The 60948-nt window shown below is 43.9% G+C and overlaps 1 protein-coding gene across 2 annotated transcripts; it reads right to left on the reverse strand.

The window, feature by feature from the left end:
* Positions 1-16360: 16360 nt before the first annotated feature.
* LOC120388657 (butyrophilin subfamily 3 member A1-like) lies at positions 16361-51800 on the reverse strand. 2 transcript variants are annotated; one of them, XM_039510636.1, is made up of 12 exons: positions 51721-51800; positions 38755-38862; positions 35603-35950; positions 33859-34134; positions 32331-32432; positions 29546-29602; positions 27947-27973; positions 26516-26542; positions 24601-24621; positions 19706-19732; positions 18206-19092; positions 16361-18097 (listed from the first exon to the last, which is right to left on the reverse strand). In XM_039510636.1, exons 2-11 carry the CDS (start codon positions 38822-38824, stop codon positions 18206-18208), a joined length of 1842 nt encoding a protein of 613 aa, XP_039366570.1. In that variant the 5' UTR covers positions 38825-38862; positions 51721-51800; the 3' UTR covers positions 16361-18097. The 2 variants fall into 2 exon arrangements, with proteins under 2 accessions (XP_039366570.1, XP_039366571.1); XM_039510637.1 differs by lacking the exon at positions 51721-51800 and adding an exon at positions 42485-42574 and having other exon boundaries at positions 16361-19092.
* Positions 51801-60948: the final 9148 nt, after the last annotated feature.

Here is a 60948-nt window from a genome sequence, read left to right on the forward strand (position 1 = left end):
CATGAATATGGGCAAATAACAGGACATATTATCCATCCAATATTTCCCGTAAAATATTTCACAAAAATTGTTTATTAAATAATTGGATAATTATATTTGGTCTGCCCTTTTCACAGCTGGTTCATCTCCCATTGTTGGAGAATCTAAGTAATTTTGCATTTAGCCTGATGACTCATTCGTGGTAGAATATAGGACGCTATTATTACCCCCATTTTTACTGAGGCATCAGATGGATTAAAACATTTGCAATGTGGGAGTTGAACATTTAGGGCTTGAACTACCAACCACTGCTTTAGAACTATATTTCCCCAGGAAATAGCCTAGCTAATATACTTCAAATGCTATGTTAGAAAAATATCACAAAAGTAATTATTCAATCAGTTCTGTAGGTTTCAACCCTTTTCTGAAGCACCCAGCGTTGTCTATTGCTGAAGAGGAGATCCCAGAGAACATGGACATTTCCACCCTAGTCATTCAAAGTAGCTGGGTGGGGACTGAGAAATATTCATTGTCAGAAACTCCCATTCATTTCATGGCAATTAAGGGTTCCTAGTACCACACTGAGTTCCTCTGAGGAGCAGGTACTTGCTATGCTCCAGTTCTGAAACTCTCATGGGCCAGCACTGCAATGTTCAGTGTCCCCATTGAAAGGGCTACTCTCTGGAGCAGGAGTTGCAGGAATGGGCCCTGTGTTACCATAAGAAGCTACTAAATAAAATATTTGCTCATTTCTGATACCAAACAATGGGAGCATTTTTATCCTCCATGCAATGGACGCCTCCTCACCTGTGACATGCAGGTAGCGGACGATGCTGAGGTGAGAACTCCGCACTTGGTTATGAAGCGCCTTGTGTTGATACCCACAGGAAAAGTTGCTTGAACTCTGCTCGGCCACATGATAGGGAAACTCAAAGGAGAATTTTCCTGGCACAGTTGGTTTCCTGGCCATTTCCTTGCCATCCTTGCAAAGGAAAGCGAAGCTCATGTGGGAATTCGTGGGGGTTAGACACAACAAAAGAACAGTGTCGCCCACATAAGCCAATGACTTGTCCAGGAATAAGCTGGGAGCAGGAAGATCCCCTGGAAAAGCAGAGAACATAAAACACCCAACATGATTAGGGCCCATTCCAGTTTCTGTGAAACAGAAAATGCCCAGCCCAACTTGGGGCCTGGATTGGGCCTGTAGGGATGGATTTTAAAAAGCACTGAGCATGCTGGACTTGATATGAAATGTTTGACCTCTGGAGGTGCTCAGTGCTAGAGCTGAGTGAATAATTGATCATCGAGGAGCAAACTGAATAATATGGGAGGAGCGGTTCATTTCAAATTGAAAGAAAAAAAGAGAAAAAGAGAGAAAAAATCATTTGGGATTGATTGAAACATTTTGATCAACCCAAAATATATATATATATATTTTTGTTTCATTTGGGGTCATTTTTTTGGTGTTTCTCACCCTTTTATTTAAAAAACCACCACCGACTAAATTTTGAAACAAAATGCCATTTCAAAATGAGATGAAATGAACTGTTTTGATATTTTTTTCATTCATTTTTTCAGCTGAAACTATTAATTAATTTTGACCTAAATTTTAAGATAGTTTCAGTGCACCAAAAATGTATTTTTAGAAGAATTTACTGTTTGCTGAAAAAAATCCACACAGCTGCATCCAGCACCTTGGCCAACAAGCCTCTGCAGATTCCACGTACTTCATTTAGCATTGTGGACTCTCAGCACATTTGAAGAACAAGGTCTTATTGGTGTGATGATTAGAGAAGGTGCTTAGAAACCACAGTAATGAGTATGGCATAAGAACCTATATAGACTAGAATAGAACATAATAGCTGGCCACAAGGTTGCAAAATTGCCATCTTGAAATTTACACCATTTGAGATTATTTTTTGGTGATTTTCAGGGACATTTGTTGATGTGTCTGGTCCCAGTTACATTATGCAAATCTGCGGTAATGCCACTGAAGTCAGTTCTCCATTGCCTGGTTCCTTATGTAGAAATTCACACCAGTGCCATGTAGCTATGAAGTTCTATCAAAGCAGAAAGGCAGCTTTTTATACTCAGGTTTAGATTGTGACACAAGACGCAAGGTGGTGGAGGAGCAGAGCCAATGGATGTCAGCTGGGCCACTCTTTAATTACACAGGTGTCACTGTGATCAGAAAAGGATGGCACCAATGCAACTAGCAGCATGATTTGGCCCTGGTTTCATAGTGAACTCATGTCAGCTCTCACTCACCTGATGAGGAATTGCAGTTGGAGACCTGCTGCTGCTGGGAGGTAAAACTCAAAGCTTTGGGAGAAAAAAAATAAAAACATTTTAGTGGAAAAATAATAATTTCTTCTTTTTTAACTTGAAAATGATTCATAGCTGCAGAATTTCTAAAGTTGCCAAAGAAGTTAATGTTGTGAAGGAGGCTGAAGAGTCCTTGCTGGGATATTGTGTGTTCAGTCTCTCCGGGGACAGCACTTAGATGCAATGGGGAAGTTAGTGTGTTCCAATGCCTGCATGAGCTTTTACTTCTGGAAAAGCCACCTAAGTTGGACAGGTCAAAGTGTAGGTGTTGCATTGCATGGTACATAAAGAAATTAGATAAAAACATAATGCTCTTGTTGCAAGGTAGCAATGTAACATTATTTATTACTTAGAATCCAGAACCTTAACACACAAGAACCAAACACAGAGAGAGACAAAGCAGGCTGCTCCCTAAGGGAAAGAGGCCTCCCAACTCACTCTACCTTACTCTAGGCAGGATCTCTATAAATTGCTAAAAGACCCAAATCACACGGTTCTCTACAGAGCTGTCTGCCTGGAAGCACGACCAGGAAACCCCTCTGAAATTTGAAGTGGCAACCAATTTTAGAAGAGTTTTCAATTCATGACACTAGGAACCAGATGAAAATCAGCACACTGGTTCTCCAGGATGGTGGTTGAGCAAGAAGCCAACAATCTATCTTCGTAAAAGAGTTAAATTATAGCAACACAAGGGAACCATTCCAGCACACAGCCCGATAGACAAGGAGGGCCCAGCCTTGTTCATGCCCTAATGGCATAGAACAGTTTCTGATGCAAGCTCTCTGTGCTGCAGTAGCATATAACAGCTCTGTCTAGGACAGGAGAATTTTACTTGTACTTTTCTTAAGGGGGAAACAAAGCCCAGTACTTACAGATCAGCCACAGACACAGCACTAGAATCATTGGTGGATTTAGCATTCACTCAATAGCCTGCAAATTCCACAGTGGCTTCTGCTTTCCAAGAGAAGGGATCTGCTCTGAATCCCCTCCAAGTCCTTGGGTCTTGAACAGAAGATGAGCACCAGCTTTTCTCCAGTCTCCACTCTGTCTGGGGCTCCTTGCAGCCTAGAAGCTGCCGTGACTCGGTGCTGTGGGTCATCTTCTCGTCTTGCAGGATTCAGGCCAATGGGAAGCCACAACTGGTTACTGGTGGGTTCTGCTTTGCTCCTTGTGGTTTAGATGCTCTCTTCACTGACCTTTCTCTTCTGCTCCTCAGGTTTAGATAGGGAACCAGCTGCAGTGGCTCTCTGGGCCTGACTCACTGTTCTCCCGCACCTGGTGCTGTACGTGCATTAGGGCAAAGTACTACTAACAGAGGATGGCAGATGTTTCACACTCACTTTGTACTGATGATGGCACAAGGACCAGGGCATTGGAAAATCAGGATCCCTGTTCCCAGCCCATCTCTGCTCATTCTGGTCTCGGTAAAGGAGAGGTTGCAGTCCCCTGCTGCTCTGAAACCCCTTTCTTTTGCTATGGTCAAGCCCCCAAATAAGTGGCGGCTGCTCTCTGCTGAGTGGTAAAATAGACAGAAAGCCACAGCCGCTTTCTGCTCTAGCATCTCCACTTCTCTGCTGTCTGTAAGAGCCAGAGAGGGACGCTGCTGTCTCAAGATGAGAATAGAGACAGCTTTTCACTATCGGAGACTGAGATAGGGGCTCCATGCGCTAGGGGTCAAATTTCCCCCACCCCAGGCCCAAGCACCACTTACATACCATGCACATGGCCTGCCAGTATGGGGCACAGCTGTCGAGGTGGGGGCATCTCATTGTTTCATATCGTGACACTATAATATTCTCACCATTCTCTTCTAGCATGTTATTTGTGACTGCACATTGAACAGGGTCTTCACTGAACTGTGCCCAGTGATGCCCAGGACTCTGGTTACAGCTAATCTAGCTCCCTGGAAGGGTATAAGTGGTTCCAGCTATTCTGTACGCTGCCTTGTATCCCCTCAAGCATTGCCAGGCATGACCTCAATATTGAATTTATTTCCCATCAAGCTGCCCATTCCCTCAGCTCTGACAGGCCTTTCCGAAGTTCTGCACAATCTTCTCTGGACTTGGCTATTCTGCATAGAGTCACAGAGTTTCAGGCCAGAAGGAACCATCAGATTATCCAGTTTGACCTTCTGTATGTCACAGGCCACCAGCAACACCCAGCACCTGCACACCAAACCCAACAAACAAAATCAGACTGAAATATTACAGCCTGCAGGAGACTAGACAATTGTGCGCCACAGGCAAAGAATAGGAAGGTTTGAGGTGCACCAGTTCCCGAGGCCACTGCCATAGCCAGGAAATGGTTAAGTGAGATACACTCAAATAATCTCAGCAAGCAGCCCTCATTCCACACCACAGAAGAAGGGAACCTTCCTCTCCTTTTATCCAAGTTCCCTGGCAATCTGACTTGGGGAAAAATCTTTCCTGACCTCATGCATGGTGATCAGCTGGACCCTGAGCATGCTGTACCATCTGTACATTTTGCTACCTCACTGTTTGCTGCTCCCCTTTCCAAATAATTATTAAACCTAGTATACCACACAGAACCTAGTACAGAGCCTTAGCCTCCCCCATTACCCTTAATTGACTATTCCTTTTCTTCCTCTCTCTTAGCCCATTTCTGTCCCATCACAGAACTATGTCTCTCACCCAATGAATACTTCATTTCTTTACTTGCCATTTGTCAGAGACCTTGTCAAAGGCTATTGAAAGGTCAAATACATTTTATTACGTGGTTCTCCTTTATCCACTTTTTAACTGACTTTTAAAGAATCCTAGTGGAGTCAAAAAGCACATTCCCATTGCAGATCATACCGTCACCGCTTGCTTAAGTGGATTTGTGGTCATTACTTCCTAGAGTTCCATGCGGTCTCACTAACTGGAACATTCTAACTCCTGCCATTGAGCAAGCTCTTCTTAGTTCCCAAAATCTAAAGGTGGACGTTGATCTGTTCCAAGGGTTATGGTCTACTTAACCACACTTACACTAACTGATGCTCCAGTTAATATCTTACAGGATACAGGCCTGTAGGTTTCTTGCGTTACAGCTGAATATGATAAAAGGCAAGCCACTGAATATAATGTGGGAAACTTGCCCTACCGGCTACAAGGTCATTGGTCCAGAGGATGAAAATATCATTGATGCATCTCAGTATATCATTGGTTTCATGGTACATTAGGCCAGAAATTCTTCATCAGCTCTTTCCCAGACCTGAAGAAGAGCTCACTCTGTAGTTCAAAAGCTTGTGTCTTTCCCCAACAGCAGTTGGTGCAATAAAAAATATTACCTCACCCACCTTGTCTCTCGTGGGTAAATTGATCATCCTCTCTGTGCTTTAGGGAACCATCTATAAAATGGGGTGATAATAATCCTTCCCTGGTGTATCTTGTCTATTTAAGATTAAAAACTTATCACAACAGTTACTGTCTCTAATTATGTATCTGTACAGTGCCTAAGGGCTCTGATCACAGCTGCGATCTTAAGGCATCATAATTGTAATAATCATTTATTAGAATATCATAAATAAAACATAATTAAGCAGGAAATCATTGCTGTATAACATGTCAGACTTCCAGGGTCTTGTGCTGCTTTTAAAGCACAGTGTATAATTGCTTATCATGCCATGGGAATATACATCATAACTGTCATCTGTAACAAAGTTCACATTGTTAACACTGTTGCTAGTGAAATCTTGTTCTCAGGAGCTTTGAAAAGTTTATTTGTCCCCTTACAGTATGCTTAAATGATCCCGGGGGTTAGGTTGCCATAAATACGGTGCTTAGCTGAGTTCCATAGCTATGCCATCCTAACTTTTAAATTTAAACTAGATCACAGACAGTGTTTGCAACCCCACCCAGAGTGGGATATTTGGACACATGTGGCCTCTTTCCAGGCAACGTAGACATGCAGGCAGGGCAGGCAGGCATTTGTCAAGAGTTAGCCTAAATCGTTTCTTCAATATGAAATTAGTGATCCATTGCACCTACCTGAGTGCCCATCCTCCAAGGATGAGACAAGTGCTGCTGCTTCATACCTGGTCTGTGTGTCTGTCTGTCTGTCAGACAGCTCCTGGCTTTCAGCTGCCTTGCTGTACTCTGCCTTGTCAGCCCCTTCTTGGATACTGCCAAACAGCTCGTCTTCATCCATTGCTGCAGCTTCATCCTCCTCTCCAGGGCCTGAAGTACCCCATGTGTTATAGGAGAGGGGTATGTGTGTGTGTGTATGGGGGGGGGGAGGTCATAACATGAACACAGCTTCCAGCTCAGTACGCAGGGCATGTAGGTAGCTCCAGACTTCATGATGTTCTGCATAACCTTGTGCTAGCACTGCCTCAGCTCCTTCCACATAGCCTGGCATTGGCCCTTGTCATTGGAGTCAGTACATCTAGCTTTGCTCCTGCAGGGTCATTGTAGCTGGGCTTGCACATGCCCTGCACCCCAGAGCCTCAGGGGACTGAGCACCTCTCTCCTGGGCCACACGGCCGGAGGCCACGTTGCATCTGGTCTGTCAGGGAACAGAACGGACATAGCGCAAAGAACATGCTGGGTATTTAAAATCTCAGCTTTCTATCACTTGTGACCCCTGGGCAGTGAAGTCCCAAGATGTTACCAGACAGGTCACCGCTGACAGGCCATTGCATTGTGGGACTTGCAGCTGGAGGATGTTCAATCGGAGGTGTGGGGTGTGTGACAAATGTGGGAGTTGTCTGTACTGTTTTTATAAGTGATCTGTATCTGTCTCTGTGGGATTGCCACCTAGTGGGTGCACAAGGGTTAACATGCTGCTCCTGGGGCAGATCAGGAGTCATGAGGTGTGTATGTCATTTAGCTGCCTAGGGTGGTATGGATGGGTCATTGAGGACTGGCTGAAACTGACCCGTATCAATGGAGGGTCCAGAAATACAATGGGAATCCCAACACTGAACAATTGACATTCCCGGTGAGCTCAGCAGGGCTCTGCAGAAGGAGGACAATGGACTGGAAGGTGATAGGGTCTGTGTTAAGAACTGGCCTCACTGAGACACATGAGCTCCCCTGGGATGGAAAGACAAAGAGAAAGAGCCAAAAAGGACTCCCTGGGTGGAGCCCTGGCATTGGCCAGTCTGACTCTGTCTTAGACTCTGCTTCTCTGTGCTCACTTGGCCCGTGCATGATCCGGTTGGCTAATAAACCCTGCTCTGATTTGTCAGTGCTGCCTGGTGCCACTGCAAATACTGCCTGGGGTGCACTGATCCCTGAAGAGTGTAAAAGTCTCTAGACGGGGTCTGGATCACTGGGCAGAGCTCACGGTGTGAAGCAGGAGGGCTAGAGGCAGGGGCTCAGTCTCGGAAGCAATGAGGCCACGCAGCCTACCCTGAAGGAAGAATGGGGTCTGCCATATGGAAGGGTTCCTCCAAGAGGCTGTTCAAAAGCCAGGGAATAGCACAGATCCAATGGTTGTGTGTCAGGGGCAAACAATCTATGAACTTTTAAGATGGAGCGTGGTAAGTTTTTGAGTGGGATGGTGTGACAGGGTTACCTGCCTTGGCAGGGGACTGGACTCAGTGATTCTGGAGGTGCCTGCCAATCCTGTGTCCTATGACTTCTTATTCCAGTACATGTGCATCCATCACTGCCACTGCACCAGCAGTTCACCTTTTCCCCTTCTGCATGCTGAGCTAAGGCAGCCAGTTTGATTAGGTTCTGGGACATGTGAATCCAAACATGAGGAGGCATTCAGTCACTGCCATTACCATTCCCCTCAGGGTCCCTGGCCCCTTCCCCCCCACCCCTCCCTGCCATTCCTCCTCCCCCAGTGCCCTCCAGTCTGGCTCAGGTAGAGCAGTGGCTCCTTTTTCCTAGCTGCAGATGATCTATGCAAACATCAAGAGCAGCCGGACCAGGATGCAGCAGAGAATTGAGACTCTGACAGACAGAGTGAGACTGGGCCATGGGAGGGAACAGGGTGAGGAGTTTGCACTGGCTCCATGGGGCTGAGAGTGGTGGGGAATGTACACTACACAGGAGTGAAACCCTGTAACCTGTGGGTGGATGCTGCTCCCCACCTCCCGCCCTGGGGAAAGAAAGGGGGCAGCAGTAGAGTGGGATTGAAATGTAAACTAGAGAACATTCAGTGATTCCTGCAAACTCCTGGCTGAACCAGCAGAGGGCATCTCAGCTGCAGCTGCACCTGGACACAGCTCACCAGTCCTAGCAATCACTGCAACCTTCTCATGCTTCTGGTATCATGTTTTCTTTGTTTCTCATCTTCTTCCTGCTTTGAATCTTTGTATTTTTGTCATCACACACTAAGGCCAAATTCTGCATTTAGACTGCTATGAGTCCAGAGTGACTCCATTAACTTCCATGGAGCTACTCCAGATTGACATCAGCATGACTCAGAGTGCTCTAGGGTGTTCTGTTCACTTTTACAAACACCTGTTTATGTAACTCAAATGTCTGGCAAACACTTTGAAAAAGCAGGTCTCTGTTAAAGATTTCACACTCATATAAAAAGCTCCCAATCCAGCAAATACAGGGAAATCAAGATTTGGCAATTCCTGATCATTCTGGGGTAAAAAACAAGCCAGAAAAAAAACCCTTAATGTAAACGGGGTTCAGAGGGGTAGCCATGTTAGTCTTTATCAGAAAGCTTATAAATGGAGTCTCTAAGGTGCCACAGGACTCCTTGTTTTTTTTCCCCTTAATGTAAACAAACAAACCTTTCATACACTATTATATGTAGTTGGAAATTATGTTTTTCCTGTAGAATTAAAAAGCAATTAAAATGGAAAAAAATGGTTGAAAATTTCTATGGCAAAATAAGAATTATCAGTGAAAATTTGAAACCAAAAGTTTTTGGCTGACATATCCTCCCCTCCAAAAAAAAGGGCGGGGGTGATGCAGTGACTCACAAGAGTTTGTGTCCGCATTCTTCTTTGTGGGCTGGACCACATCTCTTATAATGGATCATGGTCCCTCCTCTTTGAGGATATGCTATGCAACATGGCATCACTGGCCATGGTGCAGATACTTTTTGCATATAACTTCATTTACCTGAACATCTAATCTTCTGTTGAAAAACTGTTTTGACGGATAATTTTCAATTAGTCCTATAGCCCATAATGGAACAAAAAGAGAGCACGAACCCCATTATTTTCACCCTAATCGGCTCACCTTTAATGGTCCTCTGATCCTACAGACATTGAAGTGAATGCGAGTTTTGCTGCTTTACTTTGTTCATTGAATTCAGGCCCAGGCCCAGTGTAAGATTATGTTTTGTCTTCCATATTTACAGCATTAAACTTCTAGATGTGGAGTTAACAGAAATATTCACTAATTTGTGTCATACTGTCCCTCCTCCCTAACCCCTTGAGGCTAAGCAGCCCTGCTTAACTGCCAATTCAGGCTATGTCTACACTACAAACTAGAGGTATGATTCCCAACTCCTGTACACGTGCTCATAGTAGCTCCGTGAGAGCTAGCCTGAGTATTAATAGCAGTATAGTTGTGATAGACTAGGCAGTGGCAGCATGGCTTAGCTGTACCGAATACAATCACTCCTGATATTAGAGGGTACCTTCTTGGCATGGCTAAACTGGTGCTCCTGCAACTGCAGCTATTTTACTATTTATACTCACACTGCCTCTCACAGGGTAGTGCAATTATGTGTATGCGAGTATGTGTAGATATAGCCTCAGATATAGGGGGCACTTGGGAGAGATTTTTTTCTTCCAGTTATTGTGTCCCTACGCTGATACTGTCAGAAAAATGCCAGGGAGCACCACCTCATGCGATTTGGTGTAATGATGAGTAAATTTGTTTTTCTTCTTTGTCTGGACAGAAACCCTCTCCCCATTCTTAGGGAAGATAATGCCTGTCATTGGGGTGTCTGCAGGCACTGCACATGTCCACATGATTGTGTCCACTTTGTGAGCAGACAGCTCAGACAGAGACCTCCGTGGGGTCAGGGAGATCTGTTATTAAATATTTGTTCCCCATGTAGGAACTTATAGATAGTAATCAAGTCATCCCTTAAATTTCTCTTTGTTAATCTAAATAGATTATGCTCCTTCAGTCTATCTCTATAAAGTAGGTTTTCTAATCCAGAACAGGACCCAGGATTCCAGCAGTGGTCACACAGTGCCAAATACTGAGGTAAAATATCCTCTCTGCTCCAACTCGAGGTTTTCCTGTTCATGCATCCCAAGATCGCATTAGCTCTTCTGGCCACAGCATCACACTGCAAGCTCATATTCAGCTGATTATCCACTATGACCCCCAAAACTTTTTCAGAGTCGCTGCTTCCCAAGAGAGAGTTCCATACACTGTATGTATTGGCTGCATTCTTTGTTCCTAGATGGACATATTTGCATTTAGCCATATTAAATGCATGTTTTCTTCTGTCCAGCTTATCAAGAAATCCAGATCACTCTTAATCAGTGACGTGTTCTCTTTATTATTTCCACTCCCCTCTTTTTTGTGTCATCTGCAAACTTTATCTGCAATGTAATGTTATCTGCAATGCCCAGTGCAGCACTAGCAGTCTGTGCTGCACGGACCATGGCAGTGGTTCAGTAGGGGACACATTGCTCTCACAGTCAGGGCTGACCCCAGTGCCCAGAGCGATGCTAAGGGGTCCGTTACAGTCACTGATTAGTGTGTATTATGCAAGATGAAAGTCCTTGCCAGGAGCTGTCTATTGTGGCCAGAGATTGGTGCATAAACAGAGGAAATGGCAAACAATGTCAAGATGGTTAGCAAATGCAATCCCTGCCTAAAAAAGCTCTGTTGCATCTTTGGCAGTGTCCAGCTACCCCATGGCAGTTAATCCAAATAGACTATGCAGATCTGTCTATGGGGTATATTTTTTGTTGTTGTTTGCAGGAGATGTCCATTTTCAATTGCCTGAAGCATTCTGTGTGGATTTGACTCATTCAGTGCAGACAGCGGAGGCGTTAGCGTTCTTGATTTCAAGGGTGGGAGTTCCTGAACACATTGCATGTGACTTTTCATTCACATCCAAATATTTGTAAAAAGAAATAGTATCAAGAATGTCACAACAGCTCCTTCCCACCCTGTCAGAAATTGATCTGGGGAAAGGTTTATCCAGATGATCAAGCAAGTGATTTGTGTCATGGCTCTGGATAAAGGCAGTTTATAGAAAACTGGAAGTCCTCTGTTGGCATATAGGAATGCAATCTACACTACTGTAAATCAGACATCATCCATGTTGTTGATGAGGTGTGAAATAATGTTCACCTAAACTCGTTAATGCTTGCTTTGCTGACTGATGTTTGAAAGCAACAGTGTGCTCACATGGCTACAGACAGTCACACTCAGCCAGGGGCGGCTCTAGGCATTTCGCCGCCCCAAGCACGGCAGCATGCCGTGGGGGGCGCTCTGCCGGTCGCCGGTCCCGTGGCTCTGGTGGACCTCCCGCAGGCGTGTGGCAGGCCTGCGGGAGGTCCACCGGAGTCACGGGACCAGCAGACCCTCCGCAGGCACGCCGTCGAAAGCTGCCTGCCTGCCGCCCTCCCAGCGACCGGAAGAGCGCACCCCCGTGGCATGCTGCCCCAAGCATGCGCTTGGCGTGCTAGGGCCTGGAGCCACCCCTGCACTCAGCTGTATAGTTTTCACATAGGAGAAAATATCTTAGTAAAAAATTATCAAGATAATTCAAGGACCCCTGAGGTGATTATGACACAGACAGGTCCCTCTGCCTTATCAGGCAGATGTAGTGCCAAACACACCATGGAGATTGGAGAAGACACATAGACAAGCTTTTGTGCCCAAGTTCAGCAAGAAGTTTCAGTTTCATAGACTTTAAGGCCAGAAGGACCATTAATCCATCTAAACTGACCTCCTGTACATCACAGGCCTTTAAATTTGACCCAGATACCTTTGCACTGAGCCAAAAGACTTTAGTTAATCCTTTAACCTTTCAGTCCTCATGAGAGTAAACTGTTAAGTTCCACAGGCAGAGAAGAGGAGAAATGCCCAAAGACCTCTGCAATGGCAGGGAATTCATTACGTGAAATATGTACAGATAAACTGGCAAGAGACCCATGCGACATGCAGCAAAGGAAGGTGAAATCCCCCCAGTCTGAACTGGGGGAGGGGGGATTCCTTCTTGACCCCAAATCTGGTGACCCTGAGCATGTGAGAAAGACATACCAACCAAGTATCTAGAAAGAGGACAAGTCCAGTGTCCCATCTGCAGTAGTGGCCAATCTCTGATGCTTGTGAGGAAGAAAAAAAACAAGCAAACAAAAAAAATCCCCAATAAAACAAAAATCCAGAACACTCTGGCCAATTGTGCATGGGCGGGGGGAATCCTTCCTGACCCCTACAGGCAATTGGCTGAAGCCCTGAAGCCTGAAATTAGATAATAGTAATTCTCATAATGAGAGCTGCAGTGTTTTGAGTATGTTGAAGACACTGCAGAGCTTCCTGTTCTCCCCATGACAGAAAGGGATGAATTCCAAGACCAGATGGAACCACTAGTACCATGCAGCCCAGCTTGCTATATACAGAGGCTGCAGAATATTTTCTCCCAGAAGCAAAATTACAGTGTATATTTGAGATATATATTTTAGAAAGACTCCAAGCAAAGGTGAAGCCACCTCCCCGGGAAGCTGTTCCAATGTTTAATCACACCCAGTGCTAGTAAATTGCATCTTATTTGATGGTTGAATTTTTAGCTTCAACTTGTAGCCATGGGATTGTGTTCTGCAGTTGTTGGCAGGGTTGAAAAGCTCCCCACTCTCAGATCTCTTTTCTATGTGTCAGGACCTAGACATAGTGGCCAAGTCATTTCTCAACCTTCTCTTCGATAAGCAGAATAGGCTGAACTCCTTGAGACTCACATCATAAGTCTTGTTTTCCAGGATTTTTATGGCCCCTCCTTTGACCTCTCTCGAGTATTTCCACATCCTTCCTGAAGTGTGGGCACCAGAACTGGACACTGCATTCTAGTAGCAGTATTTTCAAGGCTGTGTACCAAGGCAAAATCCCTACTTCTGTTTGATATTCCCCTTTATATACATCCAAGGGTTCCATTGTCCCTTTCTGTTACAGCATTGCATTGAGAACTCAGGCTGAGGTGGTTACCTATGGCAGCTCTACACCAGTGATTCCAGTTGAAAACAACAAGCCTACAGTACAGTCACAGACAGTGGCTGGTGATAGCAGCTGTGAGCCTCATGGTGGTTTTCCTAGTACAAGTGAACCTCAGGCCACAGAGCAGGGAGTTGTTGCAGACACAGCTACTCTAGAAAGTGCAGACTTGTCCCAGATCCTGCTGCTGTGATGCCCACGAGACGTTATCCGGAGAGAAATCATAAATCACCTCTCAGACTTAATGAGTAACATGTTGTATATTACGGATCATTGTTCTGATAGCAATACATTTCTAATTTTTTTTGTATGGCCTTTCATGCTAAATGAGTATGTAGTCTATAGGAATTGGGAAATATCCATGTCTTCTTTTGCTCTCACCACCACAACCCTGTCAGGACAGCAATGGACATAGGTAGGTAGGTTTGTGGAACCCATCTAAGTCCCTGTGATTTCTGCCTTGTGTAGACAAAAAGACCCAGGACTTACCTATTTTTAAATTCTAGTCTAGACAAGGTTTTGTGCCTTTAAAACATGTTAAACCAGTCAAGATAAAGCCTGGGTTTCCCCCTAGGGTCAACCTCTACCAACTAACATGTTAGAATATAAGTTGCCCTGTCTGCACTGGAGTTTTAACATGTGTTAGCTAACAGGGTTTTAAAAAACCCACATCTTATAGCCCAGTGAAGTCAAAGCCAGAGTGAGGAATTTTTTGATAGTAAGTTTGAATTTATTTTTGGTTGAAACATATATAGATTTTGTACCTCAGTTTTGGTTTAAAAATAGCATGAAACTATAACCTGACCACAAGAATTATATTTTTTTATTAGAACAATGAAAATAAAAAAGGAAACCTTTACAAAACAAAGGCTTATTCTTCATATTTGTTGTAGAAATAAAACCATCACATTAAACTCACCCTTTTGATTACAATAGCACAGTACAATACATGCAGCAGCATCTCCCCCTCACCATTTGCCTTTGTTTTCTCTTTAAATTATTTGTTAATTCTTATTCCATTCATTTCCTTTTCCACCTAGAAGGGTTTTTTTTGTTTTGGAACATAGTTCCTGTAGGAAATATAAGTATTTATGTCCTGGAAAGGTCACTTTCGTAATGAGTATTAGACAAAAAGGACTTGTTCTTGCCACTGTCTTTGATAGCACGTAATGAAAATACAGTCAAATCCTCGTAACATAGCTTTGAATTTGTATCTGAATTCTGTATATATTTCCGTAAGTTGGAATTTTATGTTCTTCCTCCTTTGTTTTTACTTAGGAGACTTTTTCATGGTGTCCTCACTTTCTCTGAGTGCCTCTTTGTGTTTTACATTCCCATCCTCACTCTCAGAGTTTGTGTTCTGTTTCCATATACAAAGTGCAACACATGCACTAGCTCTATCAGTGTAAAATGAGTTTTTATTTGTGATTGAGGAAAACAAAGCAAGAAACAACAAACTTTAGGTCTACATATGACACACAATGTGTGTGTTTTCTCTTATTGAAAACAACAACTCTCTACAAAACAGCTGCTCAACTCTTAAAACATAAAGATGCCAGGTAAACATTTTAAAAGCACCTAAGAGACTTGGAAACTGAAGTCCTTGTTTCACAAGTACCTAAGGGACAGATTTCAAAAGATACCTAGGCACCTGAAGATGCAGATAGGCACAATAACAGGCTGGCTGGCCCTTCAAGGGTAGATGGGCTGAGCCATGCCTGTGATGGAGGTAGTCCAGAAAAAAGGAGGTACTAGAAAAGCAAATGTGTAACTAGACATATGGGGGTAAAGATTTAGCCTGGGAACAGATAAGGGGAAGGAATCCAGGGAATTTGCTCTGAGAGTTAGTGGCTTGAGTGAGTGGAACTGGGATTCCAGAGAGAAAGGCCTGGGAGGCAGCAGTCTGTGAGGAAAAAGAGCACGGAAGGATTCTCTATTGGGTGGCAGATTTGGTATTTATTGCTTTTGATTTGTGGGATATTATTGGGTTTATAATTGGGTTATTCTGAAAGGGTATAAAACTGAGTATGTCTTGGCTGGAGGACTAAATTACACACCAGCCCACCACAGCCAAAGCGAGGGGGCAGGGGCGGAGTTACTGCAATGCTGGATTTTGCTGTGACAAGGAGGCATCTCCATCATAGTGAGTCTGTTACAGGCATCTAGTGAGATTTTCAGAAGTGCTATGGGTGCAGAACTCCCACAGAAATTAATGAGTGTCAGTTACTTCTGAAAATCCCATTTACCTGTGTCTTTAGGTGTCTGAATATCTTTAAAAATCTGTCCTTTTGTGCCTAAGGCACCTTTTGAAAATGGGACATTAGCTCCTAAACTTCACAAAGTTGGATACATAACTGCCACTTTGGTAATCTAAATCCCAGAATCAGGCCCCATTGGGATTTACAAAAGCCCCTGCTCATGTGTCCCCAAACCATGTAGGTGCCTAAACTCACACAGCACCTACATTTTTGAAGTAAATGTTGCCTCAATACCTATGTTTCTGCCTCTGGGCACGTTGATGCTCAAGCCCCAGAGCGATGCACGAATCAGAGGAATATGGGTTTTCCTCCTCCTAGCTTACTTGTAGTCCTGAACCAGTGGGCATGCTCAGAGGCCACCTAACTCTTCACAAAGTGTAAGGGAGAGAAGGCGGATCCCCTATCTTATAATTCGTAGCCCAGTAGTTTAGGTGTTGACTTTGGATGTGGGAGATACCTGGTTTAAGTCTCCCCTCTTCCTGACAAGAAAAAAGGATTTGAACTGGACTGTATCCTGTCTCAGGTGTGTGCCCTAGTCAGTGGACTGTGAGACAGTCTGTTTTCTTTTAATTTCTCCTGTGAGTGCTCTAACCACCAGGTTAGACAGTCATTCTCAGATAGAGTGACCAGACAGCAAATGTGAAAAATAGGGACAGGGGGTGGGGGGTAATAGGCGCCTATATAAGACAAAGCCCCAAATATTGGCACTGTACCTATAAAATCAGGACATCTGATCACCCTGTTCTCAGACTTGAACTCTGGAGGGGTGTAGGACCAAGCAAATGAGAATATCCTGTAGCTCAGTGATAAAGGCATACTTGTTCAAAGCCCTTCTCCTCATGAGACACTGGGGGGGGACTGAACTTGGGTCTCCCACTGCCCTGGTGAGTACCCTAACCACTAGGTTAACCACTGTGAGGGAAGGCCTCCTCCAGCAGAAAGAAGAAATGCCCTAGGTACCTAATTCCAGGAGAAGTTTCTCAACCGAGAATGGTAAGCAGAGCTACAGGCCTCCTTCCAGGCCACATTTAGACACTGAACTGCCTGAAGGTGTGAGGGGGGCACTTAGCATACACCTCTCAGCTGAGCATCTCCAATTTAGGGTTACCAAATTTCAGGTTCCCAAAAAGAGGACACTGAAGGTGGGAAGGGAGCGCTAGAGGGGGGTACAGTTGCAGGAGCTGGAGGTGCCTGCAGTGGGGATACTTCCTGGTGGTGGAAGGTGGGCTGGTGATAGGGTGACTGGTGCAAGACCAGGATGCAGCACCATCACTCAGTCAGCATCTCCCTGTTCAACACCCTCCCCAGGGCTGGTATTGGGGGCCTGGGTGGGTGGGATCTGGAAGCCATGGCTTGCCAAGGAATGGACCAATCAGCTGCAGATGCAGGGGAGGGACCAATTGGCAAGTGGACCAATCATGGCTCTTTCTGAGTTGCAACAACTGCTCTGCAAAAACCCAGGATATTGCCCATTATTTGAAAAATCCACCCAGACAGAGGACAGAGGCTCAAAAAAGAGGCAATATCCAGATGTATGTAATACTCCAACTGCCTAATTTAGGAGGCTTCCTGCCTAGTGTGCTGGCTTTTCTTAATTCCTTTCTTTCCTTTGCTTATCTCTTCCCATGCATTGTACAGGGAGCCTGGGTGTGACATTCAGGTTTTGTGAATCCCAGTGATTTTTTAGGTGCTTAAAAGTTAGGTGTGGTAACACTGAGAGTCCGACTTTAGAGGCACACTTTCCCTCTAAAATATGGATGTCCCTTTGTGCAATAGCATTTGCAGATATAGTTACCACAATTGCAAGTGTAAATTAGCCATTTGCACATACATTTACCTATTTAAGGTGTCCAAGTAACCAAACAAGCATTGGCTCACCTCAACAGCATGTGCAGCAGTGGTCCTTGAACTTTCTCTCCCTCTCTAAAAATATTGGTCCTATTTACTGGGTATGTAACTGGAACAAAAGTCAGGAAGTGCAAAAGGTAAGGTTCTCTGAGTAACACTAAGGCCATGTCTACACTGGCAAATTAAAGCACTATAACTTGCTGGCTATGGGGTGTGAAAACTCAAAATTTGGTCCTATGTATAGAATGCCTCATTCTGTGACTCACTAACACTGGCAGGATCAGAGTGTGTATGTCTGCAATATGTTAATGTTAATGGGAAAAAATTCCCTTCTGCATTTCCCTTCTGTGTATTTAAATTCCCAAAGTTAACAATAGCATTGATGTAGTTCCCTCCAATTAGAACAATCCTGTTTAATTAGTGTGAGTTTTAGAACAGCACTAATTGTTGCAGTTTCCATTTAAGTTCAGGGGGGCGGAAGCTCCTTAAGTGTCTCCATTTCCCCACTTTTTCTTTCAGGCAAAGTTGTTCCCAAGGTGGCAGTGGTTGGATCTGATTCCCCAGTTATATCTCCTGGCCCTGGAATCCCTGAAACAAGAGAGCCAGTGATACAGGTCCCCCCTGGATTCACGTTCTGAGCATTCTTTTCTTTATGACTGTCTTTGCCCCGTTGGAAAAAATTCTGGATTTTTTTACCTATGGCTTCTGGCTTTTCTTTCCCTGCTTCTGCTTTGAGTGTGTTTCCAGCTGTGTATGTTCTTGATCTGTTTTATCCTCTTTCTTCTTTGGGAGCTGGTCGATGGTCTGGTGCTTTGGGGCATCTTCTCTCACAGAGAACTCTGTGCTGATTTCTTTCTCATCCCCATCTCCAGAGGCAGGACAATGTCCAGAGGCTAGGGATGTTTCTCCCAATGCAGATGAACCTGTGTTGTCTCCAGCTCCTTTCCCATCTCTGGAGGCTGGAGACTGTGCAGAGGCTGTGTTATCTCCTGAACTAGTCCCAAATTTCTGGGAGAAATCCCAGTCGCTGGGGAGGCAGATGCTGAGAGGTTCCCCTTCTTCCCTCCCTGCAGCGTGACCAGGGCTGAGGAATGGGAACAATCTCTCAGAACCTTCCACAGAAATCTCCAGGATAATGGCCATTCCACTGACACTATAAAATGAGAGATTCCCCGCTTCTAGATCCAGATACACCCCAACCACTTTCGGCTTCACACCCCAGCTCTGTATCACAATGTTGGCCTCCCTGGGTTGATACCACCCCCCCGATCTCCTCAGAGCCCAGCACTCCCCTTCAGGGGGTCTCTTCAACCTCTCCTGTTTCACGCTGTCCCTCACAGTCTCACTCAGCACCCCCAGCTCCCAGTCCGGGCTGTCTTCAACCTTTACCTCCCAGTACCACCTGCAAACCTCACCCTCCCCAAAATGATTCCTCCTGGTCACAAATCCCTCCCTCCCCACAGCAATCAGGGCCCCGGAGGAGACAGCTGGATCTTGAGAAGTGGGCTTGTGCTGGACTGTTCTGCCATCTGCAGACAGGGTGAGTTCAGGGTGTTTGCAACTCGGATCCAGGGTGAGAGGAACTGTGAAGAGAGACCAAGATAACCCCATTAGCCACAGATCAGTCAGGGACCCCAAGTTTCCACAGCACTGTGAACAGAATAGCCCCATTAACCACAAGTTAACCTCAATATCAAAGGAAGTCCTGAGGAGTAAAAGGAATAGCTTCTAATGTTAAAGGAAATATTTTCAGTAACAATTTATGCTGTTTTACTTGTGATAGGAAACTAGTGTCCAGTCTTTACTTCCTGAATCAAGCTATTGGCACCCCCACATTAGGGATACACTGAAACTTTTTTCTTTATTTTAGTGTATGAAAACCACTGGATCTGTGCTGAAGGTGCTGCACAATTATCAATAGATCCCATTAGTTTGATTAAAAAGAACATAAATATACACTTCATATTTGATTGATGTACAAATACTAGCTTTTTTAATCTATGAGTTAAATATATAAGAAAGAAAGAAAGAAAGACTCCCTCCAAATATTAGTATCTGCTATTAACATAGACCCTGCCTTCATATCCAGATCTTAAGTCCCTCAGTCCTTCATATGTCAATGCCATCTCCTGCTCCCTCAGGGTCTGGAAAATTAACCCTAATAAGGGGGCCATCTAATTATAGAGATAAACTCACCCATGTAGCTCCGAGCCCTCCTGAAATCTGTAAAAGAAGAATCACCAAGTTAATGGAACTCAAGACAGTGAGAATTCAGATTTGGCCAGTTTGTCCAGTCCTTAATTAGGAGAAGTTCCATTCACTCCAGTTAAAATGCTTGCAGTGGGTAAGGGCTTCAGAACTAGCCTATGGCTATACTACTTCTTTAGCTCTCATGTTATGTTTTTTATCTGTAGATATCAAAGTGCTGTATAAAGGAAAGTGAATATTGTTATATGAAAGATACTGACAGTCTGCCATCGAGGTCTTGGAGGCAAGACAACCATGGAGCTTGTTAGAATAAATGGGGAGGCTAAAACCTTTGTGTCCAACAGTAGGAACAATTCTTCAGTAGTGCAAAACAGCTGGACACAAAGGAGAGAACTGACGTCCAAGAAACCCGAGAAGCCATGTGGTCAGGGGATGAGTATAGCTCTAATGAAAACAACAAGGAGTCTGGTGGCACCTTAAAGACTAATAGATTTATTTGGGCATAAGCTTTCATGAGTTAAAAAATCACTTCTTCAGATGCATGGAGTGAAAATTACAGATGCAGGCATGAATATACTGATACATGAAGAAAAGGGAGTTATCTTACAAGTGAAGAACCAGTTCTGACAAGGCCAATTCAGTCACAGTGGATGTGGTCCACTCCCAATACCTTATGAGTAGGGGTTAATACCAAGAGAGGGAAAATTACTTTTGTAGTGAACCAGCCACTCCTACTCTCTATTCCAAATTAATGGTGTTTAGTTTTCAAATGAATTGTAGCTCTGCAGGTTTCAGAGTTGTAGTCATGTTAATCTGTATCAGCAAGAACAAGGAGTCCTTGTAGCACTTTAGAGACTAACAGATTTATTTGGGCATAAGCTTTTTATTTGGGAATAAAACCCACTTCATCAGATGCATGGAGTGGAACTGTAGCTCTGCAGTTTCTCTTTGAAGTCTGTTTTGAAGTTTTTTGTTGAAGGATGGCTACTTTTATATCTGTTATTGTATGTCCAGGGAGATTGACATGTTCTCCAACTGGCTTTTGTATGTTACCATTCCTGACGTCTGATTTGTGTCCATTTATTCTTTTACATACAGACTGTTCAGTTTGGCCAATGTACATGGCAGAGGGGCATTGCTGGCACATGATGGCATATATCACATAAGTAAATGTGCAGGTGAATGATCCCTGATGGTGTGGCTGATGTTGTTGGGGCCTATGATGGTGTCGCTAGAGTAGGCATGGGGACAGAGTAGGCAACAGTGTTTGTTACAAAGATTGGTTCCTGGGTTGGTGTTTCTGTGGCGTGGTGTGCAGTTGCTGGTGAGTATTTGCTTCAGGTTGGGGGGTGTCTGTAAGCGAGGACTGGCCTGTCTCCCAAGGTCTGTGTGTTATATCCTTGGGGCAGCCGGTGTAGGAAGCAATCACTTGAGGCCAGAGAGCAGGCAGCTAACCAAAACCTCCATTTTATTTACAGATATACAGAGAGCTCACTCAGCTGGTTGAAACCGGCTGAGCTAACCCATAATAATCTAACTCAGTTGCCATAGCAACAAAAACCATGACAACCAAATACACAACATATTCCTCCCCCCGTAATAAGAACATCCCCTAAATAAAACACACACTAGACTAGAGAAGGAGGGTAGACTGCCTGTGTAGGGTCCAAAAATTGATGTCAGAGGTTGATGGTCTGTGAGAAGAGTAAATTTTCGCCCAAACAGGTACTGATGAAACTTCCGAATTCCAAAAACAATTCCTAATGCCTCACGTTCGATTTGGGCGTAGTTAGTTTCTGCTTTGCTTAGAGTGCGTGAAGCAAAAGCAATAGGTCTCTCTTCTCCTGAAGGCATAATATGTGACACGACTGCTCCCACTCCATAAGGGGAGGCATCGCAGGCCAATTGCAGTGGTAAGGATGGATCAAAGTGCGTTAGAACTTCAGAATTTAGCAATGCATCCTTAGCTTTGTTAAACGCAACATCACAGGCTTCAGTCCACTTCCAGGCCTTGTTCTGCCCAAGGAGCTCATGAAGTGGTTTTAGCAGTGTGGCTAACTGTGAGATGAACTTTCCATAATAGTTCAGGAGTCCTAGAAACGAGCGCAGCTGGCTTACATTTCGAGGGGGGGAGCCTCCACAATAGCTTTAACTTTTGCAGGGGCCTTATGAAGACCTGCAGAATCAATGATGTGTCCCAAATATTCAACAGAGGGCTTGAAGAATTCACACTTGTCTTTGCGAACTCGTAGGCCATACTCTTCCAGTCTTTGTAGGGTAGCCTCTAAATTCTTTAAGTGATCCTCTTCATTTCTTCCAGTGACCAGGATATCATCCAGATAGCACTGAACTCCTGACAAGCCACACAAGATCTGGTCCATAGCCCTCTGGAACAGGGCGGGAGCAGATGTTATTCCGAAGGGTAGGCGACAGTATCGATAAAGCCCCTTATGAGTCACAATAGTCAACAGCTCTTGGGACTTTTCATCGACGTGCATCTGTAAATATGCTTGACTCAGATCAATCTTACTGAACTTTTGTCCCCCAGCCAGGCCTGCGAAGAGGTCATCGATGCGGGAAGCGGGTATTGCTCTGCACACAACACTGGGTTGACAGTGACTTTAAAATCACCGCAAATCCGGAGAGAGCCATCTTTCTTCACGATTGGAACCATAGGAGTGGCCCATGAGCTATGGGTAACTGGTATTAGGACTCCATTGGTGACCAGGCGCTCCAGGCCTGCTTCAACTTTTGGCCTGATGGCATATGGCACAGTTCGGGCTTTCAGATATTTTGGTGGACTGTCAGGTTTAATGTTCAATGTCACAGTGATTCCCTTCATACTTCCCAAATCATCTCCAAAAACAGCAGCATGTTTCCTTAGAATAGGGGTTAGACTGGTTTCTTCTTTAGTCATCCGGTGCACTTCTGCCCAGTTCAGTTGAATCTTCCCAAGCCAAGACCTACCCATTAAGGCTGGGTAGTCACCTCTCACCACAAACAGTGGCAATTTAGCCGCCTGTCCATTGAGCTCCACCTTAACATCAATAGTGCCCAACATGGGCACAGCTTCACCTGTATACGTCTTCAGAACAGATTTTGTTGCCTTAAGCGGAAGATGCTGTAACCTTTCGTTATACACAGTCTCAGGAACCAGCGAGACAGCTGCACCGGTGTCTAGTTCCATGCGTATAGGTTTGCCCTCCAATAAAGGGGTTACCCAGTATTCATGTGAGCCCGCTGCCAAAGACAAAACATGCAGTGGCACTTCCTCTTATGAGGAGGTGTCACTTTGATCATCCTGGGTCTGCTCTAGGGTATGCAAGGTTCATCTTTTTGTCGGCCAGACCATAGGCCTCTTTTTCTTTTGTTTACAGGCATACTCAATGTGTCCCTTTTTGCCACAGTGTCGACACACCAGGTCTTTACACCAGCATTCTGATGCCTGGTGACCCAGCTTACCACAGCGGTAACATTCTTGACTCTGCACCGTTTTGTGGGTCGGTTCTTGTGACACTTTTTGCACCCTAGGGGATGCACCGATGTATTGTGCCTCCCTTGTAGCCAGTTCCATGGAGACAGCAATATCAACAGCCTTCTGTAATGTAAGCTGAGCCTCTGTCAGTAGGCGCTTCCGTATAGCTTCACTGCAGAGGCCACACACTAACCTGTCACGCAGGGCATCATTTAACATCTCTTTAAATTCACAGTGTTCTGCTAGCTTTTTTAAAATGGCTACAAATTGTACAACTGTTTCATCTTCCTTTTGGTCTCTTTTGTGGAACCTATATCTTTCAGCAATTACCAGTGGTTTTGGGGAGAAGTGAGACCCCAGGATTTCCACAATGTCACTGTAAGATTTAGTCTCAGGCTTAACAGGGTGTAGTAAGCTGCGTAGCAGAGAGTAGGTTTTAGCCCCTACAACAGTTAAGAATATTGGCACCTTCTTCGCTTCTGTAATGTCATTTGCAATACCAAAAAGCTCAAAACGCTCAGTATACACATGCCACTGCTCTGTATTCTCATCAAAAGGCTCCAGGGGCCTGGTCAGAGTAGCCATGATTTTTAGTTTCACTTTCACAGTCAGTGCAAACAAGCAGCTTTTTTTGTTTGTTTGTTCTTTACCTTAACTTCTACTTCCTTCTGTTACTGGAGCAGCACCGAGTCTCACCCTCGTCGCCAGTGTTATATCCTTAGGGCAGCCGGTGTAGGAAGCAATCACTTGAGGCCAGAGAGCAGGCAGCTAACCAAAACCTCCATTTTATTTACAGATATACAGAGAGCTCACTCAGCTGGTTGAAACCGGCTGAGCTAACCCATAATAATCTAACTCAGTTGCCATAGCAACAAAAACCATGACAACCAAATACACAACACTGTGAGAGTGAGGGATCATTTTCCCTATTCTGGAAAATAATCCCTCACTCTCACAGACCTTGGGAGGCAGGCAGCCCCCCAACCTGAATTTCCACCCAGATTGTCAATGTTTCCCAGTGGGGAATCTGAAACCCAGAAACTGGGAGTGGCTTCCCCAAAGTCCCGTAGAAAGCTAGGAACAGACTCCAGAGCCCTGTTCACTGGCCACTCTATTGCTAGCACTGCAGGACTCAGAGAAGATATTGCTTCTGCTCAGAGTAGGATTTGTGTTTATGTAAGCCATGCTCACTCCATGTGGCACTCTGGCTCCCTCTAGAGCTGGCTAAGCACCTAGAACTTGATAACATCTGTAATAGCTTGGTTAAGGCACTAGGTCTTTTAGCTTGGGGCCCCAGGCTCCTGCATGGAACTCCAGGTTCAAACCCTGCTGCTGCTGCTGATACCCTTCCCTCACGGATGTCAAAGTTATATATAAAAAACATGATGCAAAAAATGTCTTGACTTACCCAGTTCTGAGATTGCTCTGTCTGAAATGAAAAGATCTGGTATTATTTACTTTTATTAGTGTGGAGGGCACAGTTTACTGGATGTTTCCAGAAATGCAGGAAAAAATAAGACTAAACTAATTCAGTTTTTATACAGCACAAATACAGGTTTTCAAATTGATGGCTAGATTGTCTCTTTTCACTGAAAATCTCAAGGAGTGAGAAAGAGACAAAGTGCTTGAAACACATTAAAGGGAAAAACAAAAGGGAAGTCTATGCTAGCTTTATTATATACAGGTAAAGCTTCAGTACTTGCTGTAGCTCATCTCCATTGGCTGCTCAGAGGCTTGGAATCATAGATGTAGTCCCAGCAGAGAGGAATTAGTGGTAAGAGCACAGGTGAGGGACCCAGAGCTCCAAAATAAATGCAGCTTATTCACTGGTTCTACAGATTTATCCATTATTACTGTGCTGAGAGCTGAGCTATTCTTCAGATTCTTTTTCTGTTTGGTGCGAGGGACCTTCTTCCAACAGGAGTACTGCAGAGAATCTACCAGATTTAGACAAATCCCCTAGGGTAATAGTGGTAAAAGCAATGCCTTTGGCTCAAAAAATGTAAAATTTATTCAGTAGCTAATTTTACCGTTGACAATATTTACTGCTATTTTCCTCAGAGCCAGGTTCATTTTGAATTGGCTTATCATAAATGGACAGCTAAAAGGACAGACGGTATATTGTATTTGTTTTTAATTTACTTTAGTACATCCTAATGCTATGGTGATGGGTGCCATAATTAAATGCAAGTTATATAAAATATTCTGTACAGATATCAGTATCACTATTGTAATAATGAGATTGAGAAATCAGGCATTAAAAAGTCAGGAAATGTGGAATTACAGCTGGAGGCTAAAACTTTGCTTTTCTTCTGGTGCTTTAAAATACAGGCTTCCCTTTATATGATTATAAATTGTTTATCAATTAATAATGTATATTTTAATACAAATGGGAATTTCCTACATAAAACAAGTGACTGTGTGACAAAATCAGGCTGGATGGCTGTAAACGGTGATGGAAGGCAGATGATTAGCCCTAGAATGATAAATTCCCTTTTAGCTATAAGCTGAAATGAGGTTCAGGTCAACTAGGGACAGCTGAGTCCAAGTAAGGGCTGTCTGAGACCTTTAAATACCCCTCTTCTGGTGAAAGAGGAGGAGAGACAAGCTGCCGCAGCAGGGCTAGAGGTAGCAGGGAGAAAGGCTTCTCCAGGGTAGGAGGCTGTGCTTCTCCCCATATGGGATATTACCTACCTACCTGTAGGATGGGCACCCTGGGGCCAATAACAAGGCCACCTGCCCCCCTCCCTCCAGATAGGGGATATGGAAAGGTTTGCCATTCCCCTTTGGTTTGTGTTGAGTTGTGAATTTCTTTTGTTTGGCAGAGGAGCACTCCTTGGGCCTGCCTGGAAAATAGTGAGAAAGAAACCCCAAAAGACCATGTGTCTGCAGTGCGGCTGATTTATTCCAGCCCTCCCCACTGCCCCCTCTGCCAGTGCAAACAGCACTGAGTCCAGCAACGTGAAGGAGGTGCCTTGCCAGGATACGGAATATAATCTTTAAACGTAGCTTGGCTTGATGTTGAGGAGTTACTAAACCAAATCTGAAGGAACTCAGTTCCGTAGTTTTAATGTTATGATTATTTATAGTAAAAAAGCTGAAACTTTTTTATTAGTTTTTAGATCACACATTGAGAGTAAGGATGGAGGGGGGAGAAGATAGACTGTTAGAAAGCACACTGAATAAACTTCTCTATTACTCACTGTTTCATATAATATCCTTAGAATCCCCTTATATACCTATGTTTCCAAATTACCCATAATTCAATCTACACTGTACAATTATAGCTGCTTATTAATTCTGTACCATAAAATGAGCCCTACCAAGTCGTTCCTGCAGCTCCTGATGCTCTGTAAAAGAAAAAGCTTTGATTACCAGTTTGATATTTTAAAAAAGGAATTTCAGCTCATTGTGAGAAATGCATACACTGATTCTCTGGATAGAAAAAGACAAAACTAATGATCTCTATAAAAGTGGTAAACAATCAATTGTAACATTTAAGGGTGGTCTACTCTAGAGAGTTAGGTTGACCCAGCTGTATTACTCAGGTATGTGAAAAATTCACACCCCTAAGAGACATAGTTAAGCTGAACTAAGCCCCAGTGTAGACAGCACTGGTTTGACAGAAGATTTCTTCCATTGACCTAGCTACTGCCTCTTATAGAGGTAGATTTACTATAATGATTGAAGAACCCCTTCTGCTACCCTAGCATTTCTAGTGTAGACATAGCCTTATGTGGGGCAGATCTAGAGTGATTTGCAGGTACAGCAATATCAATTAGGGGAGTGATATTGTTACAACATTATTATGCCAGCAAAAGTCCTACTTATACTGGCAAAAAAATGTAGCTTACTGTGGTTCAGCACATAAAATAAGCTATACCAGCACAAGCACTTTTTTGCCAATATAACTGCATCTACACTAACAGCAATCTCATAAAATCTCATATCACACCCTCAGCTACTAGACCGCTATACTGGCAAAACTTTGTAGATAAGACTGTGGCCTGTTTACATTTAAAAGTTTGAACACTGCCTACTTTTTAACTTAGGGAATTGTTTGCTTCCTTTCTTCCTCCCCCCAATGAAGTGGAATGTATTTATAGCACTGATTTCCCAGATGAACTAGTCTGGGATAGGAAAGGCTAAATGGATTTAGTTGCAAAGAAAGATTTGCAATTAATTTCTGATAGCGTGGAGGTGCTTTTAAGATACTACAGTTAAAACACAGTAATATTAATAATAATGAACAGTGCTAGATGTTTGGTTTCCTCTGTCAGGTGTTTTTCTTTGCTCTTCCAAACTGCAAGTGGCTTCTAACACTAATAATTATCTAGGGTGAAATCAACCCAATGTAGAGAGCCTACATAATGCTTATATACCACTTAAGTCACTTAAGTTTCACTTAAGTCCTATTTTGAATGGCATGTAGGTCTTGCGGTGTCCCTCTGCATAGGAAAGATTGCATCCATCTGGCTTAAAAACAGATACTCACAACACTCCTTGGAAGCAGCTGAGTAATATTATCCCGATTTAGAGATGGGGAAGGTGAGGCAAGAAGGATCAGTGACTTGTGTATAGTCACACAGGGAGTTAATGGCATCTACTCCTGAGCCCCCTGGCATCTACTCCAGATGCCATGTTGCAACGTCTGTGACAAATGTCACAGTATTTATGTCTCACTGCTCCTAATTAATTATAACGTGAAAACCCATATCTGAAATTTTCAGCCCTGACAGTAATTTTTACTGTACCTTGTTCCAACGCCTTCTTCGCAGTGTCTGCATGGAAGAGAATGGCATGTTACTATACAACCATGTAATGATTTGTAATATACAATTGATGCAAAACACCTCAGAGAATTTTCTTGAAGATTATGTTTGATAGGAAAATAACCAGTTACATCACTAATCTCTCTGACTCTATTTCTCTCTCTCTGTGAACGCTATCTTCTTATGGGTAAACAAACAGTACATGGTTCTGAAGGAGCTGTCTGGAGCACCTGCATTTTCATACTTATCACAGCACCTGGAAAGAATTGTCTTGCAGACGCCAAACCCAGTTGGCCCAACTAAGGAAATATGAAGGGTAAATGGGAGGGCTCTGGCCTAGGAACTTGGTCTGTGAGTGGGAGAATCATGGATTCCACCCTTAGAATGGGGATGGCTCCAGCCTGTCACTTGAAAAGGTAAAGCCAAGAGAGCTTGTAGAGGGCAGGAGTGCAGCTATCCTGTAACTGTGGCATCTTCATCTCTCTCAGTCTATTTAAAACTATCTCAAGCTTCCTGTTTCTGAACCAGGCCCCTCTTTTTGGCTCTTTGTTCCACATTTAGGGCTCAACTCTGTGCCTATGGCAGGAAGAGCTGAGCTCTGTGGCCTAACCTGACTCTGTGGCTAGGGAGCACAGCTGGATCCTGAAGGGTAATAAAAATAACACCTAGTTCTTATCTAGAGTGTTTCATCTTTAGGTCCCAAAGCATTCTACAAAGGAGAGGAGTGTCACTATCCCCATTTTACAGGTGGGGAAACTGATGCACAGAGTGGTAACGTGACATGCCTAAGGTCAGTCATTAAACCAAGGACAGAAGTGAGGTTTCTCAGGTCTTACATCACACTGGACCACACTGCCTCAGGGGAGATAACAATTATTATGTACTGACTGTGGATGACATCCTGGCTCATTGAAATCAATGGCAAAAGTACTGTCAAACTCAAAGGGGCCAAAATTATATATGTCCACTGAACTCTGTCCTTTCCCAGGGGTGAGATTCATTATTCTGCCCTTTGTGTCTCTGGGGATACTGTTCAAGGACCCTGAACATACTCACACTTCCCTGATTTCATAATGGAGGTGGTGCACTATGGCAAATAAAGCTTTTCAGGATCAGCCCATGAAATAGATATAACAAAGCAAGGGGTGGAAATAGGTGGTGATATAGAAAGAGGAGGAAATGTCATTGAAAGAGTGTGAGATGAGCTTGTTTTTACACATGCAACTTGAGATCAGTGTAATGATTGATACACCGTCTTCTGGCTTAATGACATTAAGCTGATGCCATAAGATATTTAAAGGGAGCTATCAGGATGCACAGGCCTTACACTATAACATGTAAGCAGCAATGGAGACAAATTTCCCAGGAAGAAACAGACATTTGATTCCACTGATGAGCGAAATAGATATTAAAAATAAATAGTCTTGTTTAATAACTTTATTAAATACTTTAAATTACGGTAGGAGATCAAGTGTTATACATATAAAAATCATGCAAGAAAAATGCATTCCAGTTAAAGCAGAGATGTCAAAACTAAGTATAAACATATCAAGGATAACTTAAGAAAGAGAAATACATTACCCTGTATGAATAAAGCCTCTTCTTCTGATTTTTTTTTCGTAGACTCCTTCTGCTTGACTATAAGATTAAGAATCAAAGATTTTGGAGTGCTGAGTAAATTGTTGAGGTGCCAGAGAGATACAATAAAACAGATGTTTGCCAAACTGTTTTTGTTATTCAAGTAGAAAATACAATTAGCACAGTGCACATTTTATATACTATCCATGGTTAGCAAGAGGAAGAATTTAAATACAGAGGAAGCTGAAGGGTTAAGAAAAGAGGTGGAACGAGAAACATAAAATGCTTCATGAACAATATGAGACTTGTGGAAATAAGTGCCAATGATGTATAGTCTTCTGTTTGCCAGAAAATGGGAATAAGTGACAGGATGGATCACTTGATGATTACCTCTTCTGTTCATTTCCTCTGGGGTACCTGGCGCTGTCCACTGTCGGAAGACAGTATATGGGACTAGATGGACCTTTGGGCTGACCCAGTATGGCCATACACATGTTCTTGTGTTCTTAATGTCATGGAACCAGGAGCCCTAGAACTTTGGTAGAAGCATATGTGTTGGGGGGCAGGGGGACGAGACCCTACCCTTGTGGCCCCACCCCCTCCTTGTCTCCGCCCTGCTCGTAATCTTTCCCCTGAGATCCTGCCCCCTGGCCACTTGGCCAGGCTGGAAGCCAGATCTGGGCAGTGGTAAGAGCTACCTAGGGAGCCCCGGCCCCTGTGGGGAGACCCAGACCCTCCACCTACTCTGGATGGGGAGCCAGGGGGCCCAGGAGCAGCACCCTAGGGCAGGTGGAGGATCTGGGACTTCCCACAGCAGCCTGAGTGGTAGTCTGACTCTGGCTTCAGCCCTGGTCAGGGCGTGGGAACTCAGTGGGCAGGGAGAACAGGAGGAGCAGAGGTGTAGTCACTGAGAGGAGCAGGCATTGTGAAGAGGTTGGCACCATAGGCAGGGACTATGAAGCGCAGCCCTTGCTTGTGCCACTGTGCGCCTGCCCAAAGCTTGCAGTTTGGGGAGACAACAGGGCCTCCTGCCTCTCAAACTATTCTCATGTTAAAAATTGGGTGGGCCTGGCCTGCACACTTTTAGAAGTGAGGGGCCCATGGACCCCTGGTTCCCCCGGTTCCAGCGCCCCTGTATTGAATGCTTCAATATATATAAAAGTATTTTGAATTGATAATGTCAAACTTTTCTTCTCAAATTTTTTATGCTCATAAATTGTGGAATTTGTATTAAAAGAATAGTTCCTTTATTTTCAAATGTATACAGACCTGATCTTACCAATAATCAGAGAGAGTTGGAAAACATAACAAAATACTACTAACATTCTGGTAAATCTGAAAACATTTTCCATTCTGTTGTGTTTTATGAGTCCATTGTTTTATTTTCCAAATTTTCTGTCAAAATATTTTAAGCAAAATTGTTTTGATTTTAGATGGCGATATATTTTAAAATGAAAATTTCTGATATTGAAAAAAATATACTATGTGTCAGTGACCAGTCAAAATCAGTAATAGAAAACCAATTAGCCAATAAAAATAGCAAAGAGATTTTGAAAATCAAACAACAGACTGTTTTAAAGATTTAAAGATTCTGCTGAGAACTGGAAAATTCTGAAATTTTTTTTTTAAATAATCCTTTAATAAGGACCAGATTTTGATTAAAATATGGAGAGGTACCTATTTCATAGAACTGGAAAGTTATTGAGTCCAGCCCCCTGTCTTCACTGGGACTAAGAACTGATTTTGCTTCAGATCCCTAGGTGGTTCCCCTCAGGAATTGAACTTATAACTTGAGGTTTAGGAGGCCAATGCGCAAACCACTCAGCTATCACTGCCCCCTTTAGGTAGTGAATAAAAATAAACCTGACAAGCTGCATTCCCAAGTAGACTGCTTACAACTGAGTAATTTCCTTAAATTCCAGTGAAGTCATTTGGACTAGTCGGGGCAGTTAGAACTATGCACAATAGTTTTTTCCATGATCAGGCCTCAAGATTGTGTTCCCTGATTTTATTTGTGTATGAAATTCATAGACTCATAGATTATAAAGGCTATTGTGATCATCTAATCTGAGTTCCTGCAACTTCCTTAAAAAAATCCTATCTGAACTAGAACACATCTTTTACAAAAAACACCCAATCTTGATTTACAGTTTCTAGTGATGGAGAATCCACCACAACCTTTGGTAAATTGTTCTAGTGCTTAATTACCCTCACTGTTAAAAAACGCATGCTGTATTTCCAGTCTGATTTGTGTAGCCCGAACATCCAGTTGATCAATTTTGTTATACCTTTCTCTGCTAGATTGAAGCCTGTTATCAAATATTTGTTCCCTGTGTAGGTTATAAAATGTGAGATCATGTCACCCCTTAACCTTTTCTTTGGTAAACTAATCAGATTGAGCTCCTGGAGTCTATTAATATATGGAATGTTTTCTAATTCTCTAATTATTCTTGTTTCCAGTTTACCAACATCCTTCTTGAATTGAGGGCACCAGAACTGGACATTGAATTCCAGCAGCACTCTCACCAATGCCAAATATATGGGTATAATAACTTCCCTACTCCTATTCCAAACACCAGAACAGATCATTTTTAAAATTTCTTCTTCTGGAATTAGATGTTAATCAGAGATGAACAAATATTAAAAAAAAAAATCCTGACGTCCTTTTGAGCACCAATAAATATTGTAGTTCAATTTAGTTCGATGTTTGGGTTTCATTTGATAATAATTTTATGATTATTATTTCCCCCTTGTGGATGGACTTTAAACATGCAGATAATGCACTTACCTGTATATATCCAAAATGCACAGGCACCGATCACAAGAAGGTTTAAAGTAAATAACACCCAGAATGCAGCAAGCCACGGAGAAACATGAGGGAAAATATCACCTTTGAAAACAATATATAAAAAAGTCACCCCAGAAACATGCTATGTCTTCTCCATATTAAGGAACAATGAATCAGGCTCCACAGATGTGTGAAGCTCAGGACTTGACTGGTTTTGCAGTATCAAAGTATCAGCTAGACCTGGAACTCGTGTAAATTGCCATTGATTTACATCAGCTGATAATCTAGCTCTTGCGCAGAAGAGCTGCAGATTGGATATCCCAGAGTCACTCCTGCTTTTATACTTCCTGTTTTTCTGTAGACCAGATTCTGACACCCTTTCTTACAGTGAATTGTATCTTACTCTTTCAAACCAATGGGATTAACTTCAGATCCATGTACTATTCATTGTGATCTGGTCCTGGCTCCTTAGCAATTTTGGGCAATGATAAAGACACTGGACCACATTCACAGCTGATGTAAATCCGGCTCGCTCTATTGGAGTCAATGGACCTAGATCCTCAGCTAGCGTAATGAGCACAGCTTTATTTCAGTCAGTAGAACTACCACCATTTACACCATCTGAGGATTTGGCCCACTGATTCTAGATTTCACACGCCAAGATCAAGAAAATCAGTTTCAGCCACTGCCCTGAGTGATCAATGAATATCCCTGCATGTTCTTCAGAGGTAACATTAACCCCAGGGTAGGTGGTCTGCTCAAGACCTCTTGGTGTTATGTAGGGCTAATGTGGTTCATAAGCCTTGTTTCGGCCTTCAGCATTGGGGGAATAATATAGTGATTCTTGACATATTTGACTGGCTGTTATTTCACACCAGTTTGGAGTCTGAAGCTGGTTAGCACACACACAAGTGAATGGGAGTCAGATTTAGAGAGAGATGCCTTGTGATAATAAAAGTTAGAAGTGGATCTCCTATTGCTGCTAAACAACCGGTTAATTTATCCAAGTTCTAATAAGCCACCAGAACAGTGAGACAGGTGGTGAGCTGAGACAACTGATTATTAGTAATAATCATCTCTAGCTCTTACATAGTGTATTTTACCAGTGGATCTCAAAGGAGAGCAATATCACTGTCTGAGGCATCGGGAGGAAAAGCAACTTGCCCAAGGTCACCCAGCAGGCCAGTGGCAGAGCTGGGAACAGAACCCACATCTCCTGCGCTTTGCCCGCTAAGTCACAGTGCAGGCAAAAATTCTTTTCTTGTTGCCTTTTCCACCCAGCTCAACCTTTTACATGTTTCTTCCTGTTCTAATCCCACCCAGTGAGCTCTCTGGGGCAGTGACTATCTAGTTTAGCTATTTGTACAGCACTTAACACAATGAGGCCCTTCTAACAGTATTAGGGCAGTATCCTTTTGACTTAGGTGGGAAGCTCTGTTCTGCCACATTCTTATCTCGATAATACAACACTAGAGTCTGATGGACAGAGAAGCAGCTCCAAGGTTAAAGCATGATGCAGAGGACTCACCTGAGAGGAGAATGACAGATTTCTTCTCTGTTTTCAGCAGGTTGTTCTGGATAACGCAGCTGATTTCTCCAGTTTCCTGTCCCAGGATTGTGACGTTGCTCAGAATACTGAACAGAAGTTCATGATCCTGCTCCATTTTGGTCACAGGCTGCAGATCCGACCCATTATTTATAACCCAGCGGACTTCAGGTTTGGGAAACCATCCTGTTGACCTGCAGGCTAGGTCAATCCCCTGGCCCTGGGGACCCAGCACATCGATGGACACAGAGGCAACAGCTAAAACAAGAAGAGAGAGATTCAGGAGGGGCTATCTTCAGGGAAACAGCATTGTCACTTTGTTATGGCTTTATTTTTAATTCAGGACATGGTCCCAATTTCTGTGTTTTTCCTACTGGAGTCCAAAGAAATGCTTCACTTGCTTCTCCTGGGGACTGCAGATCATGGCACATCACCATAAATGGCAAGTTGTACTGCTGCCTGGCCTCCCAAATGCCACATGCCAAAGCCAATATTCAGGCCAGGTCTACACTCAAAAGTTAGGTCAACCCAGCTACATCACTTGGGGGAGTGAAAAATCCACACCCTTGAGAGATGCTGGGGCTACGTCTACACTACCCGATTTTAGGATCGATATATCGCGTCTCATCTAGACGCCGATATCGATCCCTCTATCGATTCCGAACTCCACCGTGGCGGCGTCGATATGGAGAGCCGGACATCGATCCCGCGCCGAGGACGGGTAAGTTATCGATATAAGATACTTCGACTTCAGCTACGTTATTCACGTAGCTGAAGTTGCGTATCTTATATCGATTTTTCCCCTTAGTGTAGACCAGCCCTGTGAAGCTGACCTAACCCCAGCATAGACAGCATTAGATTGATGCAACAATTCTTCTGTCAACCTAGCTATCACCTCTCAGGAAGATGAATTCACTACAGTGATGGGAGAACCCCTCCTGTTGCTGTAATGTGGGTCTGCACTGAAGTACAGATAAGCCCTTAGACAGGGATCTCAGAGGGCTGGGTCTGTTTCTCCACTCCCTAGTCCCTGCACGTGGGGCAAGGATGGAAGAGAGAGGGGGCTTTAATCCACCTTCACTCTCTCTGTATAGAGTGGCCAGGTAGGGCCTGCCCAGCCCCCTGGTGTAACTTAGAGCAGCTGGTCCCCATGGGCCCTAGGAAGCAGAGGATATCCATGGTGCATTGTGCTTTGCCCACACATCCCAATCTGCCCTTCTATTGGAGGCTGGGTGCTGAGTGGGTGCAAAGCCATTAAGCCAGCCAGAGACCTGCCCAGGGCCTATTCTCAAGGGGCCATTTCTGCCTACTTTAAGACCCTTTACACTGCCAGTGCAGCATAAGGAGTCCTTGGTGTGACTGAAAAGCAGGCCCAGTGTTTCATACTCTGTGCGTTTAGGGCTCAGTTGCTCCGTACAGGCAGTTTAGAGTAAGGGGCCGGAGGGGAGTTGTCCTACCCCAGAGCTCCTAGGTGTACACAGGCTGCTACATGCAGCTTGCAGCCCCTTGCAGAGCTTGGCAGCTCCTCTGGCTGGTTCATGTGGGGTAGAACTTTGGGCCTGCCTCCTGCTCAGCACCCTCAGGGCACCATGAGGGACAGGGACTGGAGTTCTGGCTGGCCTTTAGACAGGTTACAGAGAGAGACAAGGCTTGTTGCACCTGCTCTGCACTGCACATCTACATCTTGGTCAGGCAAAATCTGACCAGGCCCAATGAAATCACCAACCTGCAATTTTAAGCTCGGTTGCAGCATCAGCGCTCCACTCGTTAGACTTCACAATGCAGCTGTACGTTCCCTCATCGGCTGGTCGGACGTTCTTCAGCTTTAAAGACACATTCCCAGAGGTGAATCCATCCTTCAACAGCACAGTCCGGCCCTGGTATTGCTCTCCTGGCCCATCCTGGCCTGTCCGGGCTTTGTATTCATAGACAGTCTCTATAGCTGCCTGGATGATTTTCTTCCACTGAACCTCCATATTGTCTGGCTGCATCCCAGTGGAGATCTGGCAGGGTAAGACCATATCCTGGCCGACGATCCCAGTGACAGTTGGGGACGAGATGACTTCAAAATTCTCTGAAAGAAACAAATCTAAATGAGGGAATATCTACACTGCAACTGGAGGAGTGATTGCAGCTCGGTAGGCATGACAGTGCTAGCTTGAATCTAGCTAGCCTGGCTAAAAAGAGCAATGAACACATGGCGGCATGGGCTTCAGCTGTATAAGCCTGCCTGGAACTCTGGGTACATACATTCCTAGCTCACACAGTGGTTCATACTGCTGCATCTCACACAGGGGTTGTATAAGTAGGGGCATTTCCAGCAGATCGAGGGATGTGATCATTCCCCTCTACTCAGCACTGGTGAGGCCTCATCTGGAGTACTGTGTCCAGTTTTGGGCCCCACACTACAAGAAGGATGTGGATAAATTGGAGAGAGTCCAGCAAAGGACAACAAAAATGATTAGGGGGCTGGAGCACATGACTTATGAGGAGAGGCTGAGGGAACTGAGATTGTTTAGTCTGCAGAAGAGAAGAATGAGGGGGGATTTGATAGCTGCTTTCAACTACCTGAAAGGGGGTTCCAAAGAGGATGGATCTAGACTGTTCTCAGTGGTAGAAGATGACAGAACAAGGAGTAATGGTCTCAAGTTGCAGAGGGGGAGGTTTAGGTTGGACATTAGGAAAACCTTTTTCACTAGTAGGGTGGTGAAGAACTGGAATGGGTTACCTAGGGAGGTGGTGGAATCTCCTTCCTTAGTGGTTTTTAAGATCAGGCTTGACAAAGCCCTGGCTGTGATGATTTAGCTGGGTTTGGTCCTGCTTTGAGCAGGGGGTTGGACTAGATGACCTCCTGAGGTCCCTTCCAACCCTGAGATTCTATGATTCTATGACCTTCAATACTATTTTTAACCAAGCTAGCTAGATTCAAGATAGCACAGGTATTCCTACTGACTGCAGTGTAATTGTACTCTGAGGGTATGTCCAGAATAAAACCAGTGGTGTCTGTGATAGCCATGAATTCCAAACAGTGGGGCAGGAATCTGTCTTCATAAATTAAAGAGTAGAAATACTCTGCAAATATGTAATTGATAGTTATAGTTATTTTTATTAAGTATCTGAAATCATTATTAAGAACCTGAGTTTCGCAGATGATATTGACTCATAACATTGACAAAGGAGGAATTGCAGAGAATTACTAACAAGCTAGATTGGGAAAGCAGAAAATTCAGACTGAACATCAACACAGGGAAGACAAAAAATATGGCAACTGGAGAGAAGATATAAGGTATATACAAGAGGAAGAGATAAAGATCAAATGTGGAGACTAAGAACTGGAAAAGTAGGGAAAAAATGAGGGCTACTATCAAATAATGGGAATTGTGATGATGATGTAAAAAGAAAAATTGGACTAGCTGTTACTGCATCTGGAAAACTGCAACATCTGGAAGGCTCAATAAGTTTCAATAACAAAGAAACTCTCGTGCCGATACTGCGCTGCAGGTTTGTAACACTGGAGTATGAGGAAAGCTAACAAACAGAAGACATTGCCTGAAGAAATGAACTGGCTGAGGGGGATACTGAGAGTTTCAAGACTGCAGAAATTTTTAAAAAATGAAGTGAGAAGAAAATGTCTAGGGCAAGAAACAACCTTGTTACAGAAGACTGAAGAAGGGTAATTGTGATGGTTTGGACATGTGTCAGGAATGGACCTGAAAAGGATGCCATATTGGCAATACATACCAGAGTGCAAGGAACTGGAAATAGAGGAAGACTGAGAATGCATTGACATACAATGACATATAACAAAAAGAGAAAGGAAGCCATGAACCTGGTTCAAGACAGAAAGTGGTGGAAAGACATCACTCAACCCTTATCACAGCTGCTGAGCTGAGAGAAGGGAATCAAAGAAGAAGAAAGGAGATACATTTTGTTATTGCACCATTGGTGTATAAGACATTGTATAACAGATAAAACATACCAAATAATCAGAGCCTGCCTGGGAGATCTTAGGGCTGATCTATGAGAGCTTGTTGAAAAAGTATAAAATGTGTTTAAAGAAATGTAGAAAAAAATCATTTTTTTGTAAAACAGTTCACATTTTTCCAATGTTCTAATAAAATATTTTTTCTTTTTTTTGGGGGGGGGGGGGAAGAGCACTTTATTTTTTTTTCACACTTTTATCCTTTTTCAGGGGTAAAATTGGAAAAGCGGGGGGGGGGGGGGAATTAAAAAAGGCAAAAAAGAAAAAGGAGTGGAAAAAATCCCAAACTGATAATATAAGGGGGAAGGAGGGCTGTTGAAAAATCATAAATTTATTGTTGTGAAAAGAACATTTTTCTATTGAAACAAAAGATTAAAATTAAAATTTCAACCCTGTGTTTGCCCTATTCCAGCCATCAGCCACCAGCGCAAATGTCTAAGTATAGACAGAGCATGATGTAATTTCCATTAGTGCTGCATATCCAGTTTAAGGTATAAACTCAACCAAGCCAAATTGTGTGTGTGGTGGTGATGATGGTGGGGGTTCTTGCATTGGTCATCTTTCCTTGATGGCTAGAATCGTACATCTCCACCTTGTACTGACCGCAAGTCCATGATGAACTGAGAACCTCACTGGAGAAACCAGGGCTAACAAAGAGTCTGAAACTGACAACATGCTGAAAACCTGCTGTAAGATGCTGGCTCAGTAGGCACTGAGAGCACTCAGATGCTTCCAGGACCAGATCTCCAGTGCCTCCTGAATAACCTGCTCAGTAACACAAACAAAAACATTCTCTTTGCTGAAATACAGATACCAGCAGGGGGTTCATGCTGGTTTAGGGTCTCTCTCCAGGGATTTTGTGCTGTGGAGACGTGTTTTACCAACAATGCTTTTACCTGAAAAGGGAATCGCTGCTAGGAGTATGGCACAGAACAAGCAGATGGAGAGCTGTTCCCGTAGCTCCATGCCTCTGGTAGCTCATGTGGGAAGAGACGGGGGCTGATCTGAAATGACAGCAGCAATCAAAGCAGACACAGATGGTCAGAAATACAAGAAACCTGATTTCTCCTTATTCCCCCTTGAAATACACCAGGTAGGGGTGAAAGTAACTTACAGGACGTACGGTAATGCTGAAGTCCTGAGGGGGCATGGCCTCAACCAGAAGAGGTGTGGCCTCAACCGGTAGAGGCGTGGCCTCTCAAGATTTAAAGGCCCTGGGGCACCGGCTGCAGTTGGGAGCCCCAGGGCCTTTAAATCAACCTGGGGCTCAGGGGCAAATTAAAGAGCCCAGGGCTCCGGCCGCCACGGAGCTCCGGACCCTTTAAATCCCCACTGCAATTCCAGCCGCCAGAGCCACCAGTGGGATTTAAAGGGCTCTGGGCTGACCGCAGCCATGGCAGCCCAGCACCCTTTAAATCTGGCCCCAGCACAGCCGCCGGAGCCGCAGGCAGGGGGTTTAAAGGGCTCTGGGCTGACCACAGCCGCGGCAGACCAGCACCCTTTAAATCTGGCCCCAGCCCGGCCGCCGGAGCCATGGGCGAGATTCAAGGGGCTCTGGGCTCCTGCAGCTGCAGCAGCCCAGGGACCTTTAAACCCGGTCCCAGCCCGGCCGCCCGAGCCGCGGGCGGGATTCAAACAGCTCTGGGCTGCCCACTGCGGCAGGGAGCCCAGAGCCCTTTAAATCTCTGCCATGGAAGCAAGTGCCGTCCGGCATGGCGTACTGGCTCTTGCTGGTATGCCGTACCGGCGGGGACCGGCTTACTTTCACCTCTGACACCAGACTGTTCCTCCTGTTCCTTCTCCTGTGTCTCTGTACAATGCAGGGAAAGCTGAACAATATGGGAGGGTGTCACTATGTCCAGCCAATGTGGGAATGCGTGTGGGGGGAAAGCACATGAGAACCTTTGCTGTGGCGAAAGGGCCATTCATTGTCATAGTCCTAGTGCTCGGGGAGGGCAAGGCCATGTGATTCCAGCACCACTGCTGTCCAAGCCTGGCACAGCGCCCACCCTTATCCAGGGCTGCTAGAGGCACTGACTTTCCCTGAGGCACAATGAGCCACAGATGCAGGGCGTGTCTAGGCTGCAGGAATTGCCTGTGCAGTCTTTAATCTCACTAGCTCGAGTCTTGGAACAGTGAAGCTGCAGCAGCACAAGCCTCAGTCCAGGCTATACAAGCCAACCAGCCAAGAACCCAGAATAATTACTCCCAGGGCTAGCCTCTGCTGCCACTGCTTCACCACTCCAGGACCTGAAGTAGTGAGATTAAAGCTAGCTCAGGCATGTCCCCTCAAGCTGCAGTCAGACCCAGTGACTGCAGCATAGACATACGCTTAGCTGCACCCTGTTCCAGCTGGATTTACTTTGATGATGTGGCAGTTGGGAGAAAAAACAAGTCAATTGCAACTCCCTAATTCTGTGACCAGTTCTATGCCAGCTCTGGGGCTTCTCCTAGCTATGACCCCAAAGGGCCATTATGTTCGATCAGTTTAACTGGAGTTCTGTGATGCTCAAGACATGTCAGTTCATGCCCCTATGCCATACAGCGCAGGCGCTGGGGTGGCATGCAGGCCAACACTTTACCAAGCTCTAAGCCAGAGGATTTACTTCCATACAGAGCGGAAATTCTCAGCCAGGGAAATCCAGCAGTTTTCCTGCCCCCTTGCACTCATCAGAGTCTCCAGGATTTCTGTTACCATGGGCTGTGCCTTAGGGTATGTCCACACTACAATAAAAGACCTGCAGCATGGCAATGGCTGGGGTTTGGTAGTGGGGCTGTAGATTTCAGTGTGGACATTTGGGATCAGGCTCTGAAACCCCGCAAAGGGGGTGGTTCTCAGACCCCCAGGCTCCAACCTGAGCCTGAATGTCCACACTGCAGTTTTTAGCCCCGCAGGCAGAACCCAGTGATCCCAAGTTAGTTGATCCAGGCTCTGAGACTTGGTGCTGAAGGTTTTTTATTGTGATATAGACGTACCCTTAAAGACACAAGTCGGTTAAAAAAATCTACATAAGCCATCAGCACAAAAGGGTTTGTCTACTTGGGGGCTGTGTTTGACTGTACTGCTGAGCTCAGCCTTCATTTTGCATGGACACTGTGGTATTGATTCATGCGGATTGGTATCCTACACCATGAACAGTCCTACTGAACTCAATGGCCAAGAGTTTCTAAACTGACTGTTGATTTTCGGCTAACAGCCTGACATTCAGAATGGGGCTCCTCAGCTCTTTCTGAAATTCAGGCCTCTTCAAGGTCTCTCGAATTGGGCACCCAACATGACTAGTCCACTGTGAAGCTCTTGGCTAGGGAGACCACTGGTAGAGTGAGGTATTACTCAACAGGAGTGACAGCAGCAGGGTGAGGAGTAATCTGCTCCCACAGATTATCTCTGCAGACTCCTGGTGGTATTTTTCACCAACAAAACTTTCACTCTAAACTCACCATTCATGTGGATGCTCTCTGGGTGGGCATTAAAGCTCTGAACTTTTTTTTAGGCCTTTCTGCTTCTTCCCAGATGGAGTGCACATAACAGACCTACTGGATCTAATTCGACACAGATATTCAATGGTGTTATTCCAGGGAAAATTTTGACTTATTACATTGTTGGTCACTCCCATCCTCCTCCTGTCTGTCGTCTCTTTCAGCCGTTCAAGGACTTTGATATCTCCAGCGTGTTTATTGCTGCACCTCCAGCAATCTCCTGAGCACCAGACTCAATGCATCTCTGTTACTTTATTGCTGGCTTTGACATGCCCCTTTGTTGCACTGAGCACACAGTGCAGAAGGTGTGGCACATACTGATACCATCAAACACTCCTCTGGCGCCTGATTCTGAGGTGTGTGAATGTTCTCCTAGAGCAGACAACCAGCAAACTCCACAGGGTTATCTAGTGCTGCTAAAGAGGGTGCTGTCAGCATTGCCAGGTGTAGCCAAAACCTACTTCTTTCTCTTGTATCTCATTGAAAATAACACGTAATTCTGTGTCACATATGAAAGAAAGTCCATCTAAAAGCACTAGACATTATTTTTCACAATAAATAGCTTTGATACAGGTTCATTTGGTCCCCGGGTTAGGATAACCGTATTTCCCAAAGGGAATTTGGGCCACTGTGCAGGGCTTGCCCAAGCCCCTCCCCCCCACCCCAGCATGAGACTGGCCCAAGCCACTCACTCGAGCCCTGCCTGATCTCTGCACAAGGCTGTCGCTGGTCGCCTGTCTATCCCCTGCCTGAGCCCTGCCTCTCCCGCTGCGCAGGGCTGGCATGGCTAGCTCGCCCCTTTGCATGTTCCTCTGCACCACACCCCACTTTTTTGACAAACGTGTGTGTTTGTCCTATTTGCCCTTGCCAACTGATCGAGTCAGCAAGAGCACACGGGACAAATGCCCACTTTTGCGAAAAAAGTTGGGACAACTGGGACAGGGCTTTAAAAAGAGACTGGCCAGGCCAAAATGGGATATTTGGTAGGTAGGATTTGAAACATACCTATGGGAGATCTGAATGGAGAAAGAATGAGAAGAGAAGTTAATTTATCATAGCAGAGATATCAGTGTATGCATTGCCCTTCCTCATAAGCAGAATTATTTTCAGAGTCAACAAAATGATATACTGAAAATGTGAGAGCACCTGTTATAGGCTCAAGTTCAGCAAAGTACCCACATAAGTCCTTTTTAAGATCAGCATGTGCTTTTCTGAAAAGTGATGGTTTGCTGAATTGGAGTCATTGTAAAGGCACATGGCTTTCCGCACCATCATCCTAGTCAGGAGAGAAAGGCAGAAAGCAAAATAAAATGAGGTTCTTGTGATGTATTGAAAACTGTATTAAAAGTATGATCTAGGACTTTAAATTCACAGGGGTTTCCCTGGTCCTGCTTGCAGGCAGGGGGTTCTGTATGGAAGCATGGGATCAGAGTCAGTGTGCAACCTGCCAGCCTCAGATAAGATTGGGTGAGTTGCGGCTCTCTGTTTTTTAGAGAGCAGCCTGCTTTCTCTCTCTCTGATTTGGTTCTTGTGTGTTGTCCTTTTCAGTTCTAAGCAATAAAGTCAGATTATGTGCAACCTTCCAGAAAAAGTATTTATGTTTTTATCTGGCTCCTGGTATATATGATGTGAACTTGACAGTTCTTCAAGTGAAGCAGCTTCCATTTGATATAATATGTGAAAGTTTTCAGTCCATTTCACTGCAAGGTGCTGCAGAGAGGGGCTTTTGAGGGAAATCAGAGTTCTTATATGGGAGCTTTATGTTCTGCTGTTTGTGTAATTGTATTTTTTTGTAATTTATGGCAGGGATGCCGAGATCCAGTTTTATTTATTTTTATTTTATTTTATTTTGGTCCCTTGAAATATGCAATTACTTATGTTAAACAATCTGTTCTATTTTGTATTTATCTGTCACACTCAGTAAGTTTTCCAGATCTGAGGAAGAGCTCTGTGTAAACTTGAAAGCGTGTATCTCTCACCAAGAGAAGTTGGTCTAATACAAGATGATTCTTCACTTATATTGGCTCTCTAATTTTGTTTGTTTATTTGTAATTTATGACAAGGACACCCATATACTTGGCTAGGCACATGTTTATTTTATTGCATTTCATGTTATTGGAAAACATGGAAAACATAATCCCAATTATAGATATACAATGATGGGGTCTAAATCAGCTGTTACCACTCACAAAAGAGATCTTGGAGTCATTGTGGATAGTTGTCTGAAAACATCCACTCAATGTGCAGCAGCAGCCAAAAAGGTAACAGAATGTTGGGAATCATTAAGAAAGGGATAGATAATAAGACAGAAAATATCATATTGCCTCTATATAAATCTATGGTACACCCACATCTTGAATATTGTGTGCAGGTGTGGTTGCCCCATCTCAAAAATGATATATTAGAATTGGAAAAGATCAAGGCTGCCCAGAGAATTCAGGGGGCCTGGGGCAAAGAAATTTTGGGGGCCCCTTCTATAAAAAAATTGCAATACTATATTCTCCTGGGGGCCCTTGCGGGGCCCATGGCAAATTGCCCCACTTGCTCCCCTCCACCGGCGCCCCTGGGAAAAATAAACCTTTGGCATTTCGGCACAAACCCAGTTTTGAGAAAACTTCTTTACAAGGTATCACTGGTTCTCAGCATCAGCTAGTGCTAAAAGGCACTAAAGCTCATTAAAAGGGTTGGACAAATATTTTCCATCAAAACTTTTTCTGGATCGAAAACTAGGGGTTTTTAAAAAGCAGAAAAAAATCACGGACCATGTCTGCTTTCCTTCAAAATTTGTTGTGATTTTTTTAACTGAAAAGCTGAAATTAGTCTGCCAAAACCTGAATATGGTTTGAGGTTTCAGAAGTGTGTGGCCAAATATTTGCTGCTTGCTGTATTTGATTGTTTAAAGAAACAATTTAAAAATTCTGCTTAAAAAGAAATCCAAAACTTTTGAACCACCTCAGCTTGTAACCAAACACCTGAGCCCATCCAGGCAGAGATTTTTCCAGGTTTCTGATACTCTGTTGGCTTCCTTCACTCATATCTATCTCCATAACCTTGGGTTCATTTAGGTTAGAACATAGGAACAGCCATACTGGCTCAAACCAAAGGCCATCCTGCCCAGTATCCTGTCTACTGACAATGGCCAATGCCAAGTGCCCCAGAAGGAGTGAACCTAACAGGTAATGATCAAGTGAACTCGCTCCTGCCATCCATCTCCATTCTCTGAGAAACAGAGGCTAGGGACACCGTTCCTTACCCATCCTGGCTAATAGCCATTAATGGACTTAATCTCCATGCATTTATCTGTTTCCTAGAGACTGGCTCCATGTGATCCCTCACAAACTGGAGATGGTTACTGTGTGTTTTTCTTTACTATAGCTTATGTACATACTCCATGAACTGAGCGTTTGAGCTTGTTCCAGAATCTGGGATGAGCCTATGTTGTCAAAACTGAAATGCTCAAAATAGCACGTGCATGTGAATGGACACAGGGTGCTAAAATTAAATTAATCCAGGGGTTCTCAAACTGGAGGTCAGGACCCCTCAGAGGGTCACGAGGTTATTACTGGGGGTCGTGAGCTGTCAGCCTCCATCTCAAACCCCGCTTTGCCTCCAACATTTATAATAGTGTTAAATATATAAAAAAGAGTTTTCAATTTATAAAGGGAAGGGGTCACATCAGAGGTTTGCTATGTGAAAGGGTCACCAGGACAAAAGTTTGAGAACCACTGAATTAACCCCTCTGGAGCCTCAGGGAATGCAGGGGAGGGGATCTCCCTTGGTAGAGTTGGGAAGGATATTGCTCTTCTCATGTGATCCTTTCCCCCAGTGGCTAATTTTAAATGTAGCTACCCTCCCCTGACACGAATCTCCCTATGGCACTGAAATTAAATATAGACTATAATTTGGCATTTGAGAAGTGAAAGGGATGGTAGACCTAATGGAAAAGCTAATAGCTTGGCTCTTCTGCAAGCCTCAAACTGCTGAATGAGCTTTAGGGTAGGGAAAGCTGTGCCTCCCAAACAGCCTGGCCCTGCCCCCTATCCGACCCCCACCCACTTCCTGCCCCGACTGCCCCCTCCGAATCCCTGACCCATCCTGCTCCTTGTCCCCTCACCGTTCCCCAGAGACCCCACCTCCCCAACCACTACCCTGGGACCCCACCCCTGCTCCTTGTCCCCTGACTGCCCCAACCCCCCACCCTGCTGAGTCCTGACAGACCCCCCCCAGAATGCCCACAATCCAACCCCATTCCCTGCCCCTGACCGCTCCCCAACCTCTGCCCTCCCTATGCCCTGACTGTCCCCAGCACTCCCTGCCCCTTAGCCAACCCCCCCGGCCCCAGCCTCTTCCCCCTGGCTCCCTCCTCACCCGGAGCCTCAGCGCCTCGCTGAACAGCTGCAGCGTGTCTCCGGCGGGGCCTGAGCCCCGCCCCGCTCCGAACCGCATGGTGAGGGGGCGGGGCTGTGAACTCACGCCGAGCGGAGGGAGCTGAGCTCAGCCTGGAGCTCGCAGCCCCGCCCCCTCAGCACACGGCTCTGAGCCGGGCGGAGCTCAGGCCCCGCCAGAGAGTCACCGCTTGAAGCGCTAAGGCTCCAGGAGAGGGGCGGAGGCGAGAGCCTCAGCTGTTCTCTTGGGGGCCCCTGCAGAGCCCGGGGCAAATTGCCCCCTTTGTCCCCCCCTCTGGGCGGCCCTGGAAAAGATTTAGGAAAGGGAAACAAACATTATTAGTGACATGGAACAGCTTTGATATAGGAGAGATTAATAAGACTGGAACTTGTCAGCTTGGAAAAGAGACGACTAAGGGGGCATATGGTAGAGGTCTTTAAAATCGTGACTGGTGTGGAGAAAGTAAATAAGGAAGTGTTATTTACTCCTCATAACACACGAACTAGGGGTCACCAAATGAAATTAATAGGCAGCAGGTTTAAAACAAATAAAAGGAAGTATTTCTTCACACAACACATATTCAACCTGTGAAACTCTGCCAGAGGATGTTGTGAAGGCCAAGACTATAACAGAGTTCAAAAAAGAACTAGATAAATTCATGAAGGATAGGCCCATTAATGGCTATTGGCCAGGAAGAAAGTTTACTGGGCTAGATAGACTTTTGGTCTAAGCAAGTATGGCCATTTTTATGTTCCTATGTTCTTACATTAATTTAAAGCAAAATTTTAAAATGAACAAACAAACAAACTTTTCCCTTTACAGAGCAGTAGCAGAATTCAGGGCCTGGCAGGACAATTCCCCAGTTACAGGACAAATCAGTGATACTGTTTATTTACTGAATGTACATGAGTCCTGTTCCTTTGAACCGGGTTGTAACAAACACATACAGACCATTCTCTTCTGCAGAAATCTCTGGACAGGTACTTCTGCCCAGTACTGACTAGCAGTTGTCTTGGGCCTCTGCTTCTCTCTCCAGAAACTGCTTCATAGACTCCTCTTTCTGCCCCAGCCCCTGAGATTTTTGCTGTGGGAAAGCCCTAGTCTCCGGCTGCTAACCTGGCAAAATGAGCCTGATCATCCACTCTCCTTTTGTACTACCATTCTGAGGCCATATCTACTCTACAGGGACTATAGCGTCATAGCTATGGTGCTGTAGCTTTGCCAGCATACCCCCAAGATGCAGCCTACACTGACAGAAGGGGCATTTCCATCACTATAGGAGCACCACCTCTCTGAGCAATGGCAGCTAGGTCAAAAGATGTATTCTTCCATTGACCTAGCTGCGTCTACACTGAGGGTTAAGTTGGCATAGCTACTGCACTTAGGGGTGTGGATGTAGCTGTGACACTCTGAGTAAATTTCCTAGACCTGAAAAAGAGCTCTGGGTAAGATCAAAAGCTTATCTTTATCTCTCTGGATTTTTCACATCCGTGAGCACAGTTGCCATATCAACCTACATTTTAAATGTAGACCAAGCCAGAGACAGGAGGCCTTGTCTACGTAGAGACATGCAGGAAAAATAATCTGACTGAATTTTTAAAGTGGATTAGTTAATTCACAGTAAATCCTGATGTGGATGCTCTTATTCAGAATTCAAATGGCTTTAATGTAACCTTAATTTGGTTTAATTAAGGCCACATTAATTCTGAAGGAGAGCATCCACATAGGAGTTTACTAAAGTTTAACTAATTCACCTTCATTCACCCCATTAGTTAATTCAGAACAGTTTCCCTGAGTGTCTGTGTATGTGCATGCCAAAGAAGAGCATTTTGACCACACAGAACCCACAATAGCCCACTGGAGGAGGTTACTGTGTGATATCTTCTAAGGGGAATTTTGTGCTGGGGGTTATCATCAATGACTTTAATGTGCTAGCCATTTGCACCTTTCACCATAACAATATGCACTGTTTCTTTCTTAGGCAGACAAAACAAACATAATTTAGCCGCAAGTCTGGCCTCACTCATTTCTAAATAACACCATGACATCCCTTCTCCCCTGTAACTCAAACAATTAGTATGTAAGAGCAGACAATACATTTGCTGAGTTTATCTGTATCAATTTAGTCTGGAGTGCCTTTGAAATTTAGTTTTGTTAACATCCAGCCCAAGTATTTCAAGATCCATTATTTTTAAGAAGCAAATTATTTACTGAGGGGCTAATTTTCCACTCACATTGTTTTTACAGCAGCCTAACAACATTGGTAATGGAGTTTCTCCTGGTAAATGAGAGTTAGAATCAAGCCATGAAGCAGTAAAACATATAAGGCCATATTCCACCTTTAGCTAAAACTTTGCAACTTAAGCAAAGTCAGTGGGTTTGGATGGTTTTAAATGAAGGCAGATTTTGGCCCACAGTTTCCATATTACACTCAGTCTCTTTACCTTGTTTCCCACGTGACAGCACTGCCCAGAAATGCCTTCTTTCATCTTTGGCTGGTCACGAGATCGTGGGTAACATTTTCAAAAGCATTTGAGTTATTTTACCCAAAGTTCCTCATACATCTTATTTTCAACAAATAGTTTGATAAGCTCTATCTATACGAAGATCTGTATGAAGTTGCTACCCAGCTAATAATTATGACGATGAAATATGATATTCTACAGGACATGTACGCTTCAATGCTTATGAGACTTGAGGTGGAAGGTCAAGGCCGTATTTTAATGTGTCTATGGCCTTGTCTTCACTTGGAAAAAGGTATGTTATAGTGCATGTTAACTGACATTTTAAAAGCTAGAATAGACAAGGCAGTTGGGTTTATCTTGACTTGCTAACACTACAACTGCCATGTCTATGCTTAGGATTCTACTACTTGTTAATTAACATGCGTTAGAAATCTTTTTCTAGTGTAGACATGATCTGAATGACTTAGGAGCACATTTCCTTGATTATTTAATGGGACTTGATCTCCTAGCTCAAATAGATGTTTTTGAAAAATCTCAACCAATTATTAATGAACTGATCCTGATTTTACAAATGTATTCCATTAATCTGTGAATATATTTATTATTTCTTAAGTATTTACCAAATAAATAAGATGGACCTTTTTTAGCCCATGACCTGTCTGTGACTATTCATTATTCATGGAGTATGATTGGTCATCAGTTGGTATTAGTTCTGGTTTCTGGTTGAATGACAGAAAATTTTTAAACAGAAGAATAACAAATCACAGAATCATAGAATATCAGGGTTGGAAGGGACCTCAGGAGGTATCTAATCCAACCCCCTGATCAAAGCAGGACCAATCCCCAACTAAATCATCCCAATTAGGGCTTTGTCAAGCCTGACCTTAAAAACCTCTAAGGATGGAGATTCCACAACCTCTCTAGGTAACCCATTCCAGTGGTTCACCACCCTCCTAGTGAAAAAGTTTTTCCTAATATCCAACCTAAACCTCCCACACTGCAACTTGAGACCATTACTCCTTGTTCTGTCACCACATGTTAACGCCTCTTTGAGTGCTGCCTCCCTGAGATTGGTTTCTTTTCTTGTGTGTGAGCTATTTCCCTCCCTCACAACCTCCCCCAACACACACACCCCACAGGCAAACAATGCAAAAGGACCAAGCGCTGGACAATGAGTTTGCTCTGGTAGCTATAGAAGCTGGTGAATATGATGCTTTCTGATCAGATTGAGTCTGTTTTCTTTCCTGGGTTCAATACAAGTCTGATATGTGCCAAGTTCGACTTCCTTTTGTATTTCTGAAAGCAACCGCTGTGATAGAGTATTGGTAGCACATTGTCTAAACCAGAAAAATAATTCAATAGCCCTCAGTACAATGAATCACTCCTGGCTTCTGCTGCCAGCATCACAGATAATATGACTAGGGCTCCAACATTCTCCTGATGATGATGACGATGATGATTGATGAAAATAGTGAATTTCAGTTATGACTTTTCAGTTAAATAATTATTTGTTCTCAAATGTATATAACTTTTGAGATCTGTGTACACTCAGAAATATCCGGCAGCTGTCCTAATAACATAATCCTATGAGTGACAGTAAACTGAGCCCAATGCTTTTATCCACAGAAATATTTAGGACTTTTTTTTAAAATATTGAACCTCTAAATATTATTACAACACAATCTTATAGAGACAATTAGACAGAGACCAGTAAATAAGAAAAACAAAGATTTGATTTAATAGAACATCAACCAGCTGAGGATTTCAAGCACTTTAAAATGGTGGATACATTGTACCATTCTTATTTGCCATCTGGTGGCAATAAAGGCTGAAGCTGTTAACATGCGACTTGCCCAACCACGGGCGGCTCTAGACATTTCAAAAAATGAATCATCAGAAGAGATGAACTATAACCTCTGCACAGAGGTGGATTAAGATATAAGGGGCCCTGGCACAAAGGTCCCTCACATCCTCTCCCTACCACAGGGCCCCACCCCTGCGCCTTCCCTTCCCTTCCCCCCAAGGCCTCACCCCCTGGCCTGGCCGGAAGCTGGGCTGTGTTCAGAGCTGCCCAGGGAGCCTGGGCCCCTGTGAGGAGCCCTAGACCCCTCTCCCCCACCTGCTCTGGGCAGTGCACCCTGGGGGGCACGGACATGGGCCAGGAGCTTCTCTTGGGCTCCCAAACTCCTGCCCAGGGCAGGTGGAGGGTCGGGGCTCCCCACAGCCATGTGGGCTCCCTGGGTGACAGCCTAGGGCAATGGTCCCCAAACTGTGGGGCATACCACATAGGGGAGGGAGGACCTCGGGCCAGCTCTGTGCACTGTGTGTGTGTGGGGTGGGGGGAGCTGAGCCACCTCTGTGTCATGTGAGGGGGAAAGGAGAGGGGCTCAGGTGAGCAGCTCTGCCAGCTCTGCTTTAGGGTGACCAGATGTCCCAATTTTATAGGGACAGTCCCAATTTTGGGGTCTTTTTCTTATACAGGCTCCTATTACCTCTCTCCCCCATCCCGATTTTTCACACTTGCTGACTGGTCACCCTACTCTGCGTAGGGGCAGGGGGAATAGGCTCACCCTACCACAGGCTCCATCTTCTGACTGGGCCAGGGGACAGGCCCTCAGGGAGAAGAGGAGGAACAGGACATAGGGAGATGCGGGGGAGCAGGGGGTGGGGCCAGAGTTCCGGTGCTCTTGTGGGGCCCCCAAATTGTACAGGGCCCATGCAGTAACCCACCACTGCCTCTTCATCCTAGACTATAGCCCCCTATTCTATCTGCTAGTAAACCCTCAGACAGATCAACTAGCCAAGTAAAAAAGGAAAATGTCAAAAAGACATTTAGGGGTGAGGGATAGCTGAGTGGTTTGCTGGCTGGTGAGTCTTGCCCACATGCTCAGGGTTTAACTGATCACCATATTTGGGATCGGGAAGGAATTTTCCTCCAGGGCAGATTGGCAGAGGCCCTGGAGATTTTTCGCCTTCCTCTGCAGCATGGGGCACGGGTCACTTGCTGGAGGATTCTCTGCAGCTGGAGGTCTTCAAACCACAATTTGAGGACTTCAGTAACTCAGACATAGGTTAGGGGTTTGTTATTGAAGTGGATGGGTGAGATTCTGTGGCCTGCATTGTGCAGGAGGTCAGACTCAATAATCATAAGGGTCCATTCTGACCTTAAAGTCTATGAGTTTATTGGCCTGTTAAACCCAGGGTTGTGAGTTCAATCCTTCAGGGGGCCATTTGGGGAACTGGGGTAAAAATCTGGGGATTGGTCCTGCTTTGAGCAGGGAGTTGGACTAGATGACCTCCTGAGATCCCTTCCAACCCTAATATTCTAAGAAGAGATGACACATTTGTTCAAAGAATCATAATTTATCTTTCATTCTTCCCACTACGAACTCAGCTATAGATTCCAACCACTGTTCTCCTCAATCTGTTCCCCAAGCCAATGAGTGTAAAAGGTCAGACCTCCCCTGAAGTTAATGCAGCCCCACCCATCAACACAAGCGGAGGATTTGGAATTAAAGCAGAGGCTCTTACCTTTTTTCAGAAAATTAAACTAGACCACAATCTGGAAGATTCTCCATGCCTCAGTGCCAGATGCGGGGACTCCAGTGTTAATAAAAACAAGACTTTAAAATAGGATTTGAGTGCGTTCCTGCAGGGAATGGATCGCACACTTTGAATACACTGAACAAAGGGACTGAACTCTGACCAAGGAAAGTGAAAGCAAAAAAAGTAGGTTAAATATTAACCCTCCTGTTTTTCTACCTGAGGTTTACGTGTCTTTTCCAGGAAAGGTCGCCTAGAACCCTAAAGCTAGGTCAGTGCTTAGATAGGAATGCATTTTGTGTCCCTAACAAACACACATTTAACAAACCACATTAAAACAAACCTTATACTGGAGCTTACATAGAGACATGGAAATACCAGGCTGGGCAATACTGAAGGGAATTGAAAATCCCCTCCTCCCTCCCTAAATATCTCCACAGAGTTTGATGAGTTATGGACACTCTGGATAGCCAGCAAAGGAGGCCCATATGAGTTCAAAAAGGATAGTGGGGAAACATGGACTGGAATATACAAAGTGATGGCAGAGGTAATAATAAGGGTAGAATATTGAAATTAATGGATATGGCTGTAAATTGGCTTACACAATATGCCATGAAATTGGCTGAGCAAGTCATAGAAGACACAAAAAATTAGAAAACGCAATAGAGCCCTGGAAAGCACAGGAACAGAATAGAAAATGAACCGCAGTAGATAATCTGCATAAAAGAGAAGTGCCATCCCCCATTATAAATCTTGTTTGGCAACAGCAGATTTCAGGTAATTGTGCAGTGCGTGAAGAATGAGGACCAAAATGGAAAAAGGCGCCCTGAGCAAAATTAAAAGATGGAAAATGGAATGCTTAGAATTGTTGCTGGAATGGAGCTATTGGCAATGACCCAGACCAAGAGCTACCAAGCAATCCCTGGGCAGGGGGCGCCATACTGCAACCATCACTGTATGATGGGAGCCAGGTACTAGTAAAACTGAAACTGAAACCTAGGCTGGTGCCTGTTAGGATGGGAGAAATAAGTGCACAGGAGGGAGAAGTAGCAAACAATACTTTCACCAGATTGGTAAATCAGATGAAGGAGAAAAGGGAGCAGTTAACAGAGCATATCAGGAGGCAGGAGCTATGACTTGATTGCAGGGGAGTGGAAAAAAAAAAGAACGTCAATGTCAAAAGCTAAGAGCGAGCAGGTTAACACCTAGAATTGATACATTAACTCATGGAGTTACTCAGAAATGGTTAACTGCAGCAGGGAAGGGCACTCCAGCAGTCCATTTGGCAGACAGACAAAAGCAACAGACACTGGGGGAAGAAATTCAGGTTTTGCAAGAGCAGGTAACAACTCCCACTCTCCTCTCACAGCCAGAATAAACACCAGGGGTGTGGGTTCCCAATCTCCTGCTTTAACCCACGAAGCCCCACTCCTCACTCAGAGCTGACAATATAACCTTTTAAAAATATTTTTACATACTGCTTAAGTTTTCCTTTATATCCTCTCTCAGTTTGCTAAACTGGCTGCTGCTGCTTATACCTAAAGATGATCTGACAGAGTTAATTAATCTCTTAGCTCAGGTCTCCCTCCCTTTCAATGTTGCTTTCTCCTCTACACACATCTTTCTTCACTTCTGCCTTCTCTTTGCTTTAAAAGTTAAAAGTCATACAGTACTTATTATACAAATCTCCATCGCAGAAAAAGACAAAGCAACAATAAAAAAACAAAGGGAAAACCAGGTAAAAACTTTAGTTTAAATAAGTCCAGTAAATTAATTATGTTAACCACTCAGATATGGAACAGCCAGAAATACGCCTTTTTTGAAAATATAGTTGACAAACAATAGAGATATTAACTCTTCTTCTAATTCTAGCCATTAATTAATATATGAAACATGGATATTTTTTTATTTCCATATATGGCATTTTTTAAATAAAAAGAATATGAAGTGATGGAAACTGCCTTAAGTTAACGAAATTAATACAACAAAGTGGTCAGATAACTTAATATGAATTTTTATCAATTCTTATCAAAGGTTTTAAAGAAAAAGTTAATAACTCACTTATTTAAATATTTAACTCCTCTGTTTATCAGTCTGTTTTCTAAAACTCATTGCTTTAATAACTTAGCTCTTAATGCCTTATCTTGTATAGCTATAAATACTATTCTGGTGCTATTCATCTTTAATTGTAAGTTTGTCATGTATTTTGTTGTCTTGTGTCATATGGTGTGTGTGTCATGTGACTACTTTTTTCTTAAATTTTGTTGAAACAAAAGTCAATTTTATCCTTTTTAAAAAAAATATAAGTGGTAACACTATTTCAATGTTATGATTGAGGTGTATTCATAATATTATTAATAACCATTTTTTTTTGCAAAGGCCTACGTTATAAATATATGTACATATATTTTTGCCTCAACAAATAATGCAATTGCAAACAAAAATAATTCTCTTTTTTTAATCAGAGATTTTTATTCAAGGGAAAAAATGTGAGGGCATCCTCAATATTAATGAAAAAAAGTAATATTAACAAAATGTCATAGAATCATAGAATCTCAGGGTTGGAAGGGACCTCAGGAGGTCATCTAGTCCAACACCCTGCTCAAAGCAGGACCAAACCCAACTAAATCATCCCATCCAGGGCTTTGCCGAGCCTGACATTAAAGACCTCTAAGGAAGGAGATTCCACCATCTCCCTAGGTAACGCATTCCAGTTCCTCACCACCCTACTAGTGAAAAAGTTTTTCCTAATGTCCAATCTAAACGTCCCCCTCTGCAACTTGAGACCATTACTCCTTGTTCTGTCATCTTCTACCACTGAGAACAGTCTAGATCCATCCTCCTTGGAACCCCCTTTCAGGTAGTTGAAAGCAGCTATCAAATCCCCCCTCATTCTTCTCTTCCCAGTTCCCTCAGCCTCTCCTCATAAGTCATGTGCTCCAGACCCCTAATCATTTTTGTTGTCCTCCACTGGACTCTCTCCAATTTGTCCACATCCTTCTTGTAGTGTGGGGCCCAAAACTGGACACAGTACTCCAAATGAGGCCTCACCAGTGCTGAGTAGAGGGGAATGATCACATCCCTTGATCTGCTGGAAATGCCCCTACTTATACAACTCAAAATGCCATTAGCCTTCCTGGCAACAAGGGCACACTGCTGACTCATATTCAGCTTTTTGTCCACCGTAACCCCTAGGTCCTTTTCTGCAGAACTGCTGCCCAGCCATTCGGTCCCTAGTCTGTAGCACTGCATGGGATTCTGCCATCCTAAGTACAGGACTCTGCACTTGTCCTTGTTGAACCTCATCATATTTCTTTTGGCCCAATCCTCTAATTTGTCTAGGTCCCTCTGTATCCTATCCCTACCCTCCAGCATATCAACCACTCCTCCCAGTTTAGTGTCATCTGCAAACTTGCTGAGGGTGCAGTCCACACCATCCTCCAGATCGTTAATGAAGATATTGAACAAAACCGGCCCCAGCACCGACCCTTGGGGCACCCCACTTGATACCGGCTGCCAACTAGACATGGAACCATTGATCACTACCCGTTGAGCCCGACCATCTAGCCAGTTTTCTATCCACCTTACCGTCCATTCATCCAGCCCATACTTCTTTAACTTGCTGGCAAGAATACTGTGGGAGACCGTATCAAAAGCTTTGCTAAAGTCCAGAAATAGCACATCCACTGCTTTCCCCTCATCCACAGAGCCGGTTATCTCATCATAGAAGGCAATTAGGTTAGTCAGGCATGACTTGCCTTTGGTGAATCCATGCTGACTGTTCCTGATCACTTTCCCCTCCTTTAAGTGGTTCAATTTTGATTCCTTGAGGACCTGCTCCATGATTTTTCCAGGGACTGAGTTGAGACTGACTGGCCTGTAGTTCCCTGGATCTTCCTTCTTCCCTTTTTTAAAGATGGGCACTACATTAGCTTTTTTCCAGTCATCTGGGACCTCCCCCGATCGCCATGATTTTTCAAAGATAATGGCCAATGGCTCTGCAATCTCATCGGCCAACTCCTTTAGCACCCTCGGATGCAGTGCATCCGGACCCATGGACTTGTGCTCATCCAGCTTTTCTAAATAGTCCCAAACTACTTCTTTCTCCACAGAGAGCTGGTCACCTCCTCCCCTTACCGTGCTGCAGAGTGCAGCTGTCTGGGAGCTGATCTTGTCTGTGAAGACAGAGGCAAAAAAAGCATTGAGTACACTAGCTTTCTCCACATCCTCTGTCACTAGGTTCCCTCCCTCATTCAGCAAGGGGCCCACACTTTCCTTGACTTTCTTCTTGTTGCTAACATACCTGAAGAAACCCTTCTTGTTACTCCTAACATCTCCGGCTAGCTGCAACTCCAAGTGTGATTTGGCCTTCCGAATTTCACTCCTGCATGCCTGAGCAATACTTTTATACTCCTCCCTGGTTATTTGTCCAATCTTCCACTTCTTGTAAGCATTTTTTTTGTGTTTAAGTTGAGCAAGGATTTCACTGTTAAGGCAAGCTGGTCGCCTGCCATATTTACTTTTCTTCCTACACATCGGGATGATTTGTTCCTGCAACCTCAATAAGGATTCTTTAAAATACAGCCAGCTTTCCTCGACTCCTTTCCTCGTCATGTTATTGTCCCAGGGGACCTTGCCCATCAGTTCCCTGAGGGAGTCGAAGTCTGCTTTTCTGAAGTCCAGAGTCTCTGTTCTACTGCTCTCCTTTCTTCCTTGTGTCAGGATCCTGAACTCGACCATCTCATGGTCACTGCCTCCCAGGTTCCCATCCACTATTGCTTCCTCTACTATTTCTTCCCTGTTTGTGATCAGCAGGTCAAGAAGAGCTTTTCCCCTAGTTGGTTCCTCTAGCACTTGCACCAGGAAATTGTCCCCTACACTTTCCAGAAACTTCCTGGATTGTCTGTGCACTGCTGTATTGCTCTCCCAGCAGATATCGGGGTGATTAAAGTCACCCATGAGAACCAGGGCCTGTGATCTAGCAATTTCTGTTAGTTGCTGGAAGAAAGCCTCGTCCACCTCATCCCCCTGGTTTGGTGGTCTGTAGCAGACTCCCACCACGACATTACCCTTGTTGTTCATACTTCTAAATTTAATCCAGAGACTTTCAGGTTTTTCTGCAGTTTCATACTGGAGCTCTGAGCAGTCATACTGCTCTCTTACATACAACGCAACTCCCCCACCTTTTCTGCCCTGCCTATCCTTCCTGAACAGTTTATATCCATCCATGACAGTACTCCAGTCATGTGAGTTATCCCACCAAGTCTCTGTTATTCCAATTACATCATAATTCCTTGACTGTGCCAGGACTTCTAGTCAATTTCTTGCTTGGTTTTTTGCACCTTTATAAAATATTAAAATATAGTAATAAGTATGTTATAGCAAAAATGTTAAAAATATAACAATATGTACTATGGTTATGTTGCAAAATGTTAATGTTAAACAATGTCGACAGGTTTCCACCTTTGTCTTCCAAACACAATCAAGTGTCATGAAAGTTTAATACCCTCAAAGAGTTTGCATAGACCTTATGTTAGGTTAAAGGGAAGTAGTAGTTGTTAACTATTTGGACGTTGGTACTTCCAAATGGTTAACAAATTAACTCTAAAAAGCTTGAGTAAAATTTTTATTATAACCTGTTGTGCTAAAACAGAGTGCTCAGCAGGGGAAAGCAATACACCTTGTCACAGATGATCGTGAGCATCTATTTTAGCAGTAAATCGCTATATTTAGTATAAAAAAATAAGTAATCACATTTTAAGGAAGTAAAAATGAATGTCTATGCAAAAATTGCAAAAGCATCTGAAGCAGATATATATGTGCTTAAGAATTGGGAAAATCAGAACAAAAGCATAGCTTGTGTTGTAGAAGACTTGATCCCTATTACATTGTACAAAAAATAAGTTAACCTGAGTATTAAATTTGGGCTACTTGAAAACAAGAGGAATATAAAACAAACAAACAATTGTATTATGTTAACTAACTTCAACTGCATAGGGGGTGCTTCCCACAGACCAAAGACACCAAAATATATCAACACACAGTGAAGGAACCCCTGGGCATCAGGAAAATAAAAATGAAGTGATTTATATATATCAGACTGGTCATTGACACCTCAGTCTACCATATATGGACAACTGAGTATTCAGTCGTCTACAGAGACATTATAGAAACCATTAGCTGGGCCAGGTCTAACTGTTACTTAAACTGTAAATTATTGAGCAAAGTAAATTCATGGGCCTGTGGTTTTACATCTTTGTCATTGAAATATTAATGAATTTGGCTACTGTGTAAAAGCAACTTTCTTATTGCTGTACACATCTTTGATAGTTAATATCCTAGCATTTTATCAGGAATGTGCACAAGACTCAAGGGCTGGGCAAAAGACTATTCTGTAGTCTGGTATCTCTCAAAATAGGCGACTCCAAACTCTAGATGAAATTTTTGGTTATATTGCAAGATTATCTGAATCTGGAGACCTATTTGGAACAAAGTAATATGGAAAATATATCTATATAAATGTAACAAAACATTAAATATTTTGACCACCAGATGGTGGAAACTCTCTCTGAATCTGTAATTCATGGTATTAGGGGTCTGGCTACTGAAGAACCAGTACACCATTTATAAATTGCATGACATCGCTAAACCGTTTAACCAAATACAAGTCAAAATTAACAAACTAATTGCAGTAAACAATATGAACGCAAGGAAAATACAAACCGGTAAATAAATTCGTTGTACCACTTATGAGAGTTACACAATAATGATAATAACCAACTCAGAGAATATTTAAAAGAGAGAGAGAAAATTGCCTCACTTTATTATTAATAAACAGCTAACTGGCATCTCCCTCAGTGTATAACAAAAACAGTGGTGAAATGGCAATATATCAAATTGTATAGATGAATTCCCTGTTAGTACCAGTCATAAATGTTTGGGTCAGTAACATTGCACCCTAACTAAGGCACATGTTCTTCAAAGCAGTCTTGTTCAGTGACTGGTTATCAATATTGAATCTTGACATAGCAATAGCTGATAAATTTGTTACTGTCCATTCAGTAGGTCATCTGGAAGACAGCATCTACAAAAAAACAACTGGATCTACATCAACTACTGGTGTATTATGGAGCAATGAAAACCAAAAGAACATCACACAATGGCTTGTTATGCTAGAAATGTTGTTGACTCTGCAACTTATTGTGTGGCCACAATGATTCAGGCCAATCCAATGGAATAGAGAAACTAGCCACTCCTGTCTCCTGCCCGACGAAACTTACCAGATGGTAACAACCAGCAGTAAGAGTAACTTATAACATGGATGGACAGTACTGTGTGGTAACTAATTACAACATATTTATAAATGAAGGCCTTGTGACGTTGCAGTCTATATGGTTTTATACAAATATGCTAATGAGTGAATATAATGTAACTTGAATATGCTTCATGCAAAAGGTCTCTTGTAAGGTATCATTACAAAGCTTATAATCTACTGAGTGTGATCATCTTATTTGTATAAATGTACCACTCTTGTATCTGAAACTATAAATATGAAATATAACTCTGAGGGCCTATTGTAATTATGCAAAGTGTGGGCATTTAAGGGTGGTTTGGAATCTGGATGACTCCCATTAACCAAGAGAATTGTCTGCAGATGGCTGTGTTTTACTTGTAAGTCTTCCTGTATATGTGTGTGCTGGTAAGTGGGCAATGAAGTCTTGCAGTGACATGTGATCATGTCACCTGAACTGGAATCCATCTTTAACCTGGTGCTTTTCCATTGAGAAGGTGGGTGGGGGTGGGAACCCAGAGAGGGACAAAGGATTCCTGCCTTATGCAAAAGATATATAAAGGGGAGGAGCCATCATGAAGAATCCCCTAGCAACCACCTGAGCTGGAACAAGAGCTGTACCAGGGGAAAGAATTGTGCCCAGGCCTGGAAGGTGTCCAGTCTTTGCTGAAGCATCTCTGAGGGTGAGATTATCTGTATTCATTTTCATTAGACATAGATTTGTGTGTTTTATTTTATTTTTCTTGGTGACTTACTTTGTTCTGTCTATTACTACTTGGAACCACTTAAATCCTACTTTCTGTATTTAATAAAATCATTTTTTACTTATTAATTAACCCAGAGGATGTATTAATACCTGGGGGGGAGGCAAACAGCTGTGCATATCTCTCTATCAGTGTTATAGAGGGCAAACCATTGATACGTTTACTCTGTGTAAGCTTTATATGGAGTAAAACAGATTTATTTGGGTTTAGACCCCATTGGGAGTTGAGCATCTGAGTGTTAAAGACAGGAACACCTCTGTGAGCTGTTTTCAGGTAAACCTGCAGCTTTGGGACAAGTAATACAGACCCTGGGTCTTTGTTGGAGCAGACGGGCGTGTCTGGCTCAGCAAGACAGGGTGCTGGGGTCTCGAGTTTTCAGGGAAAGCAGGAGCAGAGGCTCAACGGGTAGTGATCAATGGCTCCATGTCTAGTTGGCAGCTGGTTTCAAGCGGAGTGCCCCAAGGGTCGGTTCTGGAGCCGGTTTTGTTCAATATCTTCATTAATGATCTGGAGAATGGTGTGGACTACACTCTCGGCAAGTTTGCAGATTACACTAAACTGGCAGGAGTGGTAGATACGCTGGAGGGTAGGGATAGGATACAGAGGAACCTAGACAAATTAGAGGATTGGGCCAAAAGGAACCTGATGAGGTTCAACAAGGACAAGTGCAGAGTCCTGCACTTAGGACGGAAGAATCCCATTCACTGTTACAGACTAGGGACCGAATGGCGAGGAAGCAGTTCTGCAGAAAAGGACCTAGGGGTTACAGCGGACAAGAAGCTGGATATGAGTCAACAGTATGCCCATGTTGCCAAGAAGGCTAACGGCATTTTGGGCTGTATAAGTCGGGGCATTGCCAGCAGATCGAGGGATGTGATCATTCCCCTCTATTTGACATTGGTGAGGCCTCATCTGGAGTACTGTGTCCAGTTTTGGGCCCCACACTACAAGAAGGATGTGGAAAAATTGGAAAGAGTCCAGCAGAGGGCAACAAAAATGATTAGGCTGCTGGAGCACATGACTTATGATTAGAGGCTGAGGGAACTGGGATTGTTTAGTCTGCAGAAGAGAAGAATGAGGGGGGATTAGATAGCTGCTTTCAACTACTTGAAAGCGGGTTCCAAAGAGGATGGATCTAGACTGTTCTCAGTGGTACCAGAT

The sequence above is a fragment of the Mauremys reevesii genome, linkage group 22 (assembly GCF_016161935.1).
Source record: "Mauremys reevesii isolate NIE-2019 linkage group 22, ASM1616193v1, whole genome shotgun sequence".
NCBI classification, from domain to species: Eukaryota; Metazoa; Chordata; order Testudines; family Geoemydidae; genus Mauremys; species Mauremys reevesii.

Excerpts from the sequence above, each read along its gene's own strand:
- LOC120388657 (XM_039510636.1), bottom strand. The coding sequence starts at position 38,824 with ATGGAGCTACGGGAACAGCTCTCCATCTGCTTGTTCTGTGCCATACTC. Across the intron at positions 29,603-32,330 it reads TGCATTTTGGATATATACAG|TCAAGCAGAAGGAGTCTACG; the intron begins GTAAGTGCATTA and ends TTAATCTTATAG. Across the intron at positions 19,093-19,705 it reads GAGGGCTCGGAGCTACATGG|TTCCTCTCACCCTGGATCCG; the intron begins GTGAGTTTATCT and ends CTCTCTTCACAG.